Here is a 71940-nt window from a genome sequence, read left to right as displayed (position 1 = left end):
AAATTGATTAGGAAACTTGGGTTGGACTATTTAGACCTTTACTTGATTCATATGCCAGTGAGGTTGAAAACTGAAGTTGATGGAATTCTTGAAATAGGAAAGGATGATTTGCTATTTTGACAATAATGATGTGGCTATATTCAATTTTGACTTTAGGTGGAAATGAGCTCATCATGGCAATAAGGAAAACTCAGAGAATTTTGCAAGCAGAAAGGAATCCATTTGACTGCATGGTCACCGTTTTCTAGTAAAGTCACAGATATTGGCATCCATTTTCTAAAAGGTATTGGGCATTGCATTGTAGAACTGTTCCAACATATAGCCACTATCTTTGTTTCTACAATGCACTGATATTGTGTTAATGGCATCCAAATGTCTTGTGTATGAGTGTTTCTGATTAACAATTTAAGAGAAAATGAATTTCATATTTAGTTTAATTTATATTTTTAGCATATATGCTCTGCTATGCAATGAAATGTATAATTAGTAAATCACTTGATTAAGAATTTATGCAACAAAAAAGTTACTCTACGTAAATAGGTGCATTATAATAATATCAACGGTGTTATATATATACTTTTTGGGGAGTAATTTTTAATATTTTTGTCATTATTTATATATATACTTTTGGAGGTGTATCAAACTCTTGAATTAACTCAACTTTTTGCCAAGTTTAGGTGAACTCAATTTGAGTTTGATTATTTTGTACTTGCTCTTATTGTTATTGTACAGGGTAAGCCTCCTGATTGGCAAGACTTTGTTGGTATTATCACTTTGCTTGTCATCAATTCAACCATCAGTTTCATAGAGAGAACAATGCTGGTAATGCTGCTGCAGCTCTCATGGCTCGTCTCGCTCCGAAAGCAAAGGTGTGGGATTCAGTGTCATTTTCTTATGTCCTTAATGTTTGCATTGGATACTGGTATTGGATAAAACATACTGAATGATCTTTCTTCTATTTAGAATGACAATTACAAGCCACTGATTGGTTCTTGAATTAAATAGTGAGAGGAATGTTGGATGAGGATTTTTCTCATCAAACTTTATCCATCACTTTTTATAATTTTTCGGTCAAATTGAGAACTGAGTCATGGACTGTCCTTCGAAATGGGATTGCTTAATTTTCTAAAGTTACTTACAAACTCTCGATAACTTTACATAGATATGGTATTTTAATTATAACTTCTCTGAAGAAAAATATTGTAACCAGTGTTTATTTGATCCTTTTCAAATGCTTTTATTCATCTTATTTGCAGGTGAAGTTGTCTGGATCAATTAGCAGTCAATACTTGACTGCATTGCTCATGACAGCTCCTTTCGCCCTTGGTGATGTTGAAATTGAGATTATCGATAAACTGATTCCTGTTCCCTACGTTGATATGACTTTGAAACTGATGAGCGCTTTGGAGTCCATGTGGAGCACAGTGGTAACTGGGATAGGTTCTTGGTCTACGGAGGTCAAAAGTACAAGTAAGTTTCTATTATTGAGTTGTAAAGATTTCAGAATTAAATTATTTTGACTCTAATTGGAAGTTTCCTACCAGGTCTCCTGGGAATGCTTTTGTTGAAGGAGATGCTTCTAGTGCCAGCTACTTCCTCGCAGGTGCAGCTGTTACCGGTGGGACTATCACAGTTGTAGGCTGCGGCACAAGTAGTTTACAGGTATGTGAATCCAATGAACTCTTATGACATGAATCCTTATCAGATTATATTTTTCAGTGGAGCCATTTTGCATTTCGCTTAAAAATGCTCTGAGCTTCTCTTAACTTGATCCTTCTCTTAACTATAATTTCCCTAGTGTTGTTGAATCTTACGAAGAGTTGTATTTGCTGAACCGTCTGAGGGTTTTTTGGCGTATGCAGAATCATCCTGCTGTTGTTGTGCCTAGGCTTCCTGCTGGTTTGAATTTGCTTAGCCCAGGTGAGTTCTTTCAAATGTTCTTTTTCATTCCGCACTCTGTGAAGAACCCTTTAATTATTTTATTTTTGTTCTAATCTCTGTTTGCTTTTGTTGTTCTTTCTATTTTTCTATGTTTTGATTCTTTGGCATAGATTGATTTACTCCAATTCCAATTCGGATTTTAATTCTATTTCAGTCAGGAGATGTCAAGATTAACTTTCAATGTGGAGCTTGATGCTGCTAATGCAACTTAGTTATCTATTAATATTTTAGATTATTCTATCTTTAAGTGCTAAGTGTAATTTGTGACATTCATGTAACATTGGGATGGTCATCTTATTTTTTTTTGGTATTTTTTTATTAAGACAATAAGATATTGGCCAATGATGTTGAAAAATAACATCCAATTTTATAGGTATCATGTAATGAATATTATGTTTATTTATGTGATTTTTGGCTTTCTTTTTTCAATTTACAGTGTTTGATGGAGTAAATTTAGAAAACAAATCTAAAGTATTCATTTTGCAATGGAAAAATCTAAAAAAAATTCAATTTTATCTTACTGACGGATTTACAGACGGATTTTCTGTCTGTAATCAGAATGGGATGATTTTCCAAAGTTCAAATTACAGACGGAAAATCTGTTGGAAAATCCGTCTGTAATTACAGATGGAAAATCCGTCGGAAAATCCGTCTGTAATTACAGACGGAAAATCCGTCGAAAAATTCGTCTGTAATTACAGACGGAAAATCCGTCTGTAATTACAGACGAAAAATCCGTCGGAAAGTTCGTCGCCTTTGGAAAATGGATAGAAAATTTATAGAGGGAAAATCCGTCGGTAACTGCTAAAAATCCGTCTGTAATTTTTCGACGGAAAAAAAATCCGTCGGTAAATAATTTCCGACGGGGCTTTTACAGTGGGACAAAATCCGTCGGTAATTTCGTCGGTAACCAAAAATCCGTCTGTAATAAAGACTAAATCCGTCTGTAAATCTGTCTGTATTAATCCATTTTCTAGTTGTGGATTAATGTAATTCTTTTTATTATATTGGTCTCCATTAGTATTTCGCATTCAACCAAATGAAGAAATGTTGTAAAGGAGAATGTTTTACCGTAACCACCGTGACTAAAGGATAAGAAAAATCCTCTCTCAGATTAGCCTACATAACTCTATCATAAGCTTCTTTCTATTCCACAATCACCATACACAATATTGATGATGTTAAGGTCCCTAAGTGAAGTCTGTCATACTTGAGTTCCTCTATTATTAGTCATTGATTCTGTAATGATGAATAATTACTACCGAAAAAGATTGACATTGGAGAATATTTTTACAAATTTCTTTCATAAGAATGCATGATATCTTGGCTCATTAATTTTCATATGAGAAAGTAAGGTGTGTTATTCAACGTTATGATGGTTTGAGGAGATAATACAGTAATGTGACGGCGTTAGTTAGCTGAGCAGGGGCTAGTAATCGGACCGTCCGATTTCTTTGTTAGAGTAGGGGGTGCACAAATCGGACGGTCCGATTTGTGGGTGAGAGAAAATTTCGAGATTAGTAATCGGACCGTCCGATTACATGGTGCTGAGATATTTTTGTTTAGGTTAACGCAAATCGGATGGTCCGATTTGCTGTATGCTAGAAATTCTGAATTTGAAAGTGATGAAATCGGACGGTCCAATTTCAAGGCGTAGTAAAAGTTTACTGTTGGCATGCGGTCGGACCGTCCGATTTATGGTTTTATATATACCTCTCCATTACCCGAAGTCTCCATTTTTTGTTAGTCTTTGAAATTTCTCTTATGAAACAAACCCCTTTAGTTCTTTTCTTCTTCTTGTTCATTGTTTCGGCAGCAGCTTTCATGTTTATTGTTTGAAGATCCTATTTGCATCAAGTTTGAGAGTATTTTCTGTGAGTACATCATAATGGATGATAGAGTATTGTTAAAGATTTATTATCATGGGCAGATTTTATTACAAACAGCTGAAGGTGTAAAATTTGTGTGTGAAAATCCATTGGATATTATTATTCCATTTACATTGTCATTTGAAGAATTTAAAGGTGTAATTTGTGAGAAGATGGATTCTCAAATATGTAGGAGAATATCGTGCATTTTGTACAGGAACCCCGTATCTGTATTTGGTGGGTTCGTTCAGTTTCAAATCAAATATGTAACCGATGAAGCGAGCATGCAAGATATGTTTTCAGTGTACATGGAAACTCGCTCACAGATATCATTCATCGAGCTGTATATTGAGTTTGAGCAGTCGGAAACAGACCGGAATATTGAGATGGAAAATTATAATAGTGATAGTGAGGAGGAGTTCGAAAGTAATTATGAATGCCTTGATCCAGGTGGAGATGGAGATCTGGCCGAGGACACTATGCAGGCAGATGTGGCCGATGTGGCAAATGCACTAGTAAACCAGCATCCGTTTGTGGAGCCTACTTTCATGCGCTCACTGGACTTGGACGCCATGCATACACCGGAATTTCCTGAGTATATGAATGCAGGTATGCAGTTTTGATACAATGTATGATAGAATAATATGACAGATTTATCAGTTAGCATGACGAACAGGCTAGGTTCGGGTCAAGCCGGACCGGTTCGAACCAAGCCGGACCGGTTCGGAAAAAACCAGATCGGTTCGAACCAAACTTGTTTGGTTCGAACCAAACCGGTCCGGTTCGAACAAAACCGATTCCGACATTGGTATATTGATATTGATTGTGTTATTATTTATTTTTTTTGTTCAGCTTAATTTTATTCTTATAATTTAATAATTTGATTTAATTATGACCGGTTCGGTTATGATAACTACGGTAATTAGCGTTTAGTTTTTTTGGTTGATTTTTTATTTCTTATGTATTTAATTACTTATTTATATTTATATGACCAATTTATAGTTATTAATTAGAGTACATAATTTTTGGTGTGAATGTAGCAGAGCTTCCTGTTGTAGCGGATGGTGAATTTATGGTGGGGATGGAATTCAGTTCTAGGGAGGCAGTGATTAAGGCGATGAAAGATTATACAATTCGTCGAGGCGTGGATTATCGGGTGTACGAGTCGGAGCCAACAACATTCTATGCTAAATGTACACAGTACGGTTCCGGTTGTGACTGGCTGATCAGGGTGAGTAAAATGTCCCGAAAGTACTGCTGGAGGTAAGGAGGTACAATGGTAGTCACACGTGTACTCGAGCATGCATTTCTCAAGATCATTCCAAATTGGGTTCCGACACAATTGCAGAAGCAATTAAGCCGTTGGTAGAAGTTGACCCATCTATAAAGTAAAATCAGTCATTGCGGAGGTCCAGTCGAAGTTTAATTACACTGTAAGTTATCGGAAAGCCTGGTTAGCAAAGCAGAAGGCAGTGGAGTCATTTCGGCGGGTGGGAAGCTTCGTATGAAGCTTTGCCCATATGGTTTGAGGCCATGTGTCACAAAGAGCCATCAGCGGTCGTTCACTTTGAAACAATGCCTGCGTAGGGTGATGACTTGGTTCCTGACATCCGTGTCTTACATCGAGTCTTCTGGAGTTATTACCCTTGTATCAGAGCATTCCGACATTGCAAGCCAATAGTGCAGGTAGACGGAACTCATTTGTATGGAAAATAAAAGGTTGTCTGTTAGTGGCAGTTTTCAGGACGGCAACAACAATATTGTGCCCATTGCATTCGCGATAGTCGAGGGGGAGACTTCAGACGCGTGGCACTTTTTTCTCAGTAACTTGCGACAGCATGTGGTGACGCGTGACGGTGTGGGCCTTATATCCGACAGACATGAATCCATCAACTCAGCTATTGTTCAGAGTAACGGAGCCTGGTCTCCTCCTAGGGCTTTCCACATGTTTTGTATCAGGCATATAGAGTCGAACTTCCTGAGAAAGTTCAAGGCTCCATACCTGCAGAAGCTTATCGTCAACATAGGTAAATATGAATAAAACAAATCAATTATTGTCTAATATTATGTTATAATGCATGATTTTATGATGATGCCTTTTGTGAAACACAGGATATTCGAGGACGGTCCGCGAGTACGAGATACGTTATCAGCGACTGCGCGAACGCGGTGAGGCCTACAGTACCTGGCTAGACAGGATACCGCGCGAGCAGTATGCCTTGGCATTTGATGGTGGATACCGATGGGGTCATATGACAACCAATCTGGTAGAGTGCATCAACTCGGTTTTGAAAGGAGGCGCGCAATCTCCCTGTCACTGCACTTGTTAAGGCAACATTTTACAGGCTTAATGAGTTATTCACACGAAAAAGGGCCGAGGCTGAGGCACGTATTAATGCTGGGCATGTGTTCTCTGAGGTTGTGACGACTAAATTGCATGCAAATCAGCGGGCATTGGGAAACATCCAGGTTAGTTGCTTTGATAGACAGAATGAGGTATTTGAGGTACGTGAGATGCCTAGTGGAGTGGAGTATGCAGTCGACCTACGTCGAAGAGTTTGTGACTGTGGCGAATTCCAAGTGGATCGCATTCCGTGTCGACATGTATTTGCTTGTTGTGCAAATCAGCGACTTGATTGGCAGGTGTATGTTCATAAAGTATACAAGATGGACCAAATTCGAAGAGTTTACAGAGCTAGGTTTAGGCCACTAGGAAATCCGACAACGTGGCCCGTTTATAATGGACCTCGTTTTGTAGGCAATCCGTTTCTTAGACGTGTTGCCAAAGGTCGGCCAAAGATGACCCGCTTCTTAAATGAGATGGACACTCGGAGTAAAGTAAAGTAATGGAACTGATGGAGTAAAGTAAAGTAATGGAACTGATGGAGTAAAGTAATCCGCGGGCTGACTCTGAGGAATATATGTCTGAGGTGCCTCTTGTGTTTCTGCCTGAGAAACTGGGGGGGTGGTGGGGGCGGTGATGGAGGCGGCGGTTGGTTCTCCTGATGATCTGCTGGGTGGCCCTCTAGATTTTCTTGAAATGCGAGATCTGTCAGTTGCAAGTGGGCACCATATGCCCCCCGATACCATTGCATGTAAATATCCAAGGGACTATGTAATGGAACTAGTGGATCAGAAAGGATGTGACTATACCGATTTGTCCATTGCATGACCCATAATGAATGCACAGCGGACCAATCTTCATTCTTAGGTCCAGTCAACACCTCGCCATGTGCATGTCCTAGGTTCCGCTCTTGCTGAGGCACACCCCTGACTCAAACCAAACTGTCTCCTCAACCTATCAGATGCATGCCACTCAATGCATTCAAAAGAGATCAGCGGCACGGTTGCACTCCAAATAACCGAGTGGTGGAGGATGTCAGCCGGAATCAGACCCGCCTCAATGCGCTCAACTGCATAAGCCTCCCAAACAAACTGAACACATTGAACATAACAGAGTATTACACACCAGATAATAATACTTCTAATGAAAAATATAAAGACAACTAAATATCACATACTTGTCCTTCCTGCAGATCGTCCAATACCCTCCTATAGTGCGCCAGAGAATGATATCTATAAGCCCGTTCATCACGGTCCCAATTACGCCATCTGACATCAAACAACCCATCATAAACAACTTATGATAAACTCTCAATTAAAGGTGATGCACTTATTCAAAGCAGATGATGTTTGAACTTACCTATTAGCAAGCGGAAAGACTCGAGGATTGCTGGTATAGGCGAGAGAGAAATGGTAAACGAATCCAAGCCCAGGTAAGCAGAAGGGTCAGCGGTCCATCAATCTTGCAGTTGATACGAGTAGCCCTACACAATGCTCTATACAAGTGCGCCAAACATGCCGAACCCCAACTAAATTCTCTAATCCCGCCGAAGTTACGGAGCAATGGCAGAAATTTCCAGTGCACTCCTGCCGCAGACTTGTCCCCAAACATAATGGTCCCAAATAATAACATTATGTGACACTTTACATACCTCTGAACCTGAATATCATTATCTAAGACTATATGTTCTTTTAGTCTCCGAAACCAAGTCAACTTTACAAAACTTCCTCTACATTCTGTCTTCCTGGGTGCAACACCAAAATGATGGAGGCATTCGACCTCTAACGCCTCATAACTACTCATAGTCGGTCCTGTAACTGGAAGACCATTTGTCGGAAGCCCAAAATTACCGCCACATCCTCCAACGTCACGGAACACTCGCCAATTGGAAAATGAAAAGTATGCGTCTCGGGCCGCCATCTCTCGATCAGAGCATTAACCAATGCCGATTGACATTGGACAACTCCAATCTGCGAAACGTAATAAAATCCAGTCTCCCGCAAATGCCCCTCCACAATTGGATCATATGGATCCGTGGCATATAATGATCGCATATTAACATTCGTGAAGCCTACAAAACATAGCCATATATCACATTAATCAAATATAACCATGCTTAATTAACATACCATATTTAACATTCTTGCATTCTAATTATCATATAAGCAACATAACATAATCAATAAACCTTAAATGAAACTAAAATTAACATCTATTTATTACTATTATTTCCATGAAAGCTATATTTTCTAATATCTACATCCTAACCTTTTCTTAATAACAATTTCCATTCGTTTAATGTAAATAGATAGAATGAATGAATGTTAAACTCAAATAAATTTAAAATTAAATCTCATTATTATTATTACTCGACAGCAATATAAAATTATATTTGTTAATTCTAACTCCAATATCTAAACTAAACTAAATCCTATTTGGTTTATATAGTAATAACTATTAATAATATCTAATTTATATTTATATAACTGATTCCCCACTATTTTCTTGTATATTATTATTATTATTATTATTATTATTATTATTATTATTATTATTATTCTAGTGACCGTTAGTTTAGGTTTAGTTTAGTAAGTTAAACTAGTTTAGATAGTTAATTACTGTAAGAATAATAATAATGTGGTTAGTTAGTAGAATAATGTATGGTTGTTAATTTAATTTCTATATGTGCCCGTACAATAATAATAATAATAAATAATAATAATAATAATAATAATAATAATAATAATAATACCTCGTTCAGGATAAATAAATTAATGTCACTTAGTTCACTAATTATACTTATACAACTCTAACACTTGAACTAACTAACTAACAGCATACATTCACTAATTATAAAAATTGCATGTAATCTAATTATTATTATTTAAATTAAAAAAAATTAATTTAATAAAATAAACTTACATAATTAGGTTGATCAAGATAATTAACAATGTGTAACTCGACGATTCACATCTTTTGTTCTTCGTCTCCTTGGCATTGTTCAACTTGGTCTCCCTCCTTGAATTTTTTTACTGCTGAAACTTCAATGGAAGAAAGGAAATGGATTTTGAAAGAGATAGAAGGGTTTGAGGGTGAGAGAGGAACGAAGTGGGGCACTCGATGGAAGGCTGGGGTTTTACTCCAATGTGAGAAGGGGTCCACTCCCTGGGTTCCTGCATGCTCGACGCGTGGCCATGGTGCGCAAATCGGACGGTCCGATTTGTTCACCATCTACGCCAGTAATCGGACCGTCCGATTACATACCCCCCCAAATCGGACCGTCCGATTTCACTTCGCAGCCCCCACCCTCCTGTAATTCACGCCACACTTCCATATCGATGGAATACACCAAAACTACCCTCATATTAAAATTAAAAAAGTGTGATATCTTCTATGTTTGACAATGCAAAATTTTTTATATCCTTATAAGATAAATTAATTTATCACATTTAAAAAAAAAAGTTAGATCAACAAACTATATATAACCATAAAATATTTTTTAAAGTATGAAATACATAACTAAGATAACAAAGTTATACTATTTATATCTAAATACCTTCGATGTTTATGCAGAATATTATCATAAAGTTGCAAATAAAATTATAAATAGCTTCTTCACATATGATGTAGATATCTAATTACCTGCTTTATTTAAGACATTTATAAATTTTTTATTATCGTGCAATAAACAAAAAAAATGGACATATTTAAAAGTATCATAAATTACGCCATTCACCCTCTCGTGTTCATATCTTTTTAATTTTTTACTAAACAAACTTTGTAAAAAACTCAGAATATATCAATGTGATTTTCTGTACATATTTTTTGTTAGCATCCATCCAAATAAAAAATAATTTTCTTGTAAGCAACATTCTATGACGACAGAGAACTCTTTGACGGTAAACAATATTTTCTATACATTCTAAATTCTCATAAACAATAACTTATTCACCGGATAGATAGAATAGTATACGGATAATAGTAAACTCTTTTATTTGAATTTCATAACCAAACAACGTCACATATTGATATATACCCACAATTATAGCAGCTTTGAATTTCATCAACAACCTATATACTTTGATTAGAGTTTCCTTTATAAATAATTGTAATTACGTAGTCATTTTTCTTATGCACATACTTTATGTTTAATTGCGCTCATGTGACATTCAAATCCTATCTACCCTCTTATTGCCAACCCTATTCACCAACCCAATCCAACTCAGCTCAACCCCACTTTCATGTTCCACCAACTTCTTTATCACATAGATTCTCTTCAATCCTATTCTCCTTCTGAGTTTTTTCTCTCTTCGATTACTCCAAAACACAAAAATTAGCTTTTTTTCACCTTTGAAATCGTCGATGGCAGAGATCCAGAAGGCGTAACTAAAGATAAAAGGTATAATTAAAGAAGGTTGGTCTATATCATTTAAAGAAATCGGACGTTATAGAAGGAGTCCAATTCTACTTTTCCAAACGAGTAACTATCTCTGCGAATCTTTTCACTCCATCAAGAATGATTTTAACAAAATTTCAAGGTAAAGGGAAAGGCTATCCACCCAAAAAAGATAGAACTACTTCAAAGGTGGTTAATAACTTTACTATAAATATACTGGCACTCCTCAAGTATAATTTACGTTTTAATCTACTAAAAAACTTGCCTAAAACTTATGATAACTTAAGTATCGGAGTCTTTTGTAATTGTAAGTATCACCCTCCACCTCCTCACGAAAAACTAGACAGCGGCATCTCGGCTTGTGAACAAGTCGAACATTGTCTCACAAGAAATTTGGACCACACATTCAAGTCCAAATCAATATTTCAGGTAACTTTCGAAAAAAAAAACTCAACAATTATAATGATTCATTTTTTTACAAAGAAAACTAAAAACTTATATGAAAATATACAAAGTTATCTAGTAACTCAAAATTTTGCATTCGCTAATAAAAAAACTTAATATAAAAACTTTTAAAAAAACGTATTATTTTTCACAAATATTTAAATTCGTAATTTACAAAATATAAATATTTTTTTTACAAGTGATAATTGTTAATACAATCATGCTTGTTTAATATAAAATTTAGTATACTTTAATTTTATGAATTTTGTAAGAACTTTAGTCATGTATAAAAATTTTCTTTAAGTATCTAATTAAGATACAATTATTTTAAAATAACACAATTAGTATATTGTTACGTCAGGTAACCAGAGATTAGTGGATTGGACTTATAAGGTTGGCCCGATCGTTTGAGGGGGTAGTCCTTTGTCTTAGCTCCCAATTGAGGGCTTCTGTTCGACTTATGTGTATGAGTGAACGGGGGTGGTACCTACAAAGACACTCCGATGCCTAAGTAAGCAAGAGTCTAAGCAAGTTTTAAAAAGTATGAAAACTTAGAGATACCTGAGGGGTGTCAATGTACTTATAGTGGGGAACTCATAACCACCGTTGGAGTGGTTCCTCATTTTGAGGAGGATAACCGTTCTTTTATCTTAGGGAAGTTAAGATATGGCTTCTGGAAGTGGGTTAGAAGATTCTAGGGGCAGTTACCTATTTGAATAAGTGTTATTTGCCAGCTAATCCTCTTTACCGATTTTCTTGCGTTGAAGCCGACCTCTTGCAAGGAGGTCAGTTGCGGGGGAAGACCAACCTCACGGATTAGGTCTTTCTGTATTATTTGGATCTGGGTCTGGTCATTGGGCCAGGGTATGAACAGTGCCCCTACTCGAGTCCAAATTCTTTGTGAGTTGGGCTCGAGTATGCAGCTCGAGACTTTGGCCGACATGTTGAAGAATCGACGTGATTTTAAGGAACCGTCGTTATTTAAATTTTTCAACCGTCGCGTCTAATCAAACGTCACGTCTCTTCGGGGGTTTGAGCATTTACACGCGGGGAGCAGTTACATTGGTAACAGTGCACCTCTTAAATGGTTACGTCGTTTTACCTTTATACCCCTAACGAATTTATAAATACTTTTCCCTCTCTTCCCTTGTTTCGTTTCTGAAAACTTTTCTCACTCACATACTCTGTTCTGGAGAAAGCTTTGTTTTTCTTTGGTCGACTGCTGTTGCACCTGTTACTTCGAAAGTAAAGGTCAGTTCCTTTCTCGTCTCCTCTTTTACAAATGCTTTTATTTGCATATTTTTGCTTTGAGAGGAGTGTTGACTGTAGGCTTAGTGACTCTATTTTGTTGAGGATCTGACCCCAAGCCCCTTAGAGACCCTATTTTTGATCCTTTTTCTTTTTCCTTTGTAGGTTTTACTATCCTTTTTATTTAAGAAAAAATGTCTTCTATAGAGTCCCTTGCTCAATGGGTGGATGTTACGGTTCTTGGGGAAGAACCTTTTGTGGATACTGACTATATCACTGATCTTCGCACGCATCATAGGATTTGTGCTTCTGATGAGGATGAGCCAAAATATGAACTGGTTGCCCCGCGTCCGAAAGACCGGGTTTGTTTTGGGAGGGCTTCTAACACGGACCCTCATTTCTTTTTTATGTATGAAATTCTGTTCACCCGTTTGGGTGTTTTTCTTCCTTTTTCCGACTTCGAGATAGCCATTTACCTCATTGTCGCGTCGCCCCTACCCAACTTCACCCCAACTCTTGGGGTTTTTTGAAAATTTATCAGTTCGTCAGCCATGCACTAGATTTTCCAACCTCTTTAAAGATCTTCTTTTTTCTCTTTCACATGACCAAACCCTTCAGTGGGCAAAATAACAAACAGCAGTGGGTGTTTTTCCGGGCCATACAAGGCCGAAGAGTTTTTACCCTTTTTGACAAATCCTTCCATGATTTCAAAAATTTCTTTTTCAAAGTGCAATCTATAGAGGGTCACCACCCCTTTTTTCTGGACCAAAATTCTTCTCCTCGCTTTTCCTTGTACTGGTTAGAGGCCTCTCCCTGTGAAAAATATGGTTTGGATGACCTGGACGAAGTGGAGGCAGCCATTGTGGGGTTCTTCCGAGAAGTGTGGGGGAGAGCCCCTTATCTAGAGACAAAAAAGTTCCTCCAGGGGTCTCCGACCTTTGTGCAGGCCCAATTAGGTAGCATTATGTTTGTTTATTCTGTTTTTCGACCAAATAGTTTTTCGAGTTGTTTCCTCTGACTTGTATGCTAACCTTCCTATTATCTAATGGCTTTTGCAGAAATGGCGAAGAAGAATTCTAGAGAGTCTTACCAGAGAGTTCAGGAGGCCAAGTCGAGGTATCGCGCCAAGGTTGGTGGTTCTAGGGTTGCTGGCCCACCTCCTCCTCCTTCTCATAACTTTGGGACCCCCGCCCGTCCTATTGTCATATCCTCCTCAGCCTCCTCTCTTCCATCCCCTCCTCCCCGATCTTCCCCTGAGCCAGAGAAGAAGAAGCGCAAGACTTTAGAGTCTAGTTCTTCTTTTGAGGGTGAGGCCAAGTCTAATGCGCCTCAGTTTGTTCGGAATCATATCTATCCTCATACTCGTATAAGTATGGATGACGCTTCCGTTCGAAACCACCTTAATGTTCTGGTTCAGGAGAGTGTTAGGGTGGCGGGGGTATGTACGAGACTTCTGGATATTTTTGAAAAGACTCCCCTCAGCTCTTTGGGTTTGTCACTGAGGGTTGAGGAGCTAGAGGGGAGGATTTTCTTATATCAAGAAGAGGAGAAGAGGTTGAAAGTGGAGGTCGTCAAGTTAAAGGAGGAGAGGGATCGTCTCCGGGAGAAGGAGAAGAAGTTGCTGGGTCAGTGTGCCATGGCGGAGGATCTGAGGGAGAAGGCGGAGTAGAGTTATATGAGTTTGTTTGAGGACCATGTGGACGTGAAGAAGGATTTAGCGAGATCTCGGGAGGCCTACTTGGAGCTGGAGGACTCCATCACTGAGGGGGCTAAAGAGGTGTGGAGGATCTTCAAGGAACAGGTCGGGGTTATTGCTCCCGACTTGGATCTTTCTCCTTTGGATCCTGATAAGATCGTGGTTAACGGGGCCATTGTTTCTCCTCCCCGACCTGTTTCCGAATCTGAGTTGAAGACTCGGGGTAAGAGGATAGTGGAATCCCCCCTCGATCAAAAGATGCCCCAAGTTCTTCAAAGGCTCCTGAGAAGGGTCCCGATCAGCTTAGTCTGTCCTCCATTGGTGCTGCTCCAACTTCTCTCCCAGGTCTTGATGGTGCTCTGACTGCTCTTCCTGGCTCTGGTGATGGCTCTTCTCTTGGTGGTGGTGACCTTCCTTCTTCCAATTAATTTCATGGCTATATGGGGCCCGGCCTGTGGGTCCCTGGTGCGCGAAATTGTGATCACTACAACTTCACACAACTAACCAGCAAGTGCACTGGGTCGTCCAAGTAATACCTTACGCGAGTAAGGGTCGATCCCACGGAGATTGTTGGTATGAAGCAAGCTATGGTCACCTTGTAAATCTTAGTCAGGCAGACTCAAATGGGTATAGTGATAAACGAATAAAGCATAAAGATAAAGATAGAGGTACTTATGTATATCATTGGTGAGAGCTTCAGATAAGCGTATGAAGATGCTTTCCCTTCCGTCTCTCTGCTTTCCTACTGTCTTCATCCAATCCTTCTTACTCCTTTCCATGGCAAGCTTATGCAAGGGTTTCACCGTTGTCAGTGGCTACCTCCCATCCTCTCAGTGAAAACGTTTGCCTATGCTCTGTCACAGCATGGGGTAATCAGCTGTCGGTTCTCGGTCAGGCCGGAATAAAATCCATCGATCCTTTTGCGTCTGTCACTAACGCCCCGCCTGCTAGGAGTTTGAAGCACGTCACAGTCATTCAATCATTGAATCCTACTCAGAATACCACAGACAAGGTTAGACCTTCCGGATTCTCTTGAATGCCGCCATCAGTTCTCGCCTATACCACGAAGATTCCGGTTAAAGAATCCAAGAGATATTCACTAGAGCCTCGTATGCTTGTAGAACAAGAGTGGTTGTCAGTCACCTTGTTCATAGGTGAGAATGGCGATGAGTGTCACGGATCATCACATTCATCAAGTTGAAGAACAAGTGATATCTTGGACAAAGAACAAGTGGAATTGAATAGAAGAACAATAGTAATTGCATTAATACTCGAGGTACAGCAGAGCTCCACACCTTAATCTATGGTGTGTAGAAACTCCACCGTTGAAAATACATAAGAACAAGGTCTAGGCATGGCCGTGAGGCCAGCCTCCCAAAGTGATCAAAAGATCTAAAGAAAAAGGTTCCAAAGATCAGATTATGAAAATACAATAGCAAAAGGTCCTACTTATAGAAAACTAGTAGCCTAGGGTGTACAGAGATGAGTAAATGACATAAAAATCCACTTCCGGGCCCACTTGGTGTGTGCTTGGGCTGAGCAATGAAGCATTTTCGTGTAGAGACTCTCCTTGGAGTTAAACGCCAGCTTTTATGCCAGTTTGGGCGTTTAACTCCCATTTTGGTGCCAGTTCCGGCGTTTAACGCTGGAATTTCTGTAGGTGACTTTGAACGCCAGTTTGGGCCATCAAATCTTGGGCAAAGTATGAACTATCATATATTTCTGAAAAGCCCAGGATGTCTACTTTCCAACGCCGTTGAGAGCGCGCCAATTGGGCTTCTGTAGCTCCAGAAAATCCACTTCGAGTGCAGGGAGGTCAGAATCCAACAGCATCTGCAGTCCTTTTCAGTCTCTGAATCAGATTTTTGCTCAGGTCCCTCAATTTTAGCCAGAAAATACCTGAAATCACAGAAAAACACACAAACTCATAGTAAAGTCCAGAAAAGTGAATTTTAACTAAAAACTAATAAAAATATACTAAAAACTCGACTCAAACTACTAAAAACATACTAAAAACAATGCCAAAAAGCGTACAAATTATCCGCTCATCACAACACCAAACTTAAATTGTTGCTTGTCCTCAAGCAACTGAAAATCAAATAAGATAAAAAGAAGAGAATATACTATAGACTCCAAATTATCAATGAAACTTAGCTCCAAATTAGATGAGCGGGACTAGTAGCTTTTTGCCTCCAAACAGTTTTGGCATCTCACTTTATCCTTTGAAATTCAGAATGATTGGCTTCTTTAGGAACTCAGAATCCAGATAGTGTTATTGATTCTCTTAGTTAAGTATGATGATTCTTGAACACAGCTACTTTATGAGTCTTGGCCGTGGCCCAAAGCACTCTGTCTTCCAGTATTACCACCGGATACATACATGCCACAGACACATAATTGGGTGAACCTTTTCAGATTGTGACTCAGCTTTGCTAGAGTCCCCAATTAGAGGTGTCCAGGGTTCTTAAGCACACTCTTTTTGCCTTGGATCACAACTTTATTTCTTTCTTTTTCTTTCTTTTTCGTTTTTTTTCGTTTTCTCCTTCTCTTTTTTTGTATTCACTACTTTTTCTTGCTTCAAGAATCATTTTTATGATTTTTCAGATCCTCAGTAACATGTCTCCTTTTTCATCATTCTTTCAAGAGCCAACAATTTTAACATTCATGAACAACAAATTCAAAAGACATATGCACTGTTCAAGCATACATTCAGAAAACAAAAAGTATTGTCACCACATCAAACTAATTAAGCTAGTTTTAAAGATGAATTTGAAATCCTGTACTTCTTGTTCTTTTGTGATTAAAAACAGTTTTCATTTAAGAAAGGTGATGGATTCATAGGACATTCATAACTTTAAGGCATAGACACTAGGACACTAATGATCATAAGACACAAACATGGATAAACATAAGCACTAAAAGTCGAAAAACAAGAAAATAAAGAACAAGGAGATTAAAGAACGGGTCCACCTTAGTGATGGCGGCTTGTTCTTCCTCTTGAAGGTCTTATGGAGTGCTTGAGCTCCTCAATGTCTCTTCCTTGTCTTTGTTGCTCCTCTCTCATGATTCTTTGATCTTCTCTAATTTCATGGAGGAGGATGGAATGTTCTTGGTGCTCCACCCTTAGTTGTCCCATGTTGGAACTCAATTCTCCTAGGGAGGTGTTTAGTTGCTCCCAATAGTCTTGTGGAGAAAAGTGCATCCCTTGAGGTATCTCAGGGATCTCATGATGAGAGGGGTCTCTTGTTTGCTCCATCCTTTTCTTAGTAATGGGCTTGTCCTCATCAATGGGGATATCTCCTTCTATGTCAACTCCAACTGAATAACAGAGGTGACAAATGAGATGAGGAAAGGTTAGCCTTGCCAAGGTGGAAGACTTATCCGCCACCTTATAGAGTTCTTGGGCTATAACCTCATGAACTTCCACTTCTTCTCCAATCATGATGCTATGAATCATGATGGCCCGGTCTAGAGTAACTTCGGACCGGTTGCTAGTGGGAATGATTGAGCGTTGGATAAACTCCAACCATCCTCTAGCCACGGGTTTGAGGTCATGCCTTCTCAATTGAACCGGCTTCCCTCTTGAATCTCTCTTCCATTGTGCGCCCTCTTCACATATGACTATGAGGACTTGGTCCAACCTTTGATCAAAGTTGACCCTTCTATTGTAAGGATGTTCATCTCCTTGCATCATGGGCAAGTTGAATGCTAACCTTACATTTTCCGGACTAAAATCCAAGTATTTCCCCCGAACCATAGTAAGATAATTCTTTGGATCCGGGTTCACACTTTGATCATGGTTCTTGGTGATCTATGCATTGGCATAGAACTCTTGAACCATCAAGATTCCGACTTGTTGAATGGGGTTGGTAAGCACTTCCCAACCTCTTCTTCGGATCTCATGGCGGATCTCCGGATATTCACCCTTTTTGAGTGAAAAGGGAACCTCGGGGATCACCTTCTTCAAGGCCACAACTTCATAGAAGTGGTCTTGATGCACCCTTGAGATGAATCTATCCATCTCCCATGACTCGGAGGTGGAAGCTTTTGCCTTCCCTTTCCTCTTTCTAGAGGTTTCTCCGGCCTTGGATGCCATAAATGGTTATGGAAAAATGAAAAAGCAACGCTTTTACCACACCAAACTTAAAAGGTTTGCTCGTCCTCGAGCAAAAGAAGAAAGAAGAGAGTAGAAGAAGAAGAAATGAGGAAGAAGGGAGTGGCTTATGTATTCGGCCAAGGAGGGGGAGAAGTGGTTTGAATTTGAAGGGTGAGGTTGGTGGGGTTTTATGAAGGATGGATGTGAGTGGTGAAGAGAAAGATGGGATTTGATAGGTGAAGGGTTTTTGGGGAAGAGGTATTGAGGTGATTGGTGAATGGGTGAAGAAAAGAGAGAGTGGTGGGGTTGGTGGGGATCCTGTGGGGTCCACAGATCATGTGGTGTCAAGGAAAAGTCATCCCTGCACCAAATGGCATTCAAAATCACGTTTTGAGCCATTTCTGGCGTTAAACGCCGGGCTGGTGCCCATTCCTGGCGTTTAACGCCAGGTTCTTGCCCTTTTCTGGCGTTTAACGCCAGTCTGGTGCCCCTTTCTGGCGTTAAACGCCCAGAATGGTGCCAGACTGGGCGTTAAACGCCCAACTGCTAGCCTCACTGGCGTTTAAACGCCAGTGAATTCTTCCTCCAGGGTGTGCTGTTTTTCTTCCTGTTTTTCATTCTGTTTTTGCTTTTTCAATGGATTTTGTGACTTCTTATGATCATCAACCTACAAAAAACATAAAATAACAAAAGGAAATATATAAAATATAATCATTGGGTTGCCTCCCAACAAGCGCTTCTTTAATGTCAGTAGCTTGACAGAGGGCTCTCATGGAGCCTCACAGATACTCAGAGCAATGTTGGAACCTCCCAACACCAAACTTAGAGTTTGAATGTGGGGGTTCAACACCAGACTTAGAGTTTGGTTGTGGCCTCCCAACACCAAACTTAGAGTTTGACTGTGGGGGCTCTGTTTGTCTCTGATTTGAGAGAAGCTCTTCATGCTTCTTCTCCATGATGACAGAGGGGTATCCTTGAGCCTTAAACACAAAGGATTCTTCATTCACTTGAATGATCAGTTCACCTCCATCAACATCAATTACAGCCTTTGCTGTGGCTAGGAAGGGTCTGCCAAGGATGATGGTTTCATCCATGCACTTCCCAGTCTCTAGGACTATGAAATCAGTAGGGATGTAATGGTCTTCCACTTTTACCAAAACATTCTCTACAAGTCCATGAGCTTGTTTTCTTGAGTTGTCTGCCATCTCTAGTGAGATTCTTGCAGCTTGTACCTCAAAGATCCCTAGCTTCTCCATTACAGAGAGAGGCATGAGGTTTACACTTGACCCTAAGTCACACAGAGCCTTCTTGAAGGTCATGGTGCCTATGGTACAAGGTATTGAAAACTTCCCAGGATCTTGTCTCTTTTGAGGTAATTTCTGCCTAGACAAGTCATCCAGTTCTTTGGTGAGCAAAGGAGGTTCAGTCTCCCAAGTCTCATTTCCAAATAACTTGTCATTTAGCTTCATGATTGCTCCAAGGTATTTAGCAACTTGCTCTTCAGTGACATACTCATCCTCTTCAGAGGAGGAATACTCATCAGAGCTCATGAAAGGCAGAAGTAAGTCCAATGGGATCTCTATGGTCTCATTTTGAGCCTCAGATTCCCATAATTCCTCATTGGGGAACGCATTGGAGGTCAGTGCACGCCCATTGAGGCCTTCCTCAGTGGCGTCCACTTCCTCTCTTCCCTCTCTAGATTCGGCCATGGTTATGGCTTTGCACTCTTCTTTTGGATTTTCTTCTGTATTGCTTGGAAGAGTACTTGGAGGGAGTTCAGTAATTTTCTTACTCAGCTGTCCCACTTGTGCCTCCAAATTTCTAATGGAGGACCTTGTTTCAGTCATGAAACTTTAAGTGGTTTTGATTAGATCAGAGACCATGGTTGCTAAGTCAGAGGGGTTCTGCTTAGAATTCTCTGTCTGTTGCTGAGAAGATGATGAAAAAGGCTTGCCATTGCTAAACCTGTTTCTTCCACCATTATTGTTGTTGAAACCTTGTTGAGGTTTCTCTTGATTCTTCCATGAGAAATTTGGGTGATTTCTCCATGAAGAATTATAGGTGTTTCCATAGGGTTCTCCTAGGTAATTCACCTCTTCCATTGAAGGGTTCTCAGGATCATAAGCTTCTTCTTCAGATGAAGCATCCTTAGTACTGCTTGGTGCATTTTGCATTCCAGACAGACTCTGAGAGATCAAATTGACTTGTTGAGTCAATATCTTGTTCTGAGCCAAAATGGCATTCAGAGCATCAATCTCAAGAACTCCTTTCTTCTGACTTGTCCCATTGTTCACATGATTTCTTTCAGAAGTGTACATGAATTGGTTATTTGCAACCATTTCAATGAGCTCTTGAGCCTCTGTAGGCGTCTTCTTCAGATGAAGAGATCCTCCAGCAGAGCTATCCAAAGACATCTTGGATAGTTCAGAGAGACCATCATAGAAAATACCTATGATGCTCCATTCAGAAAGCATGTCTGAGGGACACTTTCTGATTAATTGTTTGTATCTTTCCCAAGCTTCATAGAGGGATTCTCCATCCTTTTGTCTAAAGGTTTGGACTTCCACTCTAAGCTTACTCAATTTTTGAGGTGGAAAGAACTTTGCCAAGAAGGCATTGACTAGCTTTTCCCAAGAGTCCAGGCTTTCTTTAGGTTGAGAGTCCAACCATATTCTAGCTCTGTCTCTTACAGCAAAAGGGAACAGCATCAGTCTGTAGACCTCAGGGTCAACCCCATTAGTCTTGACTGTGTCACAGATTTGCAAGAATTCAGCTAAAAATTGATGAGGATCTTCCAATGGAAGTCCATGGAACTTGTAATTCTGTTGCATTAGAGAAACTAATTGAGGCTTAAGCTCAAAGTTGTTTGCTCCAATGGCAGGGATAGAGATGCTTCTCCCATAGAAGTCGGGAGTAGGTGCAGTAAAGTCACCCAGCACCTTCCTTGCATTGTTGGCATTGTTGTTGTTTTCGGCTGCCATGGGTTCTTCTTCTTTGAAGAATTCGGTCAGGTCCTCAACAGAGAGTTGTGCCTTAGCTTCTCTTAGTTTTTGCTTCAAGGTCCTTTCAGGTTCAGGGTCAGCTTCAACAAGAATGCCTTTGTCTCTGCTCCTACTCATATGAAAGAGAAGAGACAAGAAAATGTGGAATCCTCTATGTCACAGTATAGAGATTCCTTGAGGTGTCAGAGGAAAAGAAAAATAGAAGAAAGAAGAAGAAGAATTCGAACTTTAATTAGATGGAGTTCGAATTGTGCATTAAGAAGGAGTCATACTCCATAAATAGAAGGATGTGAGAAGAGGGGAAGAGAATTTTCGAAAATTAATTAAAAAGATGTCAAAAACATTTTGAAAAAAAATGATTGATAATTTTCGAAAACTCAAAGTGGAAAAGAAATCAAGTGATTTTTGAAAAAGATTTTGAAATTAGAAGTTAAAAAGATTTGATTGAAAATTTATTTTGAAAAAGATGTGATTGAGAAGATATGATTGAAAAGATATGATTTGAAAACAATTTTAAAAGATATGATTTGAAAACAATTTTAAAAAGATTTGATTTTAAAAATTATAGACTTGCCTAACAAGAAAAGATATGATTCAAACATTAAACCTTTCTCAACAGAAAAGGTAACAAACTTGAGATGTTCAATCAAATCATTAATTGTTAGTAAGTATCTTTGAAAAAGGAAAGAAATTGATTTTGAAAACATTTGATTGAAAAGATATGATTTGAAAAAAAAAATTTGATTTTGAAAAACTTTGAAAACTTGAAAAAAATTGATTTTGAAAACAAAATCCTCCCCCTAGGCCATCCTGGCGTTAAACGCCCAGAATGGTATCCATTCTGGCGTTTAACGCCCAAAATGCTACCTTTTTGGGCGTTAAACGCCCAACCAGGTACCCTGGCTGGCGTTTAAACGCCAGTCTGTCCTTCTTCACTGGGCGTTTTGAACGCCCAGCTTTTTCTGTGTAATTCCTCTGCTGCATGTTCTGAATCTTCAGTTCTCTGTACTATTGACTTGAAAATAGAACCAAGATCAAATAAACAAGGCATGCAAGACACCAAACTTAAAATTAAACACTAGACTCAAACAAGAAACATAAAATCTTTTTGGTTTTTTTTTTTATTTTGTAATTTTTTTGTGCTTTTTTCGAAAATTATGTGAAAATAGAAAATAAAGGTTTCAGAATTCTCAATTTGAATTTCCAGGAATCATTGCAATGCTAGTCTAAGACTCCGGTCCAGGAATTAGACATGGCTTCACAGCCAGCCAAGCTTCCAAAGAAAGCTTCGGTCCAAAACACTAGACATGGCCAATGGCCAGCCAAGCCTTAGCAGATCATTGCTCCAATAGCAAGATTGATAGAGATCAACAAGCTATTGTGATGATTAGTTGAAACCTCGGTCCAATGAAATTAGACATGGCTTCTCAGCCAGCCAGATTTCAACAGATCAGCATGAAACACTAGAATTCATTCTTAAGAACTCTGAAGAAAAATACCTAATCTAAGCAACAAGATGAACCGTCAGTTATCCATACACAAAAACAATCCCCGGCAACGGCGCCAAAAACTTGGTGCGCGAAATTGTGATCACTACAACTTCACACAACTAACCAGCAAGTGCACTGGGTCGTCCAAGTAATACCTTACGCGAGTAAGGGTCGATCCCACGGAGATTGTTGGTATGAAGCAAGCTATGGTCACCTTGTAAATCTTAGTCAGGCAGACTCAAATGGGTATAGTGATAAACGAATAAAGCATAAAGATAAAGATAGAGGTACTTATGTATATCATTGGTGAGAGCTTCAGATAAGCGTATGAAGATGCTTTCCCTTCCGTCTCTCTGCTTTCCTACTGTCTTCATCCAATCCTTCTTACTCCTTTCCATGGCAAGCTTATGCAAGGGTTTCACCGTTGTCAGTGGCTACCTCCCATCCTCTCAGTGAAAACTTTTGCCTATGCTCTGTCACAGAATGGGGTAATCAGCTGTCGGTTCTCGGTCAGGCCGGAATAAAATCCATCGATCCTTTTGCGTCTGTCACTAACGCCCCGCCTGCTAGGAGTTTGAAGCACGTCACAGTCATTCAATCATTGAATCCTACTCAGAATACCACAGACAAGGTTAGACCTTCCGGATTCTCTTGAATGCCGCCATCAGTTCTCGCCTATACCACGAAGATTCCGGTTAAAGAATCCAAGAGATATTCACTAGAGCCTCGTATGCTTGTAGAACAAGAGTGGTTGTCAGTCACCTTGTTCATAGGTGAGAATGGCGATGAGTGTCACGGATCATCACATTCATCAAGTTGAAGAACAAGTGATATCTTGGACAAAGAACAAGCGGAATTGAATAGAAGAACAATAGTAATTGCATTAATACTCGAGGTACAGCAGAGCTCCACACCTTAATCTATGGTGTGTAGAAACTCCACCGTTGAAAATACATAAGAACAAGGTCTAGGCATGGCCGTGAGGCCAGCCTCCCAAAGTGATCAAAAGATCTAAAGAAAAAGGTTCCAAAGATCAGATTATGAAAATACAATAGCAAAAGGTCTTACTTATAGAAAACTAGTAGCCTAGGGTGTACAAAGATGAGTAAATGACATAAAAATCCACTTCCGGGCCCACTTGGTGTGTGCTTGGGCTGAGCAATGAAGCATTTTCGTGTAGAGACTCTCCTTGGAGTTAAACGCCAGCTTTTATGCCAGTTTGGGCGTTTAACTCCCATTTTGGTGCCAGTTCCGGCGTTTAACGCTGGAATTTCTGTAGGTGACTTTGAACGCCGGTTTGGGCCATCAAATCTTGGGCAAAGTATGAACTATCATATATTGCTGGAAAGCCCAGGATGTCTACTTTCCAACGCCGTTGAGAGCGCGCCAATTGGGCTTCTGTAGCTCCAGAAAATCTACTTCGAGTGCAGGGAGGTCAGAATCCAACAGCATCTGCAGTCCTTTTCAGTCTCTGAATCAGATTTTTGCTCAGGTCCCTCAATTTCAGCCAGAAAATACCTGAAATCACAGAAAAACACACAAACTCATAGTAAAGTCCAGAAAAGTGAATTTTAACTAAAAACTAATAAAAATATACTAAAAACTCGACTCAAACTACTAAAAACATACTAAAAACAATGCCAAAAAGCGTACAAATTATCCGCTCATCAGTCCCCCATTTTTAAACAGTTTTTATTTATTTGTTCTCGTGGTGGTTGTTGGTACTTGATTTTTTCTGGCCTTTTGTGGCCGTAAACAAAAATTAAAAATACCTTTTTTTGGATAAGAGTTTTAGGATATCTTTGTGTGTTGTGTGCATGCTTTTCCTACTTATGTTTCAAAAAATCCTTTTTGACCTTTTTGAAAAACCTTTTTTCTTGGTTGGCTGCCCTTTGTCTAAGTTTACTTTTGAAATTTTCTTAAATACTCGGGACAGCCTTTGCCTTTGGTTTTTCAATGGGTTTTCTTTTCTGTTTTCCGTATTCCTCCGCACTCAATTTTTCCTTTATTGAGTTTTCATAACTTAGGTTATTTTTGTGATGCATTTTGTTTCTTATCGGGATTTCTGACTTGCGGGTCGATTAATCTTTGAGTTCTCATATGACCTACTTTTATAACCTCTTTACACCGACTTGTACCTCGTTGTTTTATCCTGACGACCATCTAGGTCGATTCACAGAATTTTCACGTTTTGACCAGTTTATTTCGGGGCATTTCGTAGAATAATAACGTAGGAAGGAATTTCATAAAGAGATATTTGAAAGGAAAAGATCTTTATTTATTTGTAAGGGTACTTCTTTTGCTACTAAGGGTTTGTTGTCCCTTAGTTCCCACTTTGATGCCTCGTTAAAAACCCCCTTCAGGAAAACCCTTTCTTTTGGGAAAAAAAACCACGAAGTTGGGAAAAGAGTACATCAGGAGTGGGGTTCGCTTTTAACTATAGTACCTTTTCATATTACAAGCATGCCATGACCTAGGTAGCTCGGTGCCGTTTAAGTTGGTCACCTTATAGTAGCATTTTCCTAAGACCTCTCTAATTTTGTATGGTCCTTTCCAATTAGCTGTGAACTTTTCTTCCCCAGACTTGTTGACTCCTATGTCGTTTTTTATCAAAACCAAGTCGTCTGGGGTGAGGCTTCTCCGAATGACCCTTTTATTGTACCTATTCGCCATCCTTTGCTTCAAGGCCGCTTCTCTTATCTGAGCTTGCTCTCGGACTTCGGAGAGGAGCTCAAGTTCTTCTTTGTGTCCCCGTATATTTCCAACCTCATCATAGAAGCTCACCCTTGGACTTTGCTCGTTGATTTCAACTGGTATTATGGCTTCTATGCCATAAGCAAGTCGGAAGGGTGTTTTTCCTGTGGCAGACTGAGGTGTGGTCCAGTAAGCCCAAAGTACTTGTGGGAGCTCCTCAGCCCAGGCTCCCTTTGCATCTTGCAACCTCTTCTTTAGTCCTGCCAGTATGACTTTATTAGCTGTCTCGCCTTGCCTATTTGCCTGTGGATGTTCTACCGAGGTGAACTGATGCTTGATCTTCATGCTGGCTACCAGGCTTCTGAAGGTCGAGTCGGTGAACTGAATGCCATTATCTGTGGTGATGGAGTGAGGTACTCCATACCTTGTGATAATGTTCTTGTAGAGGAACTTCCGACTTCTCTGAGCGGTGATGGTGGCTAATGGTTCTGCTTCTATCCACTTCGTGAAGTAGTCTACTCCCACTATTAGGTATTTTACTTGCCCAGGCGCTTGGGAGAATGGTCCTAGCAAGTCCAATCCCCATTTTGGGAACGGCCATGGAGAAGTTATACTAATTAGCTCCTCAAGGGAAGCAACGTGGAAGTTTGCATGCATTTGGCATGGCTGGCATTTCTTCACGAATTCTGTGGCATCCTTTTGCAAAGTCGGTCAGTAGAACCCAGCTCGGATGACTTTCCTGGCTAGAGCGACCTGGCTTCGAGATGGTTTCTGCAGATACCATTGTTGACCTCTTCTAAGACTTCAGCTGTCCTTAAGGTCGGGACGCACTTTAATAGTGGTGTTGATATTCTCCTTTTATAGAGAATATTGTATACCAGAGTGTAGCTTTGTGCTTCCCTTCCGATCTTTTTAGCCTCTTTTTTTCTCTTTGGGCAGGATATCGAATTTTAGGTATTCGACTAAGGGGTTCATCCATCCGAGGTCTAATCCGGAGACTTCAAGGACATCTTGCTTGGCCTCTGTTTTAACTACAGAGGGCTCTTGGAGAGTTTCCTGGATCAAGCTTCTATTATTTCCCCTGGCTTGGTACTTGCTAACTTGGAGAGGGCGTCCGCTCTGCTGTTGAAATCTCGAGTTATGTGTCTGATCTCGGTCTCTCCAAAGCACCTAAGATATTCCAAGGTCTTTTCCAAGTACCTCCTCATATTAGGGTCTTTGACCTGATACTCTCTATTTATTTGGGAGGTCACCACTTGAGAGTCGCTGAATATCCTTACTTTTGTCGCTGAATATCCTTACTTTTGTCGCACCGACTTCCTCCGCCAGCTTTAATCCTGCGATCAAGGCTTCATATTCCGCCTGATTATTGGAAGCCGGGAATTCAAATTTGAGGGAAATCTCTATTTGCGTTCCCCCTTCATTGACTAGTATTATGCCTGCACCGCTTCCCACCTTGTTTGAGGATCCATCTACGTATAGTTTCCATGTAGTGGATTCTTCCTCTTTGTCTCCTGCATATTCTGCTGAGGTCAGTGAGGCATTGGGCTTTAATTGCCGTCCGGGTTTCGTATTTTAGGTCAAACTCGGAGAGCTCTATTGCCCATTGAACCATTCTTCCTGCAATATCTATTTTTTGAAGGATTTGCTTCATGGGTTGGTTCGTTCGGACCTTTATTATGTGAGCTTGAAAGTAAGGACGTAGCCTGCGTGAGGCTACTACTAAGGAGTACGCAAACTTCTCCAGTTTTTGGTACCTTTGTTCAGGGCCTTGTAGGACTTTGCTGGTGAGGTATACAGGATGCTGCCCGACCTCATCTTCCTGTATTAGAGCTGATGCTACAGCTTTGTCGGATAAATACAGGATGAGCTCTTCCCCAACTACAGGTCGGATCAGAATTGGAGGTTAGCTCAAAAACCTTTTGAACTCCTGAAATGCTTCTTCGCACTCTAGGGTCCATTTGAATTGGCATCCTTTTCTTAGTAGAGAGAATAGTGGAAGGGATCTTAGTGCTGATCCTGCCAAGAACCTAGAGAGTGCGGCAAGTCGGCCATTCAATTGTTGGACCTCTCTTAGGCAAGTCGGGCTTTTCATTTCTATTTTCATTTCTAGAATGGCTTTGCACTTGTCGGGATTCGCTTCGATCCCTCTTTGTGTCAGCATAAATCCTAGAAATTTTCTAGCTTCTACCGCGAAGGTGCATTTTACAGGGTTAAGCCTCATCCCATGCAACCTTATGGTGTTAAATACTTGCGAGAGATCCCTCAAGAGGTCGGTCTCCTCCTTGGTTTTCACCAACATGTCGTCTACATAGACTTCCATTAAATTCCCAAGGTGAGGAGCAAACACCTTATTCATCAACCTTTGGTATGTGGCTCCGGTATTTTTTAATCCAAAAGGCATGACCACATAGCAGTAGTTTGCCCTAGGCGTGATGAAGGATGTTTTTTCTTCATCCGGCTTGTGCATCGGGATTTGATTGTATCCCGAGTAGGCATCCATAAACGACAAGTATTGGTACCCTGAACTAGAATCTACTAGGGTATCAATACTGGGAAGTGGATATGGGTCTTTAGGACATGCCTTATTCAGGTCAGTGTAGTCAACGCACATCCTCCACTTGCCGTTTTGTTTTTTGACCAGCACTACATTGGCCAGCCATGCCGGATACTTGACCTCTCTGATGAAGCCGGCTTCCGAGAGGGCTTGCACTTGTTCTTCCACCACTTGAGCTCGTTCTGGTCCAAGATTTCTTCTGCGCTGTTGTACGGGTCACGCTTCGGGATATACTGAAAGCTTGTGGGACATGAGCTCGGGGTCTATCCCTGGCATGTTAGAAGCTTTCCAGGCAAAGAGGTCAGAATTATCTTGTAGGAGCTTTATCAGCCTCTGCTTCAGGTCTCATTCTAGGCTAGCTCCTATGTTGGTATTTTTTCCTTCCTCTTCTCCGACCTATACTTCCTCAGTTTTTTCCCTTGGTTGCGGCCGCAGTTCTTCTTTAGCTCTGACCCCACCGAGTTCGATGGTGTGCACTTCCTTGCCCTTCCCTCTCAGGTTCAGGCTTTCATTGTAGCATTTCCTTGCCAATTTTTGGTCGCCCCTGATGGTTACTATTTCCTTAGGTGTCGGGAATTTCATGTAAAGATGAGGGGTAGAAACCACTACTCCGAGCCGATTTAGGGTTGCTCTGCCTATTAAGGCATTATATGCTGACCCTACATCGACGACGATAAAGTCAATGCTCAGAGTCCTGGATTTTTCCCCTTTTCCAAAAGTCGTGTGGAGGGGTATGTATTCTGGTGGCTTTATTGGCATGTCGCCTAGTCCATATAGGGTGTCAGGGTAGGCTCTTAACTCCTTTTCCTCCAACCCTAGCTTATCGAATGCTGGTTTGAAGAGAATGTCAGCCGAGCTTCCTTGATCTATCAGAGTTCTATGAAGATGGGCGTTGGCTAGGATCATAGTTATCACCACGGGATCATCGTGTCCCGGAATGATCCCTTGGGTAGCGTTTGTTTGCGAGACAGTGACTAAGGGGACAGTGACTGAGAGACAGTGATTGAGAGACATGAACATAAAAAATCTTAGTATTGTGTTTGGTGTAATAGTGTACATGACTGAATTTTATCTCAGTATCCTCTTTGGTTTGAATTAAAACTAAATACTAAAATTGTTAAATTTACAATTATACCCTTAAATTTTATATGAAACCCTAATCCCAAATCTAGATTTCAGTTCTTCCTGTACCCACGGTAGCTAGAACCCAGTCCATAGTTCTTCTTGTCTTCTCTCCCCAAATCTTCCAGTCTTTCACGTCGTCGCTAGAAACGCTGGATACGACCGAGCGACGACGGAGTGCCTATCTCCAGCGCATCACAATCGTGTCTTGAAGCCTCTGACGGTCCTCTCATTGCTGCGGATTGGGTGCTTTCGGGTCTGCGCCGCCACTATTGCCACCGTGTCGGACCTGTGTCTCTTGTCTCTCAACGGACCCGGTAAGTTCGTGAAGCACAATATTCATATCTACTTTGACATCTGTTGACTTAATCTGATTTGTTATATTGAGTCTTGATTCTGAACATGCATTCTACAACACATTTTTTTAAATTCAATTCCTGATAATGCCACCTAACTAAATGAAGAAGGTATAGAGATAGAGTTATGTATGTAGTTACTTATTCGAACCTGCCGTATTTGCATTTTTGAATCTATTTTTTTGTTTTCCTAAGTTCAGAATTGCTTTTAATTTTGAAATTATTTTAGAAAAATGAAATGTTTATTTTCCTAATTTTCCTTTGTCCGCTAATTTGTTTGCATCTTCACATGAATCTGTGACCTTTTATGGTCCTTAATACAATAAAATTGGGGAATTGGAGTTGGTAGAAAACTGCTCAAGTTGATTTGGTTCAGGTGTTGATGTTGTGTGAAAATTAAATACTACTGCCTATGCCCCCATTTCCCTTTGAATTCTCTTTTTCTTTTCTTTTCCTTTATGGCATTGTATTATTATATCTTTAGTTGAAATGGTTGAAATAATTAGCTGCCTCAGTTCTTGACTTTGAATTTTATTTAGCCTAATAAAATTATAACTGAATCACTTTCTTGCTTAACTTTTCATCAGTTTCAAACTTATGGTTACTTTACATTATTTCCAATTGATAAGTAACCAATCGGTAGCTACCCAAAGGTTCATAAGACAAGTGACTAACTCACTTAATTGAATTAATCCTAACTTAGTATTCAACATTTTATAGAATAATGAATCTGGCTAACTTTCGAAAACTTATTAAATCCAAAATTAGTTTATATGACCTGCAATAATCAATATGATTTAGTTAGTTGAAATTATAATATATGACCTGGTGTGCTATATTGATTTGAGAATGTATTATTATTACTGCCTAACATACTAGGAGTGTAAAAATTTATTGAAAAATCCATAGGCACTAGCATTTTATTTTAGCTAGAAAAGAACCAAATTAAACAGGTAGAAGGACCAAATAATTTTCACAAGTAGACTTCAGTGCCGTTAATTTCACTAAATCAATGTTTGCACTAAAAATTATTGCTGTTAACTTATTAGTTATTATGTTAATGTTGTATGATGGCAAACATTATTTTTGACATTATATTATTTTTGGCGTCAAGCATAGACTCGGTTGTTAACATTTTAGGTAACTTTCTTGTTCTCACTGCTCTGCTTTTTTCTTAATTGTATAGAACTTTGTCAATTTCTATCTTGTGTTTTGGTGTGGAAATGGGGATAGGTATGCAGGGGAGTATTTTGGAGACAAAATCCATGGATTTGGTGTATACTACTTTGCCAATGGACACTGCTATGAAGGAGCATGGCATGAGGGACGCAAGCAAGGTATTGGAATTTACACCTTTCGAAAGGCCGACCGGAGATGCGGTGAATGGAATGCTGGCAACCTCAAGCACCCTCTGCCACCACACTCTCATGCCGTCCTTCGAGCACTTCAGGTATTCAATTCATTCAATCGTCCTGCTGTTTCCTCCAAATAAGTTGGGTATTTTTTCCCTTATCTATGTGTTTGTCTAATTGCAGGCTGCAAGGAAAACGGCCGATAGCGCGATTAACCTTAGGCGCGTCGACGATGAGGTGAACAAAGCAGTGATAGCTGCTAACAGGGCTGCCAAGGCGGCTAGAGTAGCCGCCGTGAAAGCTGTTCAGAACAGAATGGATGGACAATTTTGCGATACTGATGTCTAAGAATTAGGGCATTAGCTTTTTGTTATACAATTGTAAATTTTCCTTTTTACTAATTCTGAGTACTTAAAGTGTCACCCCGGATAGCAAAATCTTGCTGGAGGTTGATGATAGTCATGCCTTTTTTTTTTGCCTTTTTCAGATGTTTGTAACGACATGTACATAACGATGTAAATCAAATCAATGAAAGATGAATTTTTTAACATTTTCACTGTGAGGCAACATCCTAAGTAAAGTTTACTAGCATGGTGCTAAGTTGTCAGTGTAAGATTGATCCTTATTTTCACTTGTGTCACTTTGTTTATCATTCTCTTTCTGTGATTCTTTTAAACAGAGATTGAGTTACCACTACTTCTTCTTGAATAATAGAGATGATGACATTCTCATCTTAAACCAATATTGAAAGAGTTAATGAAAAATAAGTTTTTTTCTTCCAAAAAAAAATGAAAAGGCTTGTTCTTGGTGTTGTGATCCTATAATTAACAAAAGCAAAGACTAGAAGAAGAACTGCATTACTGAGAACCACAAATTATAAGAATGGGAAAGTTGATGACCAAAAACTAAAAGATAATTGTCATTAACAAGATTGGTGCGCGAAATTGTGAACAATACTTTTTCACAACTCTCATAATCCCTGGTCATGAACTCCAAGAACTTGGTAGTTCAATTCCATGGCATTACACAACTTCGCACAACTAACCAGCAAGTGCACTGGGTCGTCCAAGTAATACCTTACGTGAGTAAGGGTCGATCCCACGGAGATTGTTAGCATTGAAGCAAGCTATGGTCATCTTGTAAATCTTAGTCAGGCAAACTCAAATGTATATGATGATGAATGAAAATAACATAAAAGATAAAGATAGTGATACTTATGTATATCATTGGTGTAAGAGCTTCAGACAAGTGTATGAAGATGCCTTCCCTTCCGTCTCTCTGCTTTCCTACTGCCTTCATCCAATCCTTCTTACTCCTTTCCATGGCAAGCTCGTGTAGGGTTTCACTGTTGTCAGCAGCTACCTCCCATCCTCTCAGTGAAAGCGATTGCATATGTCCTGTCACGGCATAGCGGAATTCAGCTGTCGGTTCTCGGTCAGGCCGGAATAATATCCATTGATACTTTTGCGTCTGTCACTAACGCCCTAGCCTGCTAGGAGTTTGAAGCACGTCACAGTCATTCAGTCATTGAATCCTACTCAGAATACCACAGACAAGGTTAGACCTTCTGGATTCTCTTGAATGCTGCCATCAGTTCTTGCCTATACCACGAAGACTCTGATCTCACGGAATGGCTGGCTCGTTTGTCAGGCGAGCACTCGGTTGTCAGGCGATCAACCATGCATCGTGCAATCAGGAATCCAAGAGATATTCAGTAAGCCTCAGATGCTTGTAGAACAAGAATGGTTGTCAGTCACCTTGTTCATGGGTGAGAATGGTGATGGGCGTCAATCATCACCTTCATCATGTTGAAGAACAAGTGATATCTTGGTAAAAGAACAAGCGGAATTGAATGGAAGAACAATAGTAATTGCATTAATACTCGAGGTACAGCAGAGCTCCACACCTTAATCTATGGTGTGTAGAAACTCCACCGTTGAAAATACATAAGAACAAGGTCTAGGCATGGCCGAATGGCCAGCCTCCCAAAGAGGGTTCAATCATAAAAACATGATCAAAAGCTCTCTTAATACAATAGTAAAAGGTCCTACTTATAGAAAACTAGTACATAGATGAGTAAATGACATAAAAATCCACTTCCGGGCCCACTTGGTGTGTGCTTGGGCTGAGCAATGAAGAAATTTCGTGTAGAGACTCTCCTTGGAGTTAAACGCCAGCTTTAGTGCCAGTTTGGGCGTTTAACTCCCAATTAGGTGCCAGTTCCGGCGTTTAACGCTGGAATTTCTTGAGGTGACTTTGAACGCCGGTTTGGGCCATCAAATCTTGGGCAAAGTATGGACTATTATATATTGCTGGAAAGCCCAGGATGTCTACTTTCCAACGCCGTTGAGAGCGCGCCAATTGGGCTTCTGTAGCTCCAGAAAATCCACTTCGAGTGCAGGGAGGTCAGAATCCAACAGCATCTGCAGTCCTTTTGAGTCTCTGGATCAGATTTTTGCTCAGATCCCTCAATTTCAGCCAGAAAATACCTGAAATCACAGAAAAACACACAAACTCATAGTAAAGTCCAGAAAAGTGAATTTTAACTAAAAACTAATAAAAATATACTAAAAACTAACTAAAGGATACTAAAAACATACTAAAAACAATGCCAAAAAGCATACAAATTATCCGCTCATCACAACACCAAACTTAAATTGTTGCTTGTCCCCAAGCAACTGAAGATCAAATAAGATAAAAAGAAGAGAATATGCAATGAACTCCAAAAACATCTATGAAGATCAGTATTAATTAGATGAGCGGGGCTTTTATCTTTTTGCCTCTGAATAGTTTTGGCATCTCACTCTATCCTTTGTAATTCAGAATGATTGGCTTCTTTAGGAACTCAGAATCCAGATAGTGTTAGTGATTCTCCTAGTAAAGTATGATGATTCTTGAACATAGCTATTTCTTGAGTCTTGGCCGTGGCCCAAAGCACTCTGTCTTCCAGTATTACCACCGGATACATACATGCCACAGACACATAATTGGGTGAACCCTTTCAGATTGTGACTCAGCTTTGCTAAAGTCCCCAATTAGAGGTGTCCAGGGTTCTTAAGCACACTCTTATTGCCTTGGATCACAACTTTATTTCTTTCTTTTTCTTTCTTTTTCTCTTTCTCCCCTTTTTTTTCGATTTTTTTTTTCGTTTGCTTTTTCTCTTTTTTTTCTGCTTTTTCTTGCTTCAAGAATCATTTTTAATGATTTTTCAGATCCTCAGTAACATGTCTCCTTTTTCATCATTCTTTCAAGAGCCAACATTCATGAACCACAAGTTCAAAAGACATATGCACTGTTCAAGCATACATTCAAAGAACAAAAGTGTTGCCACCACATCAAAATAATTAAACTATTATAAAATTCAGAATTCATGCAATTCTTTCCTTTTCAATTAAGCACATTTTTATTCAAGAAAGGTGATGGATTCATAGGACATTCATAACTTTAAGGCATAGACACTAAGATACTAATGATCACAAGACACAAACATGGATAACCATAAGCACAAAAATCGAAAAACAAAAGAATAAAGAACAAGGAAATCAAGGAACGGGTCCACCTTAGTGATGGCGGCTCTTTCTTGCTCTTGAAGATCCTATGGAGTGCTTGAGCTCCTCAATGTCTCTTCCTTGTCTTTGTTGCTCCTCCCTCATGATTCTTTGATCTTCTCTAATTTCATGGAGGAGAATGGAGTGTTCTTGATGCTCCACCCTTAGTTGTCCCATGTTGGAACTCAATTCTCCTAGGGAGGTGTTTAGTTGCTCCCAATAATTTTGTGGAGGAAGGTGCATCCCTTGAGGAATCTCAGGGATCTCTTGATGAGAGGGGTCTTTTGTGTACTCCATCCTTTTCTTGGTGATGGGCTTGTCCTCATCAATGGGGGTATCTCCCTCTATGTCAACTCCAACTGAATAACAGAGGTGACAGATGAGATGAGGAAAGGCTAACCTTGCCAAAGTGGAGGTCTTGTCCGCCACCTTATAGAGTTCTTGGGCTATAACCTCATGAACCTCTATTTCTTCTCCAATCATGATGCTATGAATCATGATGGCCCGGTCTATGGTAACTTCGGACCGGTTGCTAGTGGGAATGATTGAGCGTTGTATGAACTCTAACCATCCTCTAGCCACAGGCTTGAGGTCATGCCTTCTCAATTGAACTGGCTTTCCTCTTGAATCTTGCCTCCATTGTGCGCCCTCTTCACATATGGTTGTGAGGACTTGGTCCAACCTTTGATCAAAGTTGACCCTTCTAGTGTAAGGATGCTCATCTCCTTGCATCATAGGCAAGTTGAACGCCACCCTCACACTCTCCGGACTAAAATCCAAGTATTTCCCCCGAACCATAGTGAGATAATTCTTTGGATTCGGGTTCACACTTTGGTCATGGTTCTTGGTGATCCATGCATTGGCATAGAACTCTTGAACCATCAAGATTCCGACTTGTTGAATGGGGTTGGTAAGTACTTCCCAACCTCTTCTTCGGATCTCATGGCGGATCTCCGGATATTCACCCTTTTTGAGTGAAAAGGGGACCTCGGGGATCACCTTCTTCAAGGCCACAACTTCATAGAAGTGGTCTTGATGCACCCTTGAGAGGAATCTATCCATCTCCCATGACTCGGAGGTGGAAGCTTTTGCCTTCCCTTTCCTCTTTTTAGAGGTTTCTCCGGCCTTGGATGCCATAAATGGTTATGAAAAAGCAATGCTTTTACCACACCAAACTTAAAATGTTTGCTCGTCCTCGAGCAAAAGAAGAAAGAAGAGAGTAGAAGAAGAAGAAATGAGGAAGAGGGGGAAGGTGGTGTGTTCGGCCAAGAAGGGAAAGAATGGGTGTTTAGGTTGTGTGAAAATGAAGGGGTGAAGAAGGGTATATATAGGTGAGAGGGGGTAATGGTTCGGCCATGATGGGTGGGTTTGGGAGGGAAAGTGGTTTGAATTTGAAGGGTGAGGTTGGTGGGGATTTATGAAGGATGGATGTGAGTGGTGAAGAGAAAGATGGGATTTGATAGGTGAAGGGTTTTTGGGGAAGAGGTATTGAGGTGATTGGTGAATGGGGGAAGAAGAGAGAGAGTGATGGTGGGGTCCTGTGGGGTCCACAGATCCTGTGGTGTCAAGGAAAAGTCATCCCTGCACCAAATGTTGCTCAAAATCACGTTTTGAGCTATTTCTGGCGTTAAACGCCGGGCTGGTGCCCATTCCTGGCGTTTAACGCCAGGTTGTTGCCCTTTACTGGCGTTTAACGCCAGTCTGGTGCCCCTTTCTGGCGTTAAACGCCCAGAATGGTGCCAGACTGGGCGTTAAACGCCCAACAGCTAGCATTACTGGCGTTTGAACGCCAGCTTCTTCTCCTCCAGGGTGTGCTGTTTTTCTTCCTGTTTTTCATTCTGTTTTTGCTTTTTTTCATTGTTTTTGTGACTTCTTATGATCATCAACCTACAAAAAAGATAAAATGACAAAAGAAAATAGTTAACCATAAAACATTGGGTTGCCTCCCAACAAGCGCTTCTTTAATGTCATTAGCTTGACAGAGGACTCTCATGGAGCCTCAGAAATGCTCAGAACCGTGTTGGAACCTCCCAACACCAAACTTAGAGTTTGAATGTGGGGGTTCAACACCAAACTTAGAGTTTGGTTGTGGCCTCCCAACACCAAACTTAGAGTTTGACTGTGGAGGCTCTGCTTGGCTCTGTTTTGAGAGAAGCTCTTCATGCTTCCTCTCCATGATGATAGAGGGATGTCCTTGGGCCTTAAACACCAAGGATTCTTCATTCACTTGAATGATCAACTCTCCTCTATCAACATCAATCACAGCCTTTGCTGTGGCTAGGAAGGGTCTGCCAAGGATGATGGATTCATCCATGCACTTCCCAGTCTCTAGGACTATGAAGTCAGTAGGGATGTAATGGTCTTCAATCTTCACCAAAACATTCTCTACAAGTCCATGAGCTTGTTTTCTTGAATTGTCTGCCATCTCTAATGAGATTCTTGCAGCTTGCACTTCATAGATCCCTAATTTCTCCATTACAGAGAGGGGCATGAGGTTTACACTTGACCCTAAGTCACACAAGGCCTTCTTGAAGGTCATGGTGCCTATGGTACAAGGTATAGAAAACTTCCCAGGATCCTGCCTCTTTTGAGGCAGTTTCTGCCTAGACAAGTCATCCAGTTCTTTGGTGAGCAAGGGAGGTTCATCCTCCCAAGTCTCATTTCCAAATAACTTGTCATTCAGTTTCATGATTGCTCCAAGGTATTTAGCAACTTGCTCTTCAGTGACATACTCATCCTCTTCAGAGGAAGAATACTCATCAGAGCTCATGAATGGCAGAAGTAAGTCCAATGGAATCTCTATGGTCTCATTTTGAGCCTCAGATTCCCATTGGAACTCAGAGGAGATTGGTACATGCCCACTGAGGTCTTCCTCAGTGGCGTCCTCCTCCTCTCTTTCCTCTCCATATTCGGCCATGTCTATGGCTTTGCACTCTCCTTTTGGATTTTCTTCTGTATTACTTGGGAGAGTGCTAGGAGGGAGTTCAGTGACTTTCTTGCTCAGCTGACCCACTTGTCCTTCCAAATTTCTGATGGAGGACCTTATTTCATTCATGAAACTTTGAGTGGTCTTTATTAGATCAGAGACCATTGTTACTAAGTCAGAAGTATTCTGCTTAGAACTCTCTGTCCGTTGCTGAGAAGATGATGGAAAAGGCTTGTTATTGCCAAGCCGGTTTCTTCCACCATTATTATTGAAACCTTGTTGAGGTCTCTCTTGATTCTTCCATGAGAAATTGGGGTGATTCCTCCATGAAGAATTATAGGTGTTTCCATAGGGTTCTCCTAGGTAATTCACCTCTTCCATTGAAGGGTTCTCAGGATCATAAGCTTCTTCCTCAGATGAAGCTTCCTTAGTACTGTTTGGTGCATTTTGCATTCCAGACAGACTTTGAGAAATCAAATTGACTTGTTGGGTCAATATCTTGTTCTGAGCCAATATGGCATTCAGAGTGTCAATCTCAAGAACTCCTTTCTTCTGACTAGTCCCATTGTTCACAGGATTTCTTTCAGAAGTGTACATGAATTGGTTATTTGCAACCATTTCAATCAATTCTTGAGCTTCTGCAGGCGTCTTCTTCAGATGAAGAGATCCTCCAGCAGAGCTATCCAAGGACATCTTAGATAGTTCAGAGAGACCATCATAGAAAATACCTATGATGCTCCATTCAGAAAGCATGTCTGAGGGACATCTTCTGATTAATTATTTGTATCTTTCCCAAGCTTCATAGAGGGATTCTCCATCCTTCTGTCTGAAGGTTTGGACTTCCACTCTAAGCTTACTCCATCTTTGTGGTGGAAAGAACTTTGCCAAGAAGGCATTGACTAGCTTTTCCCAAGAGTCCAGGCTTTCTTTAGGTTGAGAATCCAACCATATTCTAGCTCTGTCTCTTACAGCAAAAGGGAATAGCATCAGTCTGTAGACCTCAGGGTTAACCCCATTAGTCTTGACTGTGTCACAGATTTGCAAGAATTCAGCTAAGAACTGATGAGGATCTTCCATTGGAAGTCCATGGAACTTGCAATTCTGTTGCATTAGAGAAACTAATTGAGGCTTAAGCTCAAAGTTGTTTGCTCCAATGGCAGGGATAGAGATGCTTCTCCCATAAAAATCAGGAGTAGGTGCAGTGAAGTCACCCAGCACCTTCCTTGCATTGTTGGCATTGTTGTTGTTTTCGGCTGCCATGTGTTCTTCTTCCTTGAAGAATTCGGTCAGGTCCTCTAAAGAGAGTTGTGCTTTAGCTTCTCTTAGCTTTCTCTTCAAGGTCCTTTCAGGTTCAGGATCAGCTTCAACAAGAATGCCTTTGTCTCTGCTCCTGCTCATATGAAAGAGAAGAGAAAAAGAAAATGTGGAATCCTCTATGTCACAGTACAGAGATTTCTTGAAGTGTCAGAGGAAAAGAGAAATAGTAAGAAGAAGGAGAAGAAGAATTCGAACTTTATTAGTTAGAGTTCGAACTTGTGCATTTAGAAGGAGTGGTACTCCATAAATAGAAGGATGTGGGAAGGAGGGAAGAGAATTTTCGAAAATTCAATCAAAAAGATTTTGAAAACACTTTGAAAATTTGATTGAAAATTTTCGAAAATTGAAAGTGGAAAAGAAATCAAGTGATTTTTGAAAAAGATTTTGAAATTAGAAATCAAAAAGATTTGATTGAAACTATTTTGAAAAAAGATGTGGTTAAAAAGATTTGATTGAAAAGTTATGGTTTTAAAAAGATGTGATTGAGAAGATATGATTTGAAAACAATTTGAAAAGATATGATTTTAAAAATTAATGACTTGCCTAACAAGAAAAGATATGATTCAAGCATAAAACCTTTCTTAATAGAAAAGGCAAAAAATGTTCAATCAAATCATTAATTGTTAGTAAGTATCTTTGAAAAAGGAAAGAAATTGATTTTGAAAACATTTGATTGAAAAGATATGATTTGAAAAAGATTTGGTTTTGAAAAACTTTGAAAACTTAGAAAAAATTGATTTGAAAACAAAATCTTCCCCCTAGCACCATCCTGGCGTTAAACGCCCAGAATGGTATACATTCTGGCGTTTAACGCCCAAAATGCTACCTTTTTGGGCGTTAAACGCCCAACCAGGTACCCTGGCTGGCGTTTAAACGCCAGTCTGCCTTCTTCACTGGGCATTTTTGAATGCTCAGCTTTTTCTGTATAATTCCTCTGCAGTATGTTCTGAATCTTCAATTCTTTGTATTATTGACTTGAAAAGACACAAATTAAAAATATTTTTGGATTTTTAATAATCAAAATGCAACAAGAATCAAATAACAATGCATGCAAGACACCAAACTTAACAGTTTGTGTACTACTGACACTATATGAGACACATAAACACTCAAGCCAAAAGAATTCAAAGATCAAAACAAAGAAATATATGCATGGTTTCGAAAAAATGTAACAAAAACATGCATTTGACACCAAACTTAAGATGAGACTCTAGACTCAAGCAAAAAACAGCAAATATTTTTTTTTGGTTTTTATGATTTTGTAATTTTTTTGTGTTTTTCGAAAATTAAGTGGAAAAAGGTATCAAAATTCTTAATGAGAATTCCAGGAATCAGTGCAATGCTAGTCTAAGACTCCGGTCCAGGAATTAGACATGGCTTCACAGCCAGCCAAGCTTTCAAAGAAAGCTTCGGTCCAAAGCACTAGACATGGCCAAAGGCCAGCCAAGCCTTAGCAGATCACTGCTCCAAGAGCAAAATTGATGAGAATCAACAAGCTCTTGTGGTGATAAGTTGAAACCTCGGTCCAATCAGATTAGACATGGCATCTCAGCCAGCCAGATTTCAACAAATCATCATGAAACTCTAGAATTCATCTTCAAGAATTTCGAAAAAAATAAATACCTAATCTAAGCAACAAGATGAACCGTCAGTTGTCCAAACTAGAACAATCCCAGGCATTGTTACCAAAAGCTTGCTCAAAACTTGAACAATCCCCGGCAACGGCGCCAAAAACTTGGTGCGCGAAATTGTGAACAATACTTTTTCACAACTCTCATAATCCCTGGTCATGAACTCCAAGAACTTGGTAGTTCAATTCCATGGCATTACACAACTTCGCACAACTAACCAGCAAGTGCACTGGGTCGTCCAAGTAATACCTTACGTGAGTAAGGGTCGATCCCACGGAGATTGTTAGCATTGAAGCAAGCTATGGTCATCTTGTAAATCTTAGTCAGGCAAACTCAAATGTATATGATGATGAATGAAAATAACATAAAAGATAAAGATAGTGATACTTATGTATATCATTGGTGTAAGAGCTTCAGACAAGTGTATGAAGATGCCTTCCCTTCCGTCTCTCTGCTTTCCTACTGCCTTCATCCAATCCTTCTTACTCCTTTCCATGGCAAGCTCGTGTAAGGTTTCACTGTTGTCAGCAGCTACCTCCCATCCTCTCAGTGAAAGCGATTGCATATGTCCTGTCACGGCATAGCGGAATTCAGCTGTCGGTTCTCGGTCAGGCCGGAATAATATCCATTGATACTTTTGCGTCTGTCACTAACGCCCTAGCCTGCTAGGAGTTTGAAGCACGTCACAGTCATTCAGTCATTGAATCCTACTCAGAATACCACAGACAAGGTTAGACCTTCCGGATTCTCTTGAATGCTGCCATCAGTTCTTGCCTATACCACGAAGACTCTGATCTCACGGAATGGCTGGCTCGTTTGTCAGGCGAGCACTCGGTTGTCAGGCGATCAACCATGCATCGTGCAATCAGGAATCCAAGAGATATTCACTAAGCCTCAGATGCTTGTAGAACAAGAATGGTTGTCAGTCACCTTGTTCATGGGTGAGAATGGTGATGGGCGTCAATCATCACCTTCATCATGTTGAAGAACAAGTGATATCTTGGTAAAAGAACAAGCGGAATTGAATGGAAGAACAATAGTAATTGCATTAATACTCGAGGTACAGCAGAGCTCCACACCTTAATCTATGGTGTGTAGAAACTCCACCGTTGAAAATACATAAGAACAAGGTCTAGGCATGGCCGAATGGCCAGCCTCCCAAAGAGGGTTCAATCATAAAAACATGATCAAAAGCTCTCTTAATACAATAGTAAAAGGTCCTACTTATAGAAAACTAGTACATAGATGAGTAAATGACATAAAAATCCACTTCCGGGCCCACTTGGTGTGTGCTTGGGCTGAGCAATGAAGAAATTTCGTGTAGAGACTCTCCTTGGAGTTAAACGCCAGCTTTAGTGCCAGTTTGGGCGTTTAACTCCCAATTAGGTGCCAGTTCCGGCGTTTAACGCTGGAATTTCTTGAGGTGACTTTGAACGCCGGTTTGGGCCATCAAATCTTGGGCAAAGTATGGACTATTATATATTGCTGGAAAGCCCAGGATGTCTACTTTCCAACGCCGTTGAGAGCGCGCCAATTGGGCTTCTGTAGCTCCAGAAAATCCACTTTGAGTGCAGGGAGGTCAGAATCCAACAGCATCTGCAGTCCTTTTGAGTCTCTGGATCAGATTTTTGCTCAGATCCCTCAATTTCAGCCAGAAAATACCTGAAATCACAGAAAAACACACAAACTCATAGTAAAGTCCAGAAAAGTGAATTTTAACTAAAAACTAATAAAAATATACTAAAAACTAACTAAAGGATACTAAAAACATACTAAAAACAATGCCAAAAAGCATACAAATTATCCGCTCATCAAAGATCATGACCATAAATATTGTACTTAGTAACAAATTCCTGCTCAAACCACCAAAATAAAGGCCATACCACAATACCAATAAAACTGTACAAAGAACCTACACCTATTCTGAACATAGCAAAATAAAGGCGTTTCCAAAATATCTATCCAAAATGCATACGAAATATAAGTTTGTACGTTATATCATCTTAAACATAACCTACTCCCAAAATCCTAAAACCTAACAGTGAAAAACTTAATACTCTAGCCCAACCCTAATACCCTTAACCAACAGTCAACTTCATATAATGGAGCGGACAAGGCCAATCATCTGTGAATCTGACAAGCCCCAGAAGTGTGCATACACGTTAGGACTTTCAGCAAACTTCAAAATCGCTCTCACCACCTCGTCATCACCGAACCCAAGCTGTGTGAGCTTCTCGCCACTACACACACTCCTACAACTTGATCAATGTAACTGTTAAATTATGTGATATTACAATATTTTAAAAAAGAAAACACCATTCATAGTCTAACATGTACTTATTTTTCAAAAAGAATGTTACATTTCAAAATCGGGACAATGAACTATCAACTTAAAATCAACAGTTGGTTTGAGGGGATTCAGTGTATGTGAAAATATTGAAAGGAGAAAATATGTCAAGACAATGAACCTCCTAACACATAATCGGCTACTCCAAGTATAGAAAGTAAATATTTTCCTAACTACAGAGATAAAACAAAAATAACTAGCCAATCAGAACATATCAACACAAATGGAATAGAAACTAGGGAACTATGCATAATTACACTGCTCTGCTGTCCTAAATCAGTTTTATGGCAGCTTGAAAAGAGGAAAGGTACTTAAAATGTGTTAATAGGATAGGAAGCAAATGAAAAATGAAACAGTTATAACGGGATATAATATTGTTCAAATACAAAAGCAAGCTAATCAAAATCACAACCTGAAGTAGCCGATTCATGGGAACTGGCCTTTTTAGATCCCAAATAATTTTCTAAAATAGCATGTAATCTTAATATCCACCCAAAACATCTTGCAGGTCCTAAATGCAAAATTCTCACACCTTATGAACCAAGATAGAACTTAAGCAACACCAGCACTAGAAGGCAAATCTCTATGAATGGAAAGTTATGGCTAGCATTTTTTGATTTGCAAACTGATCATGCATTGATGATTCTTGATAATTGTGGAGCAAGATTGGATTTTAAAGCAGTACATCTCATTATTATTTTGCATTAGAATACTATTATTTTGGCCTATGCCATAGAAGGCAAACTTTAAAATATAAAGTACAATATAATGTTTTAATACACAAAAGCTAAGGAGACACAGATACTTATTATTCTCACAGTAGAAGTCTCATAAAATTCTGGTATTGTAGGAACCACAATACTTCCTAGTTTAATTAATAAGACAAATATACAATTAACCCATTTGAACTTTGGCTTGTGAAGTTTATTAATAAAAAGGCTTTTTATGCACTATTTGACAACCTCAAAATGTCAAAAATTGCAGATTTTGAAATTTTAGTGGTGTAAAGTGCATAGGAGCTAAAATTCAAAAGAATTAACTGCATTTTTTCCTCCTTAATTAGAATCTGAGTACATAAGTCCTTTAGGTTTTCAACTCTACATATGATACAAATACAGCTTCAGCAACCAGATATCATTCAAGCTAGAAACATTGGGGATGAAGAAATAGAACAAATCATCTGCCAAAATTTAATATTACCATATTAAACTAACAAATTCCTCTTCAATACGATTTCAGAAATTACAGTAAGTGCGCTGGTTATAGCCACAACAATCATAGATTTCACAAAACAATTTACACATTCTCACATCAAACATATATAAATTAGGCAAACAGAGCATCCCAGAATTCAGAATCAAAAGATGTATAAGAATGCAAAACGTAAATAATCAAGCATGACCAAAACCAATTCATAAGAAGCACATCACAAACAAAATTAAAGAAATAAGGCATGAAAACATATACGCATCTATACATCAAAACAAATATCCAAATCGAAGTGAAGAGAGAAAAACCCAGATTCTTTCTATAACGAAATTCACGGAGCATAACTCGGGAAATAAAAAAATTGACCCAAACCAGTAAAGAAATTTGACCCCAACTAACCTAGGTTATGCAAATTGTGATGACAACAACGAATTCTGATGAACACGACAGCGACAGCAACAGCGAAGACTCTCTCAATTGGGTTCCTCGTACGTTATCCTGTGAAGTAGCAAATGAAAACATGCGAACTCACAGCCTAGGAAGAGGAACTTCAACTGCGGCTTATTTACCTTGCGGTGGTTATGACGGCGGTGACGACGGGGCTGTGCTTGCAATGGCGACGCAAAGGATGGAAGCCACACTTTGAAGCACGAACGATAAAAATGGAGTGAGGGCTGCTCACACTGAAGCCCTAATCTGATTTTAAGAAAGGGTAAAGTTGGCATTAGTTAATTACAATAGGGGTATTTGAGGTACAAAAATATTATTAAAGTTTCTGTCTCTGTCTTTAAAAATCTCAGTCTCCAGTGTCCCTACTTTTTGGAGGTACTGAAATACTGAAATTTTTGAGACATAGACACAAATTTAAGTGCCAGTCTCTACCACAACAAACATGATACTGACTTCTTATCCCCCAGTCTCAGTTCCAGTCTCTGCAAACAAACGCTACCTTGGTGTCTCTTGCGAGATCACTTGGTGAGTCTCCCTCCCCCGAATCCCCCCGAGATCATGTGTATATGTCTCTCTGGGGTCTATAGTGGTGGGTCTCTTTGGTCACTGTCATCTCGCTTTCTTTTTCCATGATTGTCCGACCTTTCCATGAGATATCTGTCAAGCCGATCTTCCCTGGCCAGCTTTTCTATCACATTTTTAAGGTCGTAACAATCATTTGTTGAGTGACCATACATCTTATGGTACTCACAGTAGTCGCCGCGACTCCCCCTCCCCTTTTGTTTTTGATGGTCCTAGGGGGTGGTAGCCTTTCAGTATGGCAGATTTTCCTGTATACATCAACTAGGAAAACTTTTAGAGGAGTATAGGAGTGATATCTCCTCGGCCTCTCGAGGCCGACCTCCTCCTTTTTCTTGGGCTCTCTTTCTTTCTCTTTCATCGAGTTAGAATGCCCAAGTCGCCAGTTTGGTTCTCGCAGTCTAGCATTTTCCTCCATGTTGATGTACTTCTCAGCTCTTTCTTGTACGTCGTTCAAGGAGGTCGGGTGCCTTTTTGATATGGACTGGGAGAAAGAGCCTTCTCTGAGTCCATTTACTAGGCCCATTATTACTGCTTCTGTGGGCAGGTCCTGAATCTCCAGGCATACTTTATTGAACCTTTCCATGTAATCTCTTAAAGGTTCTCCTGCCTCCTGTTTTACGCCTAGGAGGCTTGGTGCGTGTTTTACTTTGTTCTTCTGGATGGAGAACCGCATCAGGAATTTGCGCGAGAGGTCGTCGAAGCTAGTCACTGACCTTGGGGAAAGACCGTCGAACCACTTCATCGTTGCTTTTGTCAAAGTAGTCGGGAAAGCTTTGCAGCGAGTAGCATCAGAAGCGTCGGTCGAATACATCCGACTTTTAAAGTTGCTCAAATGGTGTTTTGGATCCGTGGTCCCGTCATAAAGGTCCATGTCAGGACTTTTGAAGTTCTTTGGAACCTTTGCTCTCATTATGTCCTCACTAAACGGATCCTCTTCTCCCAAGGACGAATCTTCTCGGTCATTGCGAGAGCTCCGACTTTTGAGTGAAGATTCTAACTTTAAGAGTTTTTCTTCTAACTCTTTTCGTCGCTCTATTTTATTCCTCAGATTCCTCTCTGCCTCTCGCTGTCGCTCTAGCTCCTGTTCCAGCTGCTCCAGACATCCTTGGTGGCCGTGGACCAATCCCATGAGTTCAGCCGCATAGGGTGGTCCTTCTTTTCCTGATTCGCGTCCCTCCGAAGAGTTTACCTTTGGGTTTTTTAACCCAGAGGTACCTTTTCTGTTCTGACCATCCGCTTCTTGGTGGAGGGTCATGTCCGCGTCATTGTTCAGATTTTTCTGTTCTGAATCGATCATGGCGTGGCCATCTTCGGGTGAATTGTCCGCCATCGACGGTGGATCTCTCGGGTCCCCGACAACGGCGCCAATGTTACGTCAAGTAACCAGAGATTAGTGGATTGGACTTATAAGGTTGGCCCGATCATTTGAGGAGGGTAGTCCTTTGTCTTAGCTCCCGATTGAGGGCTTCCATTCGACTTATGTGTATGAGTGAACGCGCGCGCGCGCGCGCGCGGGGGGGTGGTACCTGCAAAGACACTCCGATACCTAAGTAAGCAAGGATCTAAGCAAGTTTTAAAGAGTATGAAAATTTAGAGATACCTGAGGGGTGTCAGTGTACTTATAGTGGGGAACCCATAACCACCGTTGGAGTGGTTCCTCCTTTTGAGGAGGATAACCGTCCCTTTATCTTAGAGAAGTTAAGATATGCCTCCTGGAAGTGGGTTGAGAGATTCTAGAGGCAGTTACCTATTTGAATAAGTGTTATCTGTCAGCTAACCCTCTTTACCGATTTCTTTGCGTTGAAGCCGACCTCTTGCGAGGAGGTCGGTTGCGGGAGAAGACCAACCTCACGGATTGGGTCTTTTTGTATTATTTGGATCTGGGTCTGGTCATTGAGTCAGGGTATGAACATATATAATTTAATTTTTATTAAAATAATTATACATCCACACAATTTATATTAAATTTTGAGTAAAATGATAAATAAATATATGAGAATTTATATTTTATATAAATTAATACTAAAAAAATATTAATAAAATAACAGATATAGACACATTACTTTTAAATTAATATTTATAATCAGAATAAAAAAATTTAACTTAAACTATTTTATTCATATTTATTATTAAAAAAATTATTAGTATGTAAATTTTCATTATTACTCTCTATTTTTTGGTTTTTTCCCCAAAATGATTCAAACCCCTTTTCGCTCTTCTCACCAACCCAACCCCACTTCATGTTCCACCAACTTCTTTTTCACTTAGATTCTCTTCGACCCCATTCTTCACTGAGCTTTCTCTCTATTGGGTTACTCCAAAACACAAAAGTTGGCTTTTTTCACCTCTGAAATCGTCGATGGCGGAGACCCAGAAGAGCAATGTGGTTGTGGAGGTCTTCGAAGAAGAAGAGCTTGCGGTGTCTCTGGCCAAATACGTCGCTGATATCTCCAACAAGTTCACCTCTGAAAGAGGCGCTGTCACCGTTTGCTTGTCCGGTGGCTCTCTCATCAGTAATCTCAGGTTAGCTCAAGTTCCCATTTTGATGCGTACCCAACATACAAAATGGAAGCAATTTCTTTTAATTTGATGATTCTGTTGTAAATTTTTTAGATTAAAAATTCGGTAACTTTGGAGGTTTATGTTTGGGGTTTTAGGAAATTGCTGGAACCACCTTATGTTGATTCTATTGAATGGTCTAAGTGGCATGTGTTTTGGCTGGATGAGAGAGTAGTGCCCAAGACTCATGAAGATAGTAACTACAAGCTTGCTTATGATGGATTGCTATCCAAGGTATATCCTTTTTTGGTTCTTCAATATTTTTCACATGTTTGTTTCTTGTTCATTGGTGTGTTTTGCTGTGAGAAATAAAAAGAAGGTTAGTTCAAAGTATGTGTCTGTTCAAGCTGAAAACCTGAAACCAATGTTCAATACAGTCCATGTGTTCGTATGAATGGATCCCTTTGTTGCATAGGATGTTCCCTTTATTGGGTAATGGGTATATTTCTTAAAGTCATGTAAAATGTTGCAATAGAGAGACAAATCGCGTCAGTTTTGATTTTGGTTTATATGGTACCCTTCTCAGTCTCTCTTATCCATTGTTATTTTTTGACATATCTTTCGATCATAGATATGTTGATCCAAGGATATACCAAAAAGTGATAGTAATAGATAAAAGGATCGGAGGTAGTGTTTTTATGTATAGTCTTCTTTAAAAAGCTCTATCAATCTGACTCATTGGTGCTTCAATCGTGGCTCTTCTTGACAGGTGCCTGTTCCTTCCTGCAATGTTTATGCAATCAACGATACCCTGTCAGCTGAGGGAGCGGCTGATGATTACGAGACACGTCTCAGACAGTTGGTCAAGAACGGTGTAATAGCTTCATCATCGGTCACTGGATTTCCCAAATTTGATCTCATGCTGCTTGGTATGGGTCCAGATGGCCATGTAGCATCTTTGTTCCCAGGGCATCCTCTTGTGAAGGAGAATAAAAGATGGGTTACTTTCATCAAGGACTCCCCAAAACCGCCCCCGGAGCGGATTACTTTCACTTTTCCAGTGATCAATTCCACAGCTTACGCTGCACTTGTGGTGACTGGTGCTGCAGAATCAGTTGCAGTTCACTCTGCGCTGTGCGGAACTCAAAATTCTCCTAAGCTTCCTGTTGCAATGGTTTCACCTGAAGGGGAGTTGAAATGGTTCTTAGACAAGGACGCAGCCTCAAAGCTGTAGATCTTGCAGCCGAGTAGTGCTGATCGTGCACTTTGAAGTTGATCAATGTTTTCACAATAATTTAACCGGAATGAGATTTCCTGCAGCTGAGTAGTGTTGATCATGTACTGTTAATGTTTTCACATTAAGTTGGATGAGATGTTTTTCTCTCTTAATAAAGAGATATTTTCCTCTGTTAACTTGCATCCTTTGAGGAAGCAATTGCAGAATGGTGGTGTGAAAATTTAGTAAAAGTAATCCAGAAATATATAGTGATACCAAGAAAAGTACCTCAGAGGAAGCAATTGATTCCAAGTGGCTCATCGGTTCTCCAACATGTTTGAATCTTCTTAAAATACAAATCTTGATTTTAAACTTTCTATGCCTGCATAAAGCATTGTAATTGTTATCATTACTTTCAGTTATTGTTTCTATCCTTTCTTCTCAGAAAACAGAGCTTGAAGAATTGTATAATTAAGCATCAGCTAAAGCATATGTCAACAATTTAGCAGAAGAAATTAGATCATGTGGTGGATAGAAGCTCATAAGCCAAGTAACTGAATGTACAAAATGTAGTGATATACTGTGCAACTGCTACATAACTATATACTATTATCTCAATTTCGCCATTGACAAATCTTTCATTACTCATGTTCATTGCATGTTGTCAAGGGCTATGTTAATCAATCAATAGAGCTTGATAATTAAATAACATTAAAAAAATTATACATTTTAATCCTGCACATTGCTCGGATCTAGGTCTAGTAATAATATAATAAGTGAAAACTGTGTTATATCCTCAAGAACTCGAGCCTCACAATTGAAGTTCAATATCACTCTCCACTGCACAAAATAAAAGCATTGGCTATACAAAGTTATCATGACATGGAAAATCACTTGTACAAGAGTATGAATGAATCACTTGTAAAACCAAAATCTCTTTAAGACATGGATTCACATAGTTTGTCTAAACTCAAGCAGCTTTGAACGTGGGAAAGAATATCCGGCCAGAAGTTTTGCGAGTATTTCTGTCCATGCCGCAGATTCTCCGACCATTAGTTTTCCTTGATCGGAACTCCATTGTAGGACGACATCCATGCTTGTGGAAATCATGGAACAATTTGACAATACACGGATAAGGACTCACATTTACAAAGATGGGGTATGGCTAGGTTCCATTACTTCGAACTTTAGAAGATTGTGAAGATGAGGAAGAATGCAGCAGAGACTGTGCTGCTACTAACTTGTCCCTCAGCATGACATTGTACTCGTACAAGCTTTGGAGATTCTTCTGAACGTCGGACATGTTCATTCTCGAGCCGTCCTTGCATTCTGCATTGCATTTGCACACAGGTTATATATGCTTGGAGGTTGAAAGAGGTAATGGTAAATAATTATATTCCAACAAGTTAGAAACAAGCTTCACAAATAATGGATGATAATGAAAATTCTAATAATAGCTATATAGAGACTAAACTAAACAACTTAATTGCATAATGTATGAAATTTCTAATTTTAGTATTGAAATTGGAAATAGTGCAAAATATTGGTATATTAAGTTTTAGGCATGGGACTTGCTTTGACTAAATGCTACAACCAAAAAACTCAAATAAATAGCATTATTACATCAAATTAGCTATAACAATTATAACAAATGATTTGGTTATATTAGTTTTTTTACACCCATGATCTGTTAACCAGCTCAACCAAATAACTTATCCTATGAAAATTAGATATATTATAGAACAGCTATAAAGAAGCCTTTGTTTCTATTAGGTGGGGTTAGCTATATGAATCAACTACACTGTGGTATAATAAATTATGGATAGTATCAAGCTATTATAATATAAAGTCCTTGATCACAATATTTATATGACATTGCAACAGGTCATAAGAGTATATTAATATATTACTATTATAGTTTAATATGTGCACACCATATTCTCACAATACCACTTCTCCTAAACAAGGGTGTCAGTGTCGCCTAATAAGTATGCCTGGTATGAAATGAAATTTTACCTAGTGAAGGTGGAGGAGGAATGAAGTTATCATCAACAATTGAAGACTCGTGCGATTGAGAAGATTGAGGCCGATGAGGATCATTGTTGTGTATATCAACATTATGCTGTTTTTCCATATTTTCAGGTTGCAGGTTTGAACCATTTGCAGATCCAACTGGTCTGAAGCTCTGTGACTGAAAGATGAAATCAACAAATCCTTGAATCAATGCAGGGCCAGTTTCCTCTTCTTTTTATTATATTTTGTTTATAAATAGAGAGAAAGATAACTGCATAGCCTATACCATATGCATTGAGAGAATAAGATCTCAATCAGTAAAAATTGGATATTAGTAAAAACACCTCGATGCATTAGGATCTCGATTATTCATTTAAGATTTAAGATCCAATGTGAAAGAAGATGCAGCTGCAAAATAAACAAAACTGACGATTGTGCAATGTGCATGGTAAAAGCTTTACCATGGTAGCAGGTTGGTCAGGTTTCTTGTAGAAACTTATAGAACTTGTTTTGCTTTGCATCCTTCGTTTACGCGACGATGCACTACCACGAACTGAATGCAGCATAGTCCCACTACAACAAGGATCTGTTTTGGAGTTCTTGTAGTCATCTTCAATTGTAGGGTAGCCATAAGTGAACATCACATATTTCCTCAACTGATACCAATTATAAGGCTAAAATTTAGCAAAAGAGAAACAGTACAACATCAAAGAACTTTCACTATTCAGCAAAGAATTTACTTTGTCCCAGTGTTCTTGTGCTTTGCGCCGATTTCTAATAGTCCGCATAATGTTGTCTTCATTTCTGAGTTTCTTTATCCTATACTCACACTGGATTTAAACAAAAAGTTAGGACTGCATTGGAATATAAGCATGAAAAAGTTATGAATTGACTGCTAAGAAATAAAGAAATAAAACTAGAATTCAAGAGGATAAAGGATTGAAAATTAAACCTGTATCAGCAGGTAGAAAAAGATCCCAATGCTAATGCAATATAGGCCACCAAGATCCGCAAGGAAGCTCACTGCAAATGGAAACGAAAAATAATGAAATTATTAATATATTCTGAAGCTACATTGGACATTCAGACATAGGGGTAATGAGAATTTGATCTTGCCTCCAAAATAGTTCGTTTAGATAACAAAACTTTTCACAGCAGTGCAGTAGTGTCATTCGAGAAAAAAGTCAAAGAACCATGTCTCCATTAGGTTAACTTTATTCATGCATGGCAAAGTGATGTATTTGCTGTCGATTAGGCCAAACCAATACATAATACACATAGCTAGTAGTTTGACATGAGGGCAATTTCTCTTTTCAGATTATAGATACAAATTATTCTTTGTTTAAAAATTAAGATATCGAATGAAAAGGAATCTTAAGTGGTTGAACTTGAAGGCAAAGAAGTTGATAGCATCTAGTAAGAAGAGATACCAATGATAATTTGAGTACTTCAAATAAGGAATTAGAGAGAGTAAGTCAAGTTTAATTAGTTTCAAAAGTAAGTTCTTATGAAAAATTGTAGACAGATAGCTTACCAGGACCCAAAATATTCTCCTTGTCGATTTCCACAACATAAGCAGAGAGAAAATTGATGTACAATGTAGTGTTAACTAGGCCATCAACAGAATTTTCAAGTGATGCTCGAAGTTGATTTCTGTCACGAGAAACCGAACCTGGGAGGAACTCGTGAAATAAAGGCTGTATGAGCTTTAGATCGTGTAAATTACGGTATATTCTAGGGAACAAGTTAAACTTCAGAATATTTGATTCTCTCCCTCTGAATGTAACAGGGCTATTGTCAAAATTGCTTCCATTCTTTAGTGTTCCATTAACAAAACTAACATGTTTTTTAGTATAATCAGATGCAGATAGCTTGAACTCAAAACCAACAGCAGTGGCAGGAGAACTTGGAAGATCAACAAACTGCCATGAAATATACATCTTATCAGGGATAGCTCTGCACTTTTCACACTTTAATGCTATAGTTGGCCCCTTGCTTGAGTTGTAACAAGTGTAGTTCACTAATGTTGACAGTGAAAGAACTCTCTCGTCAACGAAGCCAGGATTCCCCGTGACTAAAGTACCGAGGCCACGTAGATTTGCACAGCTCATACTAGATATTGCTGTTATATTGAAATCCAAGTGACTGATAAATGAAGCTAATTCTGGTCCATTTGTTGCTCTTATATTATGCACCTCAATTGATCTCTTTGATATGATCTGGTATAGCAACCTGATAGAGGATTGAGTCAAAATGAAGACTTCACTAAGACATGCTAAAATTTTTTGGAATAAGCTACAAGTTATCAGGGACTCACGCAGCAAATAAACCAATAAAAAGTATCCAACTTGCTATGGAGAAAGCTCCGCCAAGTTCTGTTTTGCGTTTGGTAACTACTTTTTGATCATCCTACAAAGGAAAAAATAGCACTAAATAAAGCAACTTTCAATTTTTTGTACAAAAAGTTAATACTTCTATATGTGCCCTTGATGAGTAGACCACTAGAATAATGGTTAGTAGCATCAAAAATATGATATAGCTATCAAATTGACAATGAGAGCATGCCTATTTTGTGATGCTCATCCATGAATAGCTGCAAGCAGTCTTGTCATGAAGCTAGCAATTTTAGAAAAGATGAATTAAAAATTTGAACAACAAATTTAGCTTATCCCATAGATAAGTACATGAAAATATGAGGTTTACCCCAATAGAATACCAGCATAGCAGCATCAACAAGAATAAAATTAGGCATCCAGACAAGGCTAATATTCCACTTGCTAGAAGTAATAAATAAATCATCTCCAAATCAAATCAAATAATCACTTTTTTTCCCCACCCCCAAATAGAAAAAGGAACTCAAAACTAACCAGCCAGTGTCTTGTGGCAAAGCAAATATCCAACCGGCTAATCCACCACCTGATTTGGAACCACACATTGCGGCCATCACCAAGCTTCATGAACCTAAGGAAAAAGCACATAATTAGCCAAGAAAGAAGCATCACAAGTGTTGCTTCCAAGAACACAGCTTGTGACTGTGTGAACTTCTTGATTCTGTCAAAGGCAAAGAGTGTCTCAGGGAAGCTGAGAGCATAGTAGTCAACACCAGAATTTGTTGTTATGTCGGAGCCTGAAGAAAAAAGGGTGCAACTTTTTGCAGTGTTGTTCAGAACATAGCCAGGGATGCATGCACACAAGCTGCCATTGTAGGTAATTGAATTTGCTGGGCATGACGCCATTGAAGCAGGTTGAAGAATTTTGAGATTTGAGATCTGTCTAACTATCCAGCTACCCTTTTGTAAAGATGAGCTTTTTATATTTATTTGTGGGTACCCAAATTGGGAAGCACCGTAAAAAAGTTGAATTTAAGTAGAATATTGTGTTTTAAGAGCAAACGCGGAAAAGGGGTTCATGATGATGATGAAAAGATTGTGTCTTTATAGTTTGGTTGCTGCAACTGAATAATTGGTAAACAGAACATAACCGAAGCCAATAAATGTGTCTGTGTTTTTGTGTTTGCTGAAATGAAAACAGTGTGTGGTGGTGAGAGAAAGGGAGAAGAAGTGAATGGAATGGGGAAGAAAGGAATTGAAGTCTCTTGAGTTTATTTGTTGCTTTTTAGTTGGGTTTTGTTGTGTTATTTCTTTTTCTTTTATTTACTTTTGTTCTTGTTCTTGTTCTTGTTTAGCTACCTATACAGTGTCATAAAGAATTTTATTTTTATATTTCAATATATTAAAGTTTTTAAAATAGTTGGGTATCAAGAATAAAATTAATTTTTTGAATAAAATATTTTTACTTTTAGCTTCTTAAGTGTTAAGCAATAGTTAGTGTTTCTTTTGCTTTTATTTTTTAATGGTGGTTTAGGATGTATTCGGAAAGACAGTAAGATTTGAATTGTTTATATAATAATTTTTACATAATTAATTATGTTGAAATAAATTTATATTTAATCAACTGAATTTTTTTTCAAAATAATTGTTTCTATTTGAAAAAAAAAATTGATAAAATATTATAAAATAACTTTTAAATTATATTTAATATTTAGAGTATTTGATAAAATTTTAATACATATTAAACTAATTAGTTTCTATTTATGATTATAAATATTAAAATATTGGCTATGCTCTAAAGTTATTAAAATTATTAATTTTAAAGTATAATCTGTGTTCAATGTTTATACTGTATCAACAATGGTGTCAATATTTTGATAAATTATAATCGGATTTAGTTATTTTATGCCTTAAGGACACATTTTAAGAAAATAATAATAGAAATTTTTTTAACTTTTAATATATTTAATATTTTAAAAATATAAAAATATTTATCTTTTTAAATAATTTTTAATAGATTATTTTTATTTATGATATTCTTAAAATGTACTTTTAACTTTTAACTTTTTAAGACACATACCAAAACGGCAAAACCCATTTATAATTACGTTATAGCATTTAGCAAAAGCCAATAATGTGATTTGCTCTTAATTTGGCACCAAATTCATTTACTCTGTTTTCGGAACACACGTCTTGTCTTGCCCACGGAACATGCTGAATTAATCAATTTGTCTCTTTCAGGTCTTTTTTTTTTTAATTTCCTTTTCCTCTTACAATGAAGACGTAATTTAGCATTTGAATAATTTTTATGATATTTGCACAACCAAATTTTATCGCTTCTACATATATATAAATTTAGTGTGATAGAAATATAAATATTTAGATTAGATGAATAAATGGCCAATCATATTAACAGACTAAGAAATAAAGATATAAAAAAATATTTATTGTTAAAAAATAATAAAATCTCATCTCATGTAATTTGAATGTGCAAATAAAAAATCAATAAATTATCCAATTCGAAAATGAACAAAAAAAATAACAAAAATAAAAAAAGACCTAAAAAAATTATACACAAAACAAAAAAGATGTCTACACATAAATAATTTTACTATAAACATGAAATAATAAAATATAATATCATCATTTAATCAATATAATAGATTTTATTTGGTGAAATTAGACTTTGTTATGGTGGTTGTACCGATTCCAAATATAATTTACACAAGGACACAACAAATGGCTGATTATGCCCACGACTTGCTGCTTTCCTTTCTAATTAGATGTTCTAGGAAGCCGCAATATGGCGATTTTAGACCGTACCAATTACCCAATACATGATGTGTTTTGCTTGATTTTTATTAATGTCGTAGCGTTTGATTTATGTATGTTTTGAGACAGAGACACAAAAATAAGACATTAAAAATATAGATATAAATTATTAATGTTTATATATTGTGTTTGATAAACATTGAATAAGACACAATAAAATTAAAAAAAAATCTATATTATCTTTATAAAAAAAAAAATTATCAGCTACTATTGTTATCACTATTATTCACCATCTCCACCACCACAGATTCATTATCACACACAATTCACCACAAATTAATTAATAAAAATTTTACAAGAATCAACAAAAATTTTTATTTTTCAACAGAAAAACAAAAAGGGAGGAGAAGGTAACTGAAGAGCAAATTGTGAAAAGAGAAGAACCAAGAGGAAGAGGCGGTAATGGCAAACTCGACGAGGAAGAGGGAGAGGCGGCCGTGGGCATAACAAAGAGGGAGGAAAGGCGACAGCCGCAAATCTAGATGAAGAAGGAGACGTAGCAGCGACCACGGATCTAAACGAAGGAGGAGACGAGTGGCGGCGTGCAGATCTGGACGGAGGAAGAGACACAGGGCAGCGCTCGGATCTGGACAAAGTGGGAGACGCAGCGGCGGCGGCACGCGGATCTGGGCGAAGGGGGGCGACGGGGCGACGGTGGTGGATCTGGACGAAGAGATGCAACGCTGACGGCAAATCTGGACGACGGGATGCGACGGTAGAAGGAGGGAGGAGTGAGGAAGGAGAATGGTCACAGTGGATGGAGAAGGAGAAAGAGAAAAAAGAATTAGGATTAAAAAATTAATAAGGGATAAATGAGTAAAAAATTGTGTCTAAATCTCTGTGTCTCATTATTTTGGAAGTACATTGAATACATGTATTTTGTGTATACTTCTCCGTTTGGTTGATGTATATGATGAGACAAAGACATAGACATTAAAGACATTGACATAAAATATTTGTGTCTATGTATTGTGTTTGGTAAAAATAAAGAACAAGACACACATATTTTAAAAAAATTAAATTATTCTTCATTCTACCACAAATTTTACTATTTTTACTGTACATCCATTATCCCAAACACTACATGTCATCACCATTAAATTTTTATTTCTTTTAATATTTTTTATTTCTTCTAATATCATCTTAAATTATCATTCAAATATTAAATATATATATATATTTTTTGAAAAATATGAAAAACTAAAGCTCAGAATTTATCAAAGGTTAATCAAAATTTAAATAAATAAAAATTAAATGTACAATTTTTTTTTTGAAGAAAATAGAAAGATAAATTTAGTTATAGATAAATTTAGTTATATCTCAGTATCTATGTCTCTCAAACCAAACGCTACCTTATGTATTAATGTATTTATCAAAGATTTGTGTCTCAACAAATAAATATAGAACATGTTCTATTATGTTCATATCTCTGTGTCTGTGTCTTTAAAATTAAAAACTACTTAAATGTCAAATCAAATTTGTATTAAGATCTTAATTTGAGAAGTAGAAAAAGGATTAAATTTTTAAAGTAATTTCCTAGATTCAATTTGTATACCAATTTGATTTTTAAAATTCTAACTGTACTAATTAAATCTCCCAAATTAACTTCCGGAGCGACATTATGGGTGTGTTTGGTAAACACGTTGGTGAAGAAAGAAGTGCGTTTGAGCTTCTTGAAAGTTTCACTTTTATGTTTGGCAATTTTTTTCTTTCTAAACGCAGAAACGATTCTGCCTCTAAACCCACGTTGAGAAGAAGCTAAAATTGGTAGCTTTTACGTTTCACGTTCATGGTTGCTGATTACCTTTAGAAAATTAAGTGAAAAAAAAATTTTTTTTTACCAACCTTACCCTTTATTTTCTTCTATAAGAAGGATACCAATAACTATAAGCTTCACTGTGTAGTTCTTTCTACTTTTTCATAGTTCTTCCTTCCATTTTTTTTCATCAAAATCATTCAAATTTGTTTTAATCACTAGTAAATTGAATATTTTAATTTTTTTATTATTTTTAGTACTCATTTTCATATTTTAATTTTTAGTGTTATGATTTATGATGTTATGTTTTTATATGAGTTTTTTTTATTATTTTCTATACTATTTTTTATATGTATATTTTTTTATGAATTTTTTTTATTTTTGTTTGACTTTATTTATATGATTTTTTATTTATTTTATTGTATTTTTTTATTTATATGACAAATATTGTTGATTTTTTTTATTTTTTGTAGTGCTATAATTTTTCAGATATTTTATTAATTTTTATGATTTTTTTTATTATTTTTTGTTTATATGAATTCTTTTTTTTCTATCTTTTACTACATTGTATTTATATTGTGTATGAAATTTTTTTATTTATTTTATTCATATGTATTTTATTTAATTTTTATTGTATTTTTTGTTCATATGATATATGTGGTTGATTTTATGAAATTTTTATTATTTTTTTATCTGTATGATTTTTTTCTATTTTTTGATGTACTCTATCTTTGTTTTATATTAATTTTTTTATTTTTTATTTTGACTTTGTAAAATTTGTAATTGTAATTAATATATACTACATTTATTATCCAAATTTTGTATAATATAAACTATGATCCTATAAAAAATGATAAAATAAATAAAAAATTAATTATAAGTAACAATAGAGTCATAAATAATAAAAATTTATAGTTCAAAATAATACTAAATTAAAGAGTACGCGTAATATTAGAAAAAGTATAGAATATTTTTTTTGTTTAACATTATAAAATTTATAGTACTCTCTTTCATATTTTTTATTATATTTATTTATTTATATAATAAATATTTTTTATATTATTTTTGATAGATTCTATTTTTGCATGTATATAAAAAAATAAATTGATGTCTCTTTTAGTAATTTTTCATCTAAAAGTAATTTTGAGTAGTATAATCCAAACAACATTTATTTTGTTATAATCAATTTTGATACCAATATTGCCAAACATAAATCACGTTAACTCAAACTTACTTTTCATCAAAATCAATTTTGTAAAATTAATTTTATGCAAACTCACTTTTGCAAACTGAAATCCAAACATACACATACTAGTCTCCTAACTTATTTCTGACATGAGTCAACAACCGAACTACTAATATGGCACAACTAATACTACGTAGCATCATCATTAACTTCCACATCATCATCATCATCATCATCATCATCCTCATACATCCTTTTTCAATTCTCATCTCTAATTCCTGGACCATCACCACAATCATCATTCCTAATCCACCACCACACTTTCCGTATCCGCAACCTCTGCTCGCTTTTGTTACAGCTTCAGCATCCATCTCGATTCGCCTCTGCTTCTTCTACTTTCATTGCCACAGTTCTTCACTCTTATCTGAAAGCACGCTCTATTTGTTCTTTTTCAATGGTAAATCTAATGGTTGTACCAATTTTATTCTTTTGTTTTTTATTTTGAAAAAAATGAATAATGTTCCTGTTGTTCATCAATGGCAGATCTGAGTACACCAACTCTGTTCTTTTTTGTTTTTTATTTTGAAAAAAAAAATTGAAGGTTGTTGTCCCTATTAGCTTATGCAACTCTTCATCTGCAACCATTTTGTGGAGCTAATTTCACTTCCAGGACTGGTGGAGAGGGCGGCGACACTGTCGATATGGGTGTGGGAGAGGATGGTGGAGTCGTGGAGGCTGCGGTTGAGGGTGTCGAGGAGGGAGTGGAGGTCGCACTTTAGCTTGCCGTGAGAGGGGTTGTGGGAGTGGTAGTGTTGGGGCGAGGGAGAGAGAAAGGATGAGAGAAGGGATGTATGAGGATGATAATGATGTGGGAGTTAGTGATGATGTGGGGGTCAGTGATGATGTCACGTGTTATTAGTTGTGTTATATCAGCAGTCCAGCTGCTGATTCACGCAAGGGACTAGTATGTTGTCTGAAGATCAATCTGGAGGATTAAATTAATGCAATTGGAATTTTAAAGATCAAATTGGTGCATGAGATGAATTTGAAGAACTACTTTGAAGATTTAGTCTCTTAAAAAGAGAAAACTCGATCCAAAATTTACTGTGTGTGTGTCAAACAATTACTTGTGTTTGAAATATATGAAATATTAGCGACATTAAATTATAACAAAGAATGTAAATAATTATAAGCATGGACATACAAAAGATAAATGAACTTTAAATAAACATGAAAACGAAATAAAAATTGAAAGAAAGCAAAATTTTTGAGGAAAAGAAAATAAAAATAAAGTACTTGAAACAAAGAGCTAAAAATAAAACAAGTTGAAAGTTAATTTCAGATACTTACATGGCGTCTGATTCAATACTCCTCGAAGGTTTGGAATATTAAAATTCTTCTTAAAGAGTTAAACAAAAATTAAAGTATTTGGAGTTTTAGTATTACTTAATTAAGAAGAAAGAGAAGAATCATCATTTAATTATTAAAGAAAGAGAAAAGAATTAGCATTAAATTCTATTTGGGTTAAATTTTTTGTTTTAATTTAAATTTATTTTATTTTTAGATTGATATTAAATTATTATAAAATTATAATAAAAATAAAAATTTAAAAGAATTAAAAAGATATAATACTCTTATTATTCTAAATTTTTTTAGTTAAACAAACATATTCATATTATTTTAAAATTAATACGAATAAATTTATTTAAAATTTTAAATTTTAAATAAATATATTCATCTTATTTTAAATAAATATTCTTGTATTATTTTTTTAAAGAGGTTAAACATGGTTTTTAAATATCTCAACAAAAGAGATAGATATATGTAATTTTTCAAATTAATAATATTAGAGTGTATATATAAGTGCATAATATCTGAAAAGATTAATAAATCTTACCTAGAAAATATAGTTAGAGATATTTTTTACTTAAGATAATAAAAATAATACGAATACGTTTATTTTTATTAAATTAAATTATTAATTTAAATTATATCTGTCTAAATTTTAAATAAAAATTTTAAAAATTTAAAATTCAAATATGTGAATAAAATTAGATTAATAAAAAAAATAAAAATATACGAATACGATTCAAATTGTAAAAAAATAGGAATAAGTTTATCGGTGAACAAATTCATTATTTTCAATGAACAAAAGAAGATAGTATATTAAATAAACTTTATGAAATAAATTATAATTTTAAATAAATAATTAAAATAAATAAAATATAAAATTATTAATTAATTAGATTTTATTAACTAATTAAATAACTTATATACTAATAGAGCATATTAAATTTCTTATAATAATTATAATTATCATTTATTAAAAATATATTTTATAAGTTGTAATTAATATGTTTGTAGTTTTTTAAAAAAAAAGTATTAATTGTTTATTGATTTCATCAGTATGCATTAAATGTTAACCTAAATCAACGCAAAGTAAATTAAATTTTAAATTTTAATAGTTTTTTTTTTGTTAAAATTATATAGAATTTTAAAACTCCAAACATCAAGGAAGTATTGTAACATCTACCTACTTACATACATTTGCACTCCTTGACGTTAATGTGACTTAGAAATTGCATAATTTTAGTGTAATTATAAAGTGTTTAGATTGAAGTCATTAACTCTTTTAAACTTCTATTTATAAACAATGATGCGAGATTGTCGATTATTTTTTCTCTTTTCCACTATCTAACTTTTCGAGTTTTCATGACCAACGATCTTGCATTGACCATAAAAAGACCTTGTTCTCCAGACTGAAAGTCTCACGCCTTCTCTTTTACTTTGGTCACCAAGCCTTTGCCCCCACGTTCTTTATTTACCACGAGTCGAATAATTTTTTCATGTGTTATTAACAAAATTCGACCTAAGTTCTTTGCCCCCACGTTCTTTACTTACTCAAATTTTGCACTAACGTTATGAATCGTATTTCCCCCCCTTCAAATTATACCATGACTCATTCGATATAACCATACAAATTTAACCTAGAATATCCCAATATAAGTATCTTCGTTTTACTAGAGGCTATTCTTAACTAGAAATGAAACTCCATTATTTTCATCTTATATCAGTTAATTTCCATCTATTACATAGAAGTGAATTTGAAACGTGCAACATTAAAAAAAATGTGGATGACACATTTAACGTATACATAAAACAAGTATTGAATTGATTAAATAAACCTATTTCTAAGTAATCGAATATGAGTTCTGTTATTTCTACTCATTTATATCTTATGTATGGAGTCTCGAACACCCTTCACTATTAAAGGGGGATACACAAAAATTTTGAATTTGAAATACACAGCTAAAATATTAATTTAAAACTCTAAACTAAACATGCCTAAGCCTATAGTGCAAAGAAAAACTTTTATTGTTTTGAATATACAACAAACATAAATAGAAACCAAAACAATTGAATTCAAAGTTCTCTCCTACTATTGGCAAGATCGGTGACAATATCATCATCGTCACCATCATCATCATCATCATTTCTCTCGCACTGGTCCAAGAATTTTTGGTAAGAAGGGTTGTAAGCAACAACAAGACGCAGGTACTTGGCAGCTTCTTCCTTATTACCCTCATCATATAGAGAGCTGCGTGTTGCCAAAGACACAATCCAATATAAAGAACATGACAAGAACAGTGTTGAAAAAAAAAAAAGTTTCAAACTGGACTCTAATTTGTACCTGGCAAGCAGTAATAACCCATCAAAATAGTAGCGTTTGCTGGTAGGATCTTTCGGCTCCTCCATATTTGCAATTCTTTCAAAGTGTACGCGTCCTTCGGCCTTCTTTCCCTGCCAAACAGAAAATCTTGTTTTAATAGACACAGAAATCATATACTAGATCTCTTCTAGAAAATTTGGAGATTTTGAGGAGGAATAGAGGTGCAATTTTCGAGCAAGACAATTAGAGCGAACAAGACCCCTTCCATGCACATCTGTCACAATGTTCCCTATTAAATGCATATCTAATCCATTTTTTGGCCGTATATCTCTCCAAAGGACTGGTGCAACATAAGTTTACTCGGTTTGACAAATTGTAACGAGTTTTTCACCTGTCGTTCACATGCAGTTCCGGCCCACTGGGACGATAGAATTAAAAGATCAAGATCTTCTGCATCAGTTGGGAGGCCAGCATGATAAAGCTGATAAAAAAAGAAAGTTAATTGGGGGTTACACACATTAAGTGAAATCAGACCAGTGCAGCGAAAGAGACAGTATACATCACAGTTCTTAGATGACCCAAATACTAGACCTGGTACCTAGCACCATCATAAGTCATATAAATTTAAATTAAAATGCGTGCAAACATGACAACATACCTTTGATATTGCACGCTCAAAGTATTCATTAGCTTCATCATTACTCTGTTTCAGCAACAGAATCCGACCCATCAAAACCAAAGCTCTTACATATTGAGGGTCCTTATCAAGTGCATGTCTGCAAATGGAAGTTACTAATCCAATGCACCATCAATCAGATACAAAGCCTAAGAAATAAGATCAGCAGAAGTGGTTCCAAAATCAAATTTTCTTCCCTTACTGAAGAAACTAGAAGGATGGCTTACTTTAGTAAAGGGATAGCACTTTCTTTGTCATTACTGTTCATAAACGGGATTGCAAGCTGTAAGCAAATAAAGCATGGATTAGTGACAAATTCTTGATAGCAAATCTAGTTTCAAGGGCATAATGTACATGTTCTAGATCACTCACAGCAACCAATGCTTCAGGGGACATTTCCTCTATGGGGAACTTATGCCACTTTTCAGGTGAATCTATAGGGTTGTTTGCAGGAGACAAAAATTCCTTGGTAGCTTTAGAATCACCACCTTCCTCAATAGCTGCTTTTTGACTTTTGTTGTCTTGTAACCCCAATTTTGCAAGGACAACAGGATGTCTAAGGGCATAGTGCTGCAAAATTTATTTGTAGAGCCAACATTTATTATTATTATAAAACAGTAGTCCAAAACAAAAGAACTGAAAGATGTGGATGACATATTACTGACCTGAATGAGGGTTAATGAACTGTTGGTGGCCCAATAGAGTTGGCTTCCCTGCACAGAAAGACGGAATAAGTATACCATGAAATTAATATTAATGGTCAGTGCATCTTTTGGTTTTGATTCTTTTGTGTAGGATTTTATCACAGAAATCAAATTTTATTCACTCCCCTCCCATAGCTTGGCCATGAAATTAATATTAATGGTCGGTGCATCTTTTGGTTTTGATTCTTTTGTGTAGGATTTTGTCACAGAAATCAAATTTTATTCACTTCCCCTCCCATAGCTTGGCCACAGATGTTACAAGTGACATGGGGTGGTTTTTGTTTCAAATGTTTTTTTTGGTGTAGATTCATCAGTTTCAAAATGCATTATGTTCTAGGTTTTGTTGTGAATTCTAATTTTAAAATTTAAATTGTTAGAGCTTGAATTAATAAAATATATAAATTATCTTATGAGTCTTAAATTGAATGTAGTAGACCATTAATGGGCCTTCAACCTTTTATCATAATTTTAAATTATGGATATTTTATTTTGACAGTTAAAACTTCACACACATTATGATCTTTCCTACATTTTCCTAAGTTTTATCAATAGCCTTATTAGCATAAATTGTCCGAACATAACACGGATAGCATCTATTAGTTTGGTAATAATGCATGTTGATAGAATTTTCCAACCAGTAAAAAAAAAGCTAAACCATATTTAAGTGAAAATATGTTATCTTAGAAGTTAGAGTTGACAACATAACAAGTAAGGATTAGAATTACCTGAGGAATACAGAAGCCAATAAAAGCTATAGGCAGTGTTAGAAAGTCCAAATACCACTTGTAGTACTGCAGTAGCAAATGTATAACTCATTTAGGAGACATATTACTACTTTAGAATTCAATGAATAGTAAATCCTATATACTATAACAAGCAATATTTCATAAAACACTAGTCAAATGAAATAAGGATAAAATTGCAAAATTAAGAAATCAAGGATCAACTTGATTTTTTGGTCAGAATATGCAAAATTATTGATAGACAATAGAACTAGAAGACAACTTCGACTCACTTTGGCTAATAAGTCAAAGATGTCCCTCGCTTCTTCAACCACAGGTTTTCGGAAGGATATCTGATAAATAAATAAAAAACAAATTAGTAAACATTGTACCACCAACTTATTCACGCCCTTCACAAAACAAGTGCCTTAAGGTAAATTACAATACACCCAAATCCTTTTACTAGTATAACTTCAAGCAGGTCAAAAACATCTAATCTCTGTGCATATTATACCCATGCACAACTAAGGGCCTAGCATTATTCATTCCTTTATGGAGCCAAAGAAAAATCAATTCAAACTTATGTCACATAGTAAACATACTACTCAAACATGTTCATAAGGCTCATTTGTGTTTGTATTATTTGAGTGTTCAAGCAAAAGTTAGCCCCAAAAAGTTGTTAAATGTACAACTTATCTTTTTATGCATGAAAATTAATTATATAAGCATGTGGAAAAATAATTTAGGTTTTAATATCTTGGTTTTCAAGATGCTAGCTTGCCGAATCACAACATTACTGTTTTCACTGTGCAACTCGATTAATCACATGTCGTTAACTTGACCTGTTGCTTTTGGATCCAGTGATCTATTCTTATTTATTTAAAACAAGAAAGTAGAAAAAGTTCTGCTTCATGTTTTGTGAATAACTTTAGTTCGATAGGCAAGGAGACAGTGGTGAAACAACAGAAGGCAATCATAATATTATTCTATGGTTAAATACCTATTGAATATGAATCAAGAATCCATACCTGAACATTAATGTAGTGCAGACTAGCAATCAGAATAGGAAATATGAAGCCTGAATAGCCGTGAGAGAGTTCTGTTAAATTCTGGAACCACAAAGCACCACCCTGCACAACATATGACAAGCTTAAATCATTTAGTAACAGAGTGACTCTGTGTCAAAGGTGCATGTATCCTCCAAACCCAAATATAAGATACATATTATGTTCAGTGTAAATTTTTCAACTATAAGCCCATAACTTAGATTACATCATTATATTTTGCAGTTATCATTCAAATCTCTCTCATCATGTTAGATATACTTTAATGATAAGATCCAGGCATTCATGGAGCTAGAACCGTTAGAAGATTAAATTTGAAAGATATGAAGTTACACAAAGCAGATGCAATGATTAAACAGTATTTTAGTAAGTCAGTGCCTTACACAACTGAAACCAGGGTGACCATCCAGTGACATCTTCCTTATGCTAATCATCCACAAGAAAAAACATGGAAGCTGAAAATAAATTGAAAGATAGAATGTCAATATCATGATAAAACTTTTGTTGAGCTGCCCTATCAACATGTCACATTATTCTTACATATTTCGATTTCTCCAGAAGGTTAAAATGATCTAAGGAAATTGTACAACTTCAATTATAAATCCATGTTCCAAAATACAACTGTTCTGTCGACAGGAAGTGGCACAAAAGTCTATGGCTGTGTCTAGCTTATGCAATTATTTGAATCTGTCTTCAGCAGAACACATGCACTGTTAAGTTTCTCCACAAGGTAAAGCAGGTGGTCTACATGTTGTCCATGCAGTCTTAACAAATAGCAGTTCGCATCGAAGGTTGATTCAACTGATAAGGATTGAAATGTGTTGGCTAAGAGCTCATGGAAAGGTTGGTACTTTTCTTTTTCTTTTTCCCCGTAATTGACACTCATTTATTAACTTTATTTTCAAATAAAAATTGTTTTCTTTAGCTACTGAATGAAGCCAAAATACAATAATCTAATCAAATGGTACTATAAAATTCTTTGATTATCAATGCATAACAATTAATAGTATCCAATAAAAAGGGCTGCTTAATAAGGAGAGTAAGGAAAAAGGAGAGTTTCAACTCGCAAGCTAGATATATCACCTGGGTAATAATAGGTAACAGTGGCCACACGTATGAGGGGCACCCAACTTCTTTTCTCTTCTTCTGGAAAAACTGAAACTGACGACGGTAACTCTTTCCTGAGAAAGGTGGTGGAATTGGAGGAGGCACTTTGAGAAGTGAAGGAACCAATAATTAATAACAATTAAAGTAGACATAGAACATAAATATCAAATTATGCCAAATTAAGGAGGCTTGTTCTTTTTGTATATACCATATACTAACACAATCAATATAACTCATTACTCTATTGTCAAGGTAATTGAGAAAGATCATCACTAACATTAAACAATAATTATTACTTAGAAATCAGAATTAAACAATACATTCAAGATAGCAATCAGCTCAATCACAAACTGCTAACAAAGTGACCATCTTTGAAAGTAATCAGTAATAATTTGAGTTCAAAGCTTATGGAGGGAAATGCCTTCAAATTAGAATAGAACGCAGGATACTCACATTTCGGGAAAAACTCGGCAATTCTTTTAACCTTGTGAAGTGTTAGAACCAAAGGAAAAAGCAGAACAATCCTCAGAGCCAAAGTAGATGAAACTATAATTATCCACCTGAAAGTTTTTCAAATTCCATTCAGTCGCCAAATTAAACCAAAATATTCCATATAGCAGCGAGAACCAATCGATGGAGCTTGAAGCTTACCATGGAAATCCAGAAACATCATGGTACGCATCAAGCATCGAAATCAAAGTGCGAACGGGGAAAATGCGGTCATCTTCGCCGCCGCCGCCGGTGGAGGCGGCATCCCCGATCGCTCTAAGTAGCTCCGAGTCAACCTCCGATTCGACTCGGAGCGAGTCAGCGTCCCGTTGGCTGTCGCCGGGGAAGTGAGTGGAGAAGGCGCGCGTACCGAGGAACGCGAGGGGAGGTGCGCGTGACAGCGAGGGATGTGTAGAGAGTGGCGGCGGTGGTGGATGTGAGGGAACGTGACGCTGAGAGGTGAGGACACGTGGCACAGAGAGGAGGGAGAGGGAGGTGAGTTGCCGCGAACGGCGGATGTTGTTAAAAAGAGCCGCCGCAGTTGCCATCGACGGCGGAAAAACACAGAAGTTCAGTGTTTAACTAACTTGGCTAGCTGGGAACTGGGAAGTGAGTAACCTCCATTTTCTTCTTTTTTTTTTTTTTGTGAGAACCCGGGCAAACAACAAAGCCCAGAGGCCAGAGCGAACAAAACAGGAGCTCCAAGATGAGACCCGACCCGGAGTCCAAACCATCTTCCCTCTCTATGTTGCGACTTGCGACTGCGAGAACTTATTCGAGTAACCTCCATCTTAGAAATTTTTTTTCTAATTTGGGCCCTTCTTATGGGTCAATAGGCATATTTGGTGTTATTAACAATAGTTTTAGAACCCTCTAATTTAGCCCAAAAAATTAATAGTTTTAGAAGTCTATGAATTTTGATTTGGTTGGGTCCTAGTTTTTGTTGCCCCTATAAAATGGTTCCTTAATTAGTTATTACTGTCCAAAACAATGACCAAACAATAATTTTAGAAAACAAAAAATAAATAGGTTCTTGATATTTTGTCCCACCGATACTTAAATTTTTAAAAATGAAAAAAATGTTTAAATTTCTTATTTTTTTAAAAGGTAAACATTTCCTTAATTAGTTATTACTGTCCAACACAATGACCAAACAATAATTTTAGAAAACAAAAAATAAATAGGTTATTGATATTTTGTCCCACCCATATTTAAATTTTTAAAAATAAAAAAATATGTTTAAATTTTTTATTTTTTTAAAAGGTAAACATTTGAATTTTTTTGTCTATTACAAAACGTAATGAAAAAGTCTGACGTAGATACTATTTTTTAGATGTGGTCGTTATGGTGTTCCACATATATGGTATAGAAAAATAACGGAACAAAAAAGTTTTCAATCCTTAAATGACGTCATTTGAGTCTAAACTCCCTCCTAAACTTGTCCCTTTAATTTTTTATATTTTTTATAAAATCTATAACACATTAATACAATCACAAAAAACTCTAACCAAAGATAAAAAAAAATCATACTCGCTCACTCGGTTTTTTCCTAAAAAAAAGTTTAAATTTCTTTTTTGTTGCATATGTAGTCGCTAAAAAAAAGGTGAAAGAATTGCATTTGTTGACTTAGTATATGTCTTCGTCTACAATGGTAAATTTGGTTTGCATCATAAATTTGTTTTATGTAAAAGTAAAAGGGTTTTTAGTGAGTGCATGACTTTAGAAAATGGATTGATATAGCATATTGTAATATGAGTTGATTTTGAAATAGTATTGTTTAGGGTTTGATTTATAAATTACAACTTATGATGAACCTATAAGAAAAAATTGTAGAAATAAACGCAACATAGCTCTATCAAAACTTATCTCTTCGACTTTAACTTTTTATCGGCTTCAGACTCAGAGAAAGTGAAGAGGATTCTGTGTGGCCGTGGAAGTGACAAGTTCAATATATGAGTGGGCTATTTGTAAGACAAATTTTTCTATCGACTTCGAACTCAGAGAAAATGGAGATGATTCTGAAATTGTAGCCATGAGAGTGACAAGTACAATATATGAATGGGCTATTTGTAAGACAAATTTTTTATTCTTTTCTTTTTTTTTTGAGTTTAATTTGGATGTAAAGACATTTTTTATAATAGTTTAATTATATTTAATTTTTTAGATGATTATTTATTTTAAAATTTAAATTATTTATATATTAATATAAATAATAATTATTTTTATTATTTAATTAAATATATGTATAAAATTATTTTATATTAATAGTGCATAAAAATTATTTTTTTAAAAAAATTAGGTAAATTAAATTCTTTTTATAATTATTTTATAGTATAATAAATAATAGAATAATATTAATTAATGTCAATTTATGTATTATCTTTGTTCACCTAATTTACAATTATATATATTAAAAAATTTTGGTAAGAATATTTTTTGATATCAATATATATTAATTATTATATATATTAACAGTAGTAAGATTTTTTTATTTAATATTAAAATAATATATATTGATATCGAAAAATTAATAGTAAAATATAAAAATAATTGTTAACAAAAATTTTAGTAAATTCACAATTTAATAATTAAAAAATTATTAAAGGATATCTTAAAATAATTAATTTAATTAATAAAAAAATAATTTATTAAAGAGTATTTGGTAAGAAAAATTTAATGACGAAAAAATAATATTTTTGTTAAAGGGTATTTTTGTAAAAAATAATTTATTTTTCGTGAAAAGTAGATAAAGTTAACATTAGTTAACACAAAAAATTTAAAATGAATTAAAGAGGAGGTTTTTTAAAGAGTTAAGTACGCTTTTGGTCCCTAATGTAGAGGTTGAAAATTTTTTTCGTCCCCAACCTTTTTTGTTTACAAAATCGTCCCTAAAGTTTAACTTAATTTTAAAATCGTCATTCGGACGAAAATACCCTCCCATTCTTTCCCAAAATCAACAGAAGCAGAACTAGAAGCTGAAGTTGAACTAGAAGTTGAAGCAGAAGTAGAAACAACACCAATAAAACAACAATGACCAAAAGCACAATAACAACAACAATGGATAATAGAATCAAAAGAACAACAACAACAACAAAAGCAACTAGAAGCAGAAGAACAACAATAACAATGGATAACGGAATCATAAGAAGAAACATCAGAAAATCATTATCATCGTCAAGAACCCAGAAAAATAAGAACCCAGATGCAGAACTCAAAACTCAGAACTAAAAGAAACAAGAAAATCATCATCGTCGTCAAAACTCAAAACCATTAACAAAAGTCAAAACTAAAATTCTTCTTCTTTCATTAACAAAACTCATATGCAATTACAATAATCAGAAATTCCTTAATTCATCTTCAATTACAAAAATAAAAAATCTATAAATATAATTACCAAAAATTCCTCTAGAAACTCTTGTTGCAGATTTTACACACGACTACTACCACCACCTCTTTGACGACGACAAATACGAGGACACGGGCCAAACGCGTCGCGGCGAAAGGAGGGAGAGTTGCGGCAAGGCTAGGGCGAGTTGCAGCGAGGCTAGGGCACAAGTCGCGGCGCTGCGAGGTCGAGGTGCGGCGAGACGAGGACGAGGATGAGGGCAAGGAGGAAGAGTAGAAAAGACGAACAACGTAGAACAGGAGCGACGGCGACGAGGAGCAGCAGCAGCGAAGAATAGCGGCGGTGGCCCTTCCCCCTTTTCCTTCCCCTTCCCTTCCCCCTTTTCTTCCCCAAACCAAACACCCCCCCCCCTCTCTGATACTTCCCCCTTTCCCCTTAACCCATTTTTTTCTTTTTTTCTTCTTTTAGTTGGGATTATTTTTAGAATAAAAATTAAAAAATTGGTAAAAATGACTATTTTTAAATTAAGTTAAATTTTAGGGATGATTTTGTAAGAAAAAAAAGATTGGGAATGAAAAATTTTTGTAGATCCTACCTTAAGAACCAAAATCGTACTTAACCCTTTTTTAAAAGTTATAAGAGAGGGGAATGTATATTTTACAAATAGAGGGGAGGAAAGTGTCATTTTAGCATCTCTTACGGAAAAGGAGTGAAATTTACTCTAAAAAATATTATAAAATTATCCAAATTTATTATCTTTTGCCATCATTTAGTCATGAATTCAATTTTTTTAATCTAATTCTTTTAATATAATATTTTGTAAGACCCTAGTTTTCTAATGTAAAACCTCAGATTTTAGAAAATAAATAATGAATTATTTATATTTATATATAGTTTTATTTTTATCCAGAGGGATAGGTAATGTATTCGAGTTTTATATTGAATTTATTTGTATGGAATTTATTATTAGTAATGATTATGTGATTACTATTACTCGATGATTTTTTATATATGATTTTAGTTAATAAAAACAAATTTTCAGCTACTTTCTATAAAATTGAAACGCGACATCGAACTAAAGGCTCAATATTAAATAGTTAATAAGGAAAACGAGTTAGTAAAACCTTACTTTTGGCACGATCATGACGTACTGGAAGTTTGAGTGTTACATTATGATATCAGAATAGTTCGTTCCTGTTAGAGCCTTGGAAATGGACTGATTATGCTTCACTGCATACTCTGAGTGTCTGTTATGTTTTAGGTCTTGTCCGAATAATGAGAATTAGAGCTTTATGCATTTCACTATCTATTGATTAACGCTGTTAGTTTACCATAACATTCCTCATGGTATTAAGTCTGGCCAAGTTAATACTAATGATTTATGTATATGGGGACACTAAAGAGTTGTCATGAACGAAATAGAAGTAAGGTTATGCTAATCTCGGGGTTTGGAAACGTTAGAAGTTTTAAGGGAACGTATAATCTTTATTCGTGCTAATATAGTTTGAAGTCATCTCTTCCTTGACTGCTTGCAGTAAAATTCTTTCTTTCGAATTTCTTTCTTGAGATATGTTTTGAATAACTCTCGACCATATCTCATTATTTTGTCATTCATGAGATATCATTTCTTTCACATTTGAAAAAAAAAGTGCCAAACCTTTTTGTTTCTTTTCTTTGATGTTTTTAAAAGTGAAGTTAATGCAAATCTAATTAT

At 37.1% G+C, this 71940-nt stretch overlaps 3 protein-coding genes, 1 long non-coding RNA gene and 2 other non-coding genes across 14 annotated transcripts in view; 4 read left to right on the top strand and 2 right to left on the bottom strand.

Moving 5' to 3' along the window:
* LOC130973206 (uncharacterized) overlaps positions 1 to 2346 on the top strand; it is a 5077-nt gene extending 2731 nt beyond the window's left edge. For all 9 annotated transcript variants that reach the window (XR_009084054.1, XR_009084058.1, XR_009084056.1 and 6 more), the window contains 6 exons: positions 157 to 283; positions 733 to 869; positions 1257 to 1470; positions 1545 to 1662; positions 1863 to 1920; positions 2096 to 2346. This is a non-coding gene — a long non-coding RNA (uncharacterized LOC130973206). The remainder of the gene's footprint in view (positions 1 to 156; positions 284 to 732; positions 870 to 1256; positions 1471 to 1544; positions 1663 to 1862; positions 1921 to 2095) is intronic.
* Positions 2347 to 20501: 18155 nt separating this feature from the next.
* LOC130978352 (small nucleolar RNA R71) lies at positions 20502 to 20609 on the top strand. Its single transcript, XR_009086000.1, has one exon. It is a non-coding gene; the product is annotated as a small nucleolar RNA R71 (small nucleolar RNA).
* A 17218-nt stretch (positions 20610 to 37827) lies between these two features.
* On the top strand, positions 37828 to 37935 carry LOC130977829 (small nucleolar RNA R71). The gene has a single exon (XR_009085504.1). It is a non-coding gene; the product is annotated as a small nucleolar RNA R71 (small nucleolar RNA).
* An 8918-nt stretch (positions 37936 to 46853) lies between these two features.
* On the top strand, positions 46854 to 48847 carry LOC130974080 (probable 6-phosphogluconolactonase 4, chloroplastic). Its single transcript, XM_057898830.1, has 3 exons — positions 46854 to 47139; positions 47274 to 47409; positions 47885 to 48847. The coding sequence occupies exons 1-3, from the start codon at positions 46976 to 46978 to the stop codon at positions 48347 to 48349; spliced, it is 765 nt and encodes a 254-aa protein (XP_057754813.1). The 5' UTR covers positions 46854 to 46975; the 3' UTR covers positions 48350 to 48847.
* A 101-nt stretch (positions 48848 to 48948) lies between these two features.
* Positions 48949 to 53945, bottom strand: LOC130974079 (uncharacterized). Its single transcript, XM_057898829.1, has 8 exons — positions 53212 to 53945; positions 52662 to 52753; positions 51879 to 52576; positions 51297 to 51367; positions 51085 to 51174; positions 50806 to 51000; positions 50348 to 50522; positions 48949 to 49660 (listed from the first exon to the last, which is right to left on the bottom strand). Exons 1-8 carry the CDS (start codon positions 53578 to 53580, stop codon positions 49497 to 49499), a joined length of 1854 nt encoding a protein of 617 aa, XP_057754812.1. The 5' UTR covers positions 53581 to 53945; the 3' UTR covers positions 48949 to 49496.
* A 7652-nt stretch (positions 53946 to 61597) lies between these two features.
* On the bottom strand, positions 61598 to 67461 carry LOC130976324 (ALBINO3-like protein 2, chloroplastic). The gene is made up of 14 exons (XM_057901162.1): positions 67043 to 67461; positions 66845 to 66951; positions 66368 to 66495; positions 65668 to 65739; positions 65249 to 65350; positions 64514 to 64573; positions 64224 to 64289; positions 63460 to 63507; positions 63167 to 63364; positions 63022 to 63077; positions 62777 to 62894; positions 62510 to 62599; positions 62140 to 62249; positions 61598 to 62046 (listed from the first exon to the last, which is right to left on the bottom strand). Exons 1-14 carry the CDS (start codon positions 67426 to 67428, stop codon positions 61872 to 61874), a joined length of 1716 nt encoding a protein of 571 aa, XP_057757145.1. The 5' UTR covers positions 67429 to 67461; the 3' UTR covers positions 61598 to 61871.
* Positions 67462 to 71940: the final 4479 nt, after the last annotated feature.

The sequence above is a fragment of the Arachis stenosperma genome, chromosome 4 (genome assembly GCF_014773155.1).
Source record: "Arachis stenosperma cultivar V10309 chromosome 4, arast.V10309.gnm1.PFL2, whole genome shotgun sequence".
Classification (NCBI taxonomy): domain Eukaryota; kingdom Viridiplantae; phylum Streptophyta; class Magnoliopsida; order Fabales; family Fabaceae; genus Arachis; species Arachis stenosperma.
This window is presented reverse-complemented; position numbering and strand designations above follow the sequence as displayed.

Bases quoted from the DNA above. Each gene is read 5' to 3' on its own strand.
- LOC130974079 (XM_057898829.1), bottom strand. From the start codon at position 53,580: ATGGCGTCATGCCCAGCAAATTCAATTACCTACAATGGCAGCTTGTGT. The intron at 51,001-51,084 runs GTAAATTCTTTG...AATTGGTATCAG, and splicing joins CACAAGAACACTGGGACAAA to TTGAGGAAATATGTGATGTT. The intron at 49,661-50,347 runs GTAAAATTTCAT...AATGCAATGCAG, and splicing joins TCCTCCTCCACCTTCACTAG to AATGCAAGGACGGCTCGAGA.
- LOC130974080 (XM_057898830.1), top strand. From the start codon at position 46,976: ATGGCGGAGACCCAGAAGAGCAATGTGGTTGTGGAGGTCTTCGAAGAA. The intron at 47,140-47,273 runs GTTAGCTCAAGT...TTGGGGTTTTAG, and splicing joins TCTCTCATCAGTAATCTCAG to GAAATTGCTGGAACCACCTT. The intron at 47,410-47,884 runs GTATATCCTTTT...TCTTCTTGACAG, and splicing joins ATGATGGATTGCTATCCAAG to GTGCCTGTTCCTTCCTGCAA.
- LOC130976324 (XM_057901162.1), bottom strand. From the start codon at position 67,428: ATGGCAACTGCGGCGGCTCTTTTTAACAACATCCGCCGTTCGCGGCAA. The intron at 63,078-63,166 runs GTGAGTGATCTA...ATTTGCTTACAG, and splicing joins CCCCTGAAGCATTGGTTGCT to CTTGCAATCCCGTTTATGAA. The intron at 62,600-62,776 runs GTATGTTGTCAT...TTTTTTTATCAG, and splicing joins TTGAGCGTGCAATATCAAAG to CTTTATCATGCTGGCCTCCC.